Raw genomic sequence first — 72089 nt, 5'->3', positions numbered from 1 at the left:
ATTTAGAGTACCCAATTATTTTTTTTCCAATTAAGGGGCAATTTAGCGTGGCCAATCCACCTACCCGGCACATCTTTGTGTTGTGGGAGTGAGACCCATGCAGACTCGGGGAGAATGTGCAAACTCCACACGGACAGTGACCTGGGTCCGGGATCGAACCTGGGTCCTCAGCGCCGTTGGCAGCAGTGCTAACCACTGCGTCACCGTGCCGCCCTAGTTTAACATTTTTGACCTCTGGGAGCAGGGGTTGCACAGTAACACCAAGTTTCACCACATGACAACATGTGTGTGATATCATTGATAGGCTCCTCACCTGGAAGTCAGCCTGACAGACAGGTTTGCATTCCAGTCAGGCAGGAAGTGCTGGAGAAGAAAGAGGTCACACAAACAACTCCCAAACCAAGCAATCTGATCTTGGGCTGGCAGTGGAAAGTCAAATACTAAGAGAGGGTCTGAGCTCGGTGGAGGTGGGGGGGCGGGGGGGGTGCGGGGTGGAGGTCTGTTAGCGATTGAAGGAAGTCAGGGGGGTGTTCGGGCTCAGGGGCCTGAGAGATCAAAAGTAAAAGGGTGATGTAAAGGCCCTAGGATCAGGGGAGTGGTTGGGAAAAACCAGCAGCCTGGGGGGAGAGGTCGGAGGGAGATTAGGGGGTGGTGCCAAATCACAGGAGATTGGTGGGTTACGTACAATGTACCCAGCGTATATGTGGAAAAGTATTAAGTCCAACAATGCTCACCTTCCTTCAACTGACAACTTCCCCAAGGCTCAGCGAATGTGGCCAGATACAGCTATTCTATCACGGGATGTGGGCGTTGCTGGCAAGGCCCTTAAGCTGAGTGCAGTTAGGAGCTAACCACATTGCTGTGGGTCTGAAGTCACATGTAGGCCAGGCTGGGTAAGTATGGCAGATTCCCTTTGTGAACCAGAAAGGTCTTTACAACAATCAATAGTAGTTGTCAAGGTCACTATTACTGAGACTGACTATATTGCTCAGATTTATTAGTTGAACTTCAAATCCACCAGCTGCCTATGGTGAAATTTGAGCCCATGTGACCAGAGCATTAGGCTGGGCCTCTGTATTACTAGCCCAGTGACAATACCCTACGCCACCATCTCTCCGAATGATTCAAATAGCCTCATTATAACATTTAAATTGCCAACCTGCTTCCTTGGAGGGGTTGGCTGCCTAGCACCAGAAATAATTGGGATGGAGGGAGGTTGGGGTCAGGACTCATTTTCTAATCCTTTAACCCCCCATTCAATCCAAATTTGTTCATTCTGAGTTTAAAATTGCCTCTTCCATTTCTCGCTCTGTACCTAACTTGACTCTTATTTCCTTCACTGTTGATCCTCTCTTTATTTCTCAATCCTTAAATGTTCTTGGCTACAGAGACAGACTGTTGATCCTGTTATTCACAAAGGTCCCGAATGCCCAATTGCCCTTGTCGAACCAGTTATCAGTATTAGAAACTTACAAATCATTTTTGAGTGAAGGGTGAGGGAAAAAATTTAATGAATGGGGTAGGCAACAAGATGCTTCTCTCCAGAAACATCTGGACCATTGACTGAAGCAATGATTTACTAAAAGCAAGGTTTTAAGAGCTGAAATTGTTCCTGCATATATAGTAATAGTAACAATGTTACAAAGAAATTTTGTACACAAGTCATATTTTACAGCAATTAATTGAGTAATTAAGACAACAGAAAGTTATGTCCTGCTGATATCACTATGCTACCGTGGGCAGTACATTAGCATAGTGGTTAGCACAGTTATTTCACAGCTCCAGGGTCCCAGGTTCGATTCCCGGCTTGGGTCACTGTCTGCGCGGAGTCTATATGTTCTCCCCGTGTCTGCGTGGGTTTCCTCCGGGTGCTCCGGTTTGCTCCCACAGTCCAAAGATGTGCAGCTTAGGTGGATTGGCTATGCTAAATTGCCCTTCGTGTCCAAAAAAGGTTAGATGGGGTTACGGGTGTGGGGTGGACGTGTGGGCTTGGGTAGGGTGCTCTTTCCGGGGGCTGGTGCAGACTCGATGGGCCGGGTGGCCTCCTTCTGCACTGTAAATTCTATCTCCCTTGAAAGGAAGCTTGTTTCCCAGTTCAAGATTATTAAGAAATGAATGGTTTGGCTTAGATGCAAAAGAAAGATTTGGGAAGGTTCAAAGGTCAGTAATAATGTTAACGATGTTGCTTTGCTGCACAAATGCATTTTGAAAGATGTCTTGTTGAGACAGTGAAACAAGAATAAGCTTACATCTCTCTGCAAAATGCTACGGCATCATAGCATGCCAAAGAAATACCCTGCAGGTACAGAAATTCTGTCAGCAATTAATGTTTCCATTTTAGAATTATATGAGATGTTTTGAGAAGAATGGCAGGAATTGTGTGAAAATTCTGACATTTTCTTGAGGCTGATTAATAATGAATTAGTCAATGCACGGCAAGTTACCCTTTGTATTATTTACCGCTACTTCTGAATATTTTAAAAGCATTTTATTTCCTGAAAATGCAACTTATAACCTGACTGTAGCAGCAGGCAGAAGGAATAATGTGCAGGATGCAAAGTGTTAAGTGGAGGACTGCTTTTATTCTCAAATACTGTAATTTATCCTACCAATTCCAGAGTTAAACAGTAAAGTGACATTCTGGGGTCAGGAGGGTTAATTATTTGTTTACATTCAGCTGTACTCCCCATTTACTAAATTGTGTGTTTGATGGTCTTTTACTCAGTAGCACCCTGTTATTTTATTCTCCTAATTTTGTTTGGTAGGAGGTTGCAGCACTATTTAAATTGTCAAATATCATAATTTTCTCATTGTCTGATAGCCTTTAATTAGAGGGTACTTCATTTCCTTTAGCGCTACTTCCCTTGTTTACAAACAGCTTACTGTAAGGTTAGAAAGAGAGTCCCATTACTATACAATCTTTACTTGTAAGACCGTTGTAAAATGCACCATTTCTAATGCTATTCAGGAGAAAGGTAGCACTATTGAAAGAAACAAATCTAAGTTTGCCGTTTTAATTAATGCTTCTTTGTTGCATTTCAGGGAATAACATCTATTTAGTTGCTAAGTGGTGAACAACATATCTATGTGCGAAAAACTTCAGTGGAAATACAGTTTTTTTTTAAAAGGACATGCTTCTGATTTATCATTAAATATATAAATTCTGACATAAAATTGATAGATTTTTTTTTAAATGTACATTAGACATCAGCTCACTACTCCAAGAATTAAAACAATTTTAAGATGTTCTGTTTGGAACATCCATGAAAGGATGTTTTCTCCATTAATTCATGACTATGGCTTTCAGTTATTAATTTTCACTGAAAAAAGGCAAAATTGTAAAATGCTACCCCAAAATTATAGGGGAAAGATACTAAAGGCCAATGTGAAATACACAAGCTGGACTTATTCCACCATCATAAACCGGCACTCCTAATGACAATAACAGGCTCTTTTCTATGTTGTAGGCAAGGCTGCAGGTTTTCCCTTTAGAATCACAGAATATCAATACAATTCACAGAACCCTATGCAATAAAAATGGAAGTTAAGTTATTCAGCCACAATAACCAATTTGACCTCCAAATGACCCATTCATAAAGTGGCATTGTCCAAAAGTGCCTGCTTTGAAGCTATATATTGCGACAGGTTTAGTTCATTATGGAAAAAAACAGGCATTTTCACACTTTTCATTAAAAGAGAAGTTTCCCCAAAAAAGGTATTTCAACAACTGAAATTTTATAGAATTTGCACTTTGACTTTCACAAGTGCAGGAAGTGGCGTAAACAAATCTGTGTGAAAATTGCTATGAGGATGCTTCACTAATCAACAAAATAAATAAGGGATACGCTGAAGTCATTCTGCTGCTAATAGAAAATTTGTTAAAATTGCAAGAGGACATTTGTCTGTCTGATTAGCACTGGCTGTAAACTACATTTGTATTCTATTAAAAGTAAATAATTGCCTTATTGTATGTATGCATTGCAAATCCAATTGTTTTATTAAAAGGGAAACCATGGGGTCATTCACTGCATATTAAAACAGATTTGATAATTAAAATTATTGCTTCACAAATGAGATAAGATTTTATGCCATTGAGCTTATTGTTGTTGAAGGCTTGCAATGCATCTAAATGGCTGTTTCAAATTAAAAGTGTCCAGCTCACAATTCCCACTCAGAACCTCTATTTGCCATTTTTATTCCTGAAAGTAGGCAGCAATCAATTATTTCATCAATACATAATTCCATCAATCTGTCAATCTTTTAAACACCCCTGTCAATAAGTCAATCACAATGTGTTGACAAAGTAGAAAAATAAAATTAAATATTTATGGCTTGTTTGAGGTCTGAGGGTTTTTTTTCCAAACCATGCCAACACAATTACAATTTTCTGGAAAGGCTACATTAACAAACAGGTCAATTCAGCAGCTCATACTGCACTTTCTCGAGAATGATCACTAATGGTTGAAGTCATATCGCCCAAAGGACAAAGTAGTAGTGTTAATATGCCGTAAATGTTAATGGAGACTTTAAACAACCATTAAACTCTTAAATTGATCATAAGAAACGCTTTAAATTGTATGAAGTCAATTAATCTTTTCTGGACCTTGAAAGAATACATATAGTGCAAACAGTACAATTCAATGTACTCATAATAGGCTTTTCCCAGTAATTGGACTTTATTCCTCTTGTGTGTATAATCTAATAATAGATCTTAAGTTTGATACATTTATCAGAAATGTAACCATAACTTGAGTAGTGATAAACATCAGACATATACTGATACTTCAATAGAAATATTTTCTTGTGTACAATGTAATCTCTAACCCGTCAGGTAAAAAAAGGGCTTGCATTAATATAGTGCTTTCCATGTCTCAAGGTGCTTTACAATCAATGAAGTAGTTTTGAAGTGCAGCCATGAACCTTTACAGCTGGCATGTTTGGGCCTCGCGCAAATAAAAGAGGGAAAAAATATAAAGCCAGCAATTTACCACAGGCAAATGTGTTGCAGAACAAATAATAATTTGAATTCATATATTGCCTTTATAATGGTCAAGGGACTTCACAAGATGGGGAAGGAAAATGTAAAATGCTGAGGGGTAATTAGCAGACTATTTAGGGGAGATTACCCAAGGCAAGATCGAAGCACTGTAGCACATTGGTTAGCACTGTGGCTTCACAGCGCCAGGGTCCCAGGTTTGATTCCCGGCTTGGGTCACTGTCTGTGCGGAGTCTGCACGTTCTCCCTGTGTCTGCGTGGGTTTTCTCCGGTTGCTCCGGTTTCCTCCCACTACTCCCGAAAGACGTGCTGTTAGGTAATGTGGACATTCCGAATTCTCCCTCTGTGTACCCGAACAGGCGCCGGAATGTGGCGACTAGGGGCTTTTCACAGTAACTTCATTGCAATGTAAGCCTACTTGTGACAATAAAGATTATTATTATTATAAGAAATGGGTTTTGAGAAGACTTTTGAAGGTTGTGTCAAATTAAGCAAGATGGATGTATTTTGGAAGAGAATTCTCAAGTATTGTACCATTCTGGATGGATGCTGTGTCAGTGAAGGTGGGAGAGAATGGTTGGGAAAGGCACAGCAATCCAAACTCCGAAGAGTGGAAGACTCAAATGGGAATGTAAGGATAAAGAAAGTGATGTAAGATATTGTGGAGGAAGAACACAGGAATGTGTAAATGAGGACATGATTTTTAAAGTTCATTCTTTGGAGAATGGGGAGCGAACTAAGGCTGGGAAAGAGAGTGATTATAGATAAGATGGGCTTAATGTGGGATGCAATGCAAATGTCAAAGTTCTGGATGAGTTGGGGGTTTAAGTAGGCTGGAACTCAGAAGACAAATAAGGGAATTGTTGAAGAAATTGAACCTTGAGACAATGATGAGATGAAAGAGAGTTTCAAGTGTGGCTAGTTAGGGATGAAGACAGATAATTGCAGAGCATTTTCCCTTGAATGTGAAAACTACAATCTCCAACTTCCATTGACTCAAATGTTGTTGTCAATAGTGAACAGTGCTAATCATGAAAATGCCTGGTTAAGTCAAGAGTAGCAACAATCTTCTACTCTTCATTGGGCTGTAACCCATCGCAAACCACTATCTTCAGGAAAAGAGGATGAAGAAGAGAAAGTGATTGGGATAGTTGGAGGGGAAATTAGTGTCAAGGGTTCGTGAGATAATGTGAGGTACAGTTCATTTTGATAGTCTTGTTTTCCTCTAGTTTTCCCTCCGCGCTTGAAGACTTTACCGCATTGCTAAATTATTGTTCTGTGGACTCCATGTGTGAGCCCAGACATGAATTATCAGCAAACCTTTTGATTGCAGGTGTCAAGTAGGAGGTGAAACCATCAAAGTCTGTCTATGTCCTAACCTAATGTCCACACCCTTACACTTCCATTACTGAGATCAATTATCATGTCCCACTTGCACCAATTGAACAGTTTAGGCTTATACTCACTGGAGTTTAGAAAAATGAGAGGGGATTTGATTGAGATATATAAAATACAAAGAGGGATTGATAAAGTAAATGTAGACCAAATAGTCCCCCTTGTGGGGCAATCTAGAATAAGAGGTCACAGGTATAGGTTGAGAGGCAGTAGATTTTGAAGTGAAATGAGGAGGAATTACTTCTCGCAGAGGGTGAATCTGTGCAACTCGCTGCCCCAGAGTGCAGTGGAGTCTGAATCATTAAGTGGTTTCAAAGAGGAGATAGATATATTTCTGATTTTTTTAAATGGGTTAAAGGGATATGGGGAACAGGCAGGGAGGTGAATTTGAGACCAGTAAGCAATCAGCCATGCTCCAATTGAATGGCGGAGCCAGCAGGAAGGGCTGAATTACGCACTTCTGCTCCTAATTCCTATGTTCCTATATAAAGGCTGCTTGATATCAGGCCCTTGCACTGGATCTGACACTGTACAGCTGTTCCACATGTCTTTCTATGAATGAACTGACGTGACCTTATAATGCAAGATTAGCTCATTTAAAACTTTTTCTGATGATCCCCGCACAAAGCAGGTGATGAAGTTGGAGCACCGAAGCCAGTGAATGGGTTTCTCATACTGAAATATGATGGGGCTTTTTGTTGTCTTTATTTTTGCAAACCAAAGACTTCTTTCACATTGGGTTATTCAAGGCCAAAAATATTTCAAAAATGGTCCTTTCAGTCAACCGAATTACACCATTCAGCCCCTCAAACCTGCTCCACCATTCACTTCGATCATGGGTGATCGGTACCTTAATTCCATCTATCTGGTTTGTTACACATCCCTCAATACGCTGACCTAACAAAAATAGTAGTCCTGTTATGTGGAGGGTCTCTGAATTGAAGATGTTTAATGAGGCCAGGAACTTTGTATAAAGAACATTGAACACATTAAAGATTATGGTGGATCTCTGATAATGCCTGTGTACAATGAATTCCAACATATCGGGCACCAACCTCCCCAAATTCAAGCCATTATCGAATGCACTACGAAGGTCAGCACATTACTCATTTTGTAATATGTAATAAATACAGAGATCTCTTGGAATGAACCACAGATTCTAAGCTTGCATTAATGATTTTTCAAGTCTTTTGTGAACATTATGTCTGATCAAGGACATGTAGCTGCTGACTGAAAGATTGAAACATTTGAAAATATCCGATATATCCATAAAAGAGCACATGTTTAAAAGCTAACAAATCCACGTGAATGAGTTCAGCACTTTAATCAACGGGTTTAAAGGTGTTTAATGATGCCACCTGAACTCCTCAATTACATTATAGCCCTCTAACTCACTTCCAGGTATCCATTATTCTCTATTTAATTCCTTTGTTGCGAGTTATTACTGTGCCATAAAACTATCAGTCACAATCGTAGTGTGAAGTGGCATTAAACATCATGTACCCTGATCATATATATATATAAGGTACCATCTGTATTCTCTCTGTCCCATTTTACTATTTAGTTTTGTGACTCAAGTCTGACAACTCAAAAGGCGACTGTACAATGTGCATGAATGGTGTGGAAAACCTTCTCTGCAATATTTTGAAAACCATGTTAGAAAAACATGTTGTAGTGGGGGACAAAATGTAAATGATGTTTGACATAATTGCCTTATTGGTGCGCGAATCTTAGTCACTGTGTGTTACATCAGAGGTTGTGGTATATCACAGAGAGTTATAGTGAGAGTTCAGGGGCTGGTTTAGCTCAGTTGACTGGGCAGCTAATTTGTGATGCAGAGGCATGGCTACCAGCACGGGTTCGATTCCTGTACCAGCTGAGGTTATTCATGAAGGTCCTGCCTTCTCAACTTTGCCCCTTGCTTGAGGTGTGGCGATTCCATAAGACCATAAGACATAGGAACGGAAGTAAGGCCATTCGGCCCATCGAGTCCACTCCACCATTCAATCATGGCTGATTTCAAATCCATTTACCCGCTCTCTCTCCATAGCCCTTAATTCCTCGAGAAATCAAGAATTTATCAACTTCTGTCTTAAAGACACTCAACGTCCCGGCCTCCACCGCCCTCTGTGGCAATGAATTCCACAGACCCACCACTCTCTGGCTGAAGAAATTTCTCCTCATCTCTGTTCTAAAGTGACTCCCTTTTATTCTAAGGCTGTGCCCCCGGGTCCTAGTCTCCCCTGTTAATGGAAACAACTTCCCTACATCCACTAAGCCATTCATTATCTTGTAAGTTTCTATTAGATCTCCCCTCAACCTCCTAAACTCCAATGAATATAATCCCAGGATCCTCAGACGTTCATCGTATGTTAGGCCTACCATTCCTGGGATCATCCGTGTGAATCTCCGCTGGACCCGCTCCAGTGCCAGTATGTCCTTCCTGAGGTGTGGGGCCCAAAATTGCTCACAGTATTCTAAATGGGGCCTAACTAATGCTTTATAAAGCTTCAGAAGTACATCCCTGCTTTTATATTCCAAGCCTCTTGAGATGAATGACAACACTGCATTTGCTTTCTTAATTGCGGACTCAACCTGCAAGTTTACCTTTAGAGAATCCTGGACTAGGACTCCCAAGTCCCTTTGCACTTCAGCATTATGAATTTTGTCACCGTTTAGAAAATAGTCCATGCCTCTATTCTTTTTCCAAAGTGCAAGACCTCGCACTTGCCCACGTTGAATTTCATCAGCCATTTCTTGGACCACTCTCCTAAACTGTCTAAATCTTTCTGCAGCCTCCCCACCTCCTCCATACTACCTGCCCCTCCACCTATCTTTGTATCATCGGCAAACTTAGCCAGAATGCCCCCAGTCCTGTCATCTAGATTGTTAATATATAACAACACTGAACCCTGCGGGACACCACTCGTCACCGGTTGCCATTCCGAAAAAAAACCTTTTATCCCAACTCTCTGCCTTCTGCCTGACAACCAATCGTCAATCCATGTTACTACCTTGCCTCAAATACCATGGGCCCTTATTTTACTCAGCAGTCTCCCGTGAGGCACCTTATCAAAGGCCTTTTGGAAGTCAAGATAGATAACATCCATTGGCTCTCCTTGGTCTAACCTATTTGTTATCTCTTCAAAGAACTCTAACAGGTTTGTCAGGCACGACCTCCCCTTACTAAATCCATGCTGACTTGTCCTAATCTGACTCTGCACTTCCAAGAATTTAGAAATCTCATCCTTAACAATGGATTCTAGAATCTTGCCAACAACCGAGGTTGTTGGCCTATAATTTTCCATCTTTTTCCTTGTTCCCTTCTTGAACAGGGGGGTTACAACAGCGATTTTCCAATCCTCTGGGACTTTCCCGGACTCCAGTGACTTTTGAAAGATCATAACTAACGCCTCCACTATTTCTTCAGCTATCTCCTTTAGAACTCTAGGATGTAGTCCATCTCGGCCCGGAGATTTATCAATTTTTAGACCTCTTAGTTTCTCTAGCACTTTCTCCTTTGTGATGGCTACGATATTCAACTCTGCCCCCTGACTCTCCGGAATTGGTGGGATATTACTCATGTCTTCTACTGTGAAGACTGACGCAAAGTACTTATTTCGTTCCTCAGCTATTTCCTTGTCTCCCATCACAAAATTACCAGCGTCATTTTGGAGCGGCCCAATGTCAACTTTTGCCTCCCGTTTGTTTTTAATGTATTTAAAGAAATTTTTACTATCATTCCTAATGTTACTGGCTAGCCTACCTTCATATTTGATCCTCTCTTTCCTTATTTCTCTCTTTGTTATCCTCTGTTTGTTTTTGTAGCCTTCCCAATCTTCTGACTTCCCACTACTCTTTGCCACATTATAGGCTTTCTCTTTTGCTTTGATGCATTCCCTAACTTCCTTTGTCAGCCATGGCTGCCTAATCCCCCCTCTGATAACCTTTCTTTTCTTTGGGATGAACCTCTGCACTGTGTCCTCAATTACTCCCAGAAACTCCTGCCATTGCTGTTCTACTGTCTTTCCCACTAGGCTCTGCTCCCAGTCGATTTTCGTCAGTTCCTCCCTCATGCCCCTGTGGTTACCTTTATTTAACTGTAACACCTTTACATCTGATTCTACCTTCTTTCTTTCAAATTGGAGATTGAATTCTACCATATTATGATCACTGCCTCCTAAGTGCTCCCTTACTTTAAGATCTTTAATCAAGTCTGGCTCATTACATAACACTAAGTCCAGAATGTCCTGTTCCCTCGTGGGCTCCATCACAAGCTGTTCCAAAAAGCTCTCCTGTAAACATTCAATGAATTCCCTTTCCTTGGGTCCACTGGCAGCATTATTTACCCAGTCCACCTGCATATTGAAGTCCCCCATGATCACTGTGACCTTGCCTTTCTGACATGCACTTTCTATTTTGTGGTGCATTTTGTGCCCCCAGTCCTGGCCACTGTTAGGAGGCCTGTACATAACTCCCATTATGGTTTTTTTGCCTTTGTGGTTCCTCAACTCTACCCACACAGACTCCACATCATCTGACCCTATGTAATTTAGTGCTATTGATTTAATTTCATTCCTAATTAACAAGGCAACCCCGCCCCCTCTGCCCACCTCCCTGTCTTTTCGATAGGTTGTGAATCCCTGGATGTTTAAATGCCAGTCCTGAACCCCCTGCAACCATGTCTCTGTGATGCCTACCACATCATACCTGCCAGTCACAATCTGGGCCACAAGCTTATCTACCTTGTTCCGTACACTGCACGCATTTAAATATAGCACCTTTAATTCTCTATTGACCGTCCCTTTTTGTTTTCTTAGTGTGGTGGACCTTGGTTTACTGAGCCTTTCCATACACTGTGTCATATTTTGTGGGATGGGGACTATCGTAACCTCTCCTGAGTTTTGTCTTTTCGTGCTTTTTTGTATTCCTAAGCAGCTACGCTTCCCACTGATTACTTCACCTCTTGGTTCCCTGACTTTCCCTTCCCCCCCAATCTTTAGTTTAAAGTCCTATTGACCACCCTATTTATTCTTTTTGCCAGAACACTGGTCCCAGCTCGGTTCAGGTGGAGACCATCCCAACGGTATAGGTCCCCCCTGTCCCAAAACTGATGCCAGTGTCCCATGAAAAGGAACCCCTCTTTCCCACACCACTCTTTCAGCCACGTGTTAACTTCCCTTATTCTTGCCTCCCTATGCCAATTTGCACGTGGCAGGTTAATTCACCACCAGATTCACAGGTTAATTCACCACCAGTCAATTCTCCCACTCAAAGAGGAAAGCAGCCTATTGTCATCTGGGACTATGGTGATTTTACAAAGTGAGAGTCCAATATCATGGAATGTCATTTGAAGTGCTCAATACAATAGCTGCTTTATCTTTGGCAAGATACCATTTAAAATCAGCAAAGTACAACAATGGAAGACAGTAGATATTAAAAATAATTGACCATACCAAAGGTTTCTGATAGGAAATGATACAGTTCAGTAATACATGTACAATGTTGCAAGTTAAACATAACAAATGCTGTTAGAATGAATGTGAGGATTTCCCAAAAATATCAAGTAATCCTGTAGAAAATTAAAGCAATGTATTTAGAAAACCATAAAAATGCTTAAATTTATATATTCTTTGTGCTGCAGATTATTATACTTGTTTGTTCTACAATCCTGTCTACATAGATCCCAGTATTCTTTCAACTTTTTTATTCTTTACTAACGTTGTCCAGATTTTGAAAGGGATGATTGCATGATCACTATCAGTTCTCTGTTGAAATCTCCTCCTGTCAATTTAATCCAATTCATCATATAGCAATGATGTGTATTCTTGATCCCAAGTACAATCCTTTTTGAGTACTGGACATCATTCGTTATTTGCATAGCTGATTTAAATCCTCACTGCTTCATCTTTGGCCTAGGTAAAAAAAAGTAAAAATTCAATTTTAAATTAGTCGGAACATACTGGCAGAATCTGTATATATAACATAAATCTTATTTATTTTCTGCTGCTTGGACATAAGAACATAAGAACTAGGAGCAGGAGTAGGCCATCTGGCCCCTCGAGCCTGCTCCGTCATTCAATGAGATCATGGCTGATCTTTTGTGGACTCAGCTCCACTTTCCGGCCCGAACATCCTTAATCCTTTTATTCTTCAAAAAACGATATATCTTTATCGTAAAAACATTTAATGAAGGAGCCGCTACTGCTTCACTGGGCAAGGAATTCCATAGATTCACAACCCTTTGGGTGAAGAAGTTCCTCCTAAACTCAGTCCTAAATCTACTTCCCCTTATTTTGAGGCTATGCCCCCTGGTTCTGCTTTCACCCGCCAGTGGAAACAACATGCCCGCATCTATCCTATCTATTCCCTTCATAATTTTATATGTTTCTATAAGATCCCCCCTCATCCTTCTAAATTCCAACGAGTACAGTCCCAGTCTACTCAAACTCTCCTCGTAATCCAACCCCTTCAGCTCTGGGATTAACCTAGTGAATCTCCTCTGCACATCCTCCAGTGCCAGTATGTCCTTTCTCAAGTAAGGAGACCAAAACTGAACACAATACTCCAGGTGTGGCCTCACTAACACCTTAAACAATTGCAGCATAACCTCCCTAGTCTTAAACTCCATCCCTCTAGTAATGAAGGACTAAATTCCATTTGCCTTCTTAATCACCTGTTGCACCTGTAAACCAACGTTTTGCGACTCGTGCACTAGCACACCCAGGTCTCTCTGCACAGCAGCATGTTTTAATATTTTATCATTTACATAATAATCCCTTTTGCTGTTATTCCTACCAAAATGGATAACCTCACATTTGTCAACATTGTATTCCATCTGCCAGACCCTAGCCCATTCACTTAGCCTATCCAAATCCCTCTGCAGACTTCCAGTATCCTCTGCACTTTTTGCTTTACCACTCATCTTAGTGTCGTCTGCAAACTTGGACACATTGGCCTTGGTCCCCAACTCCAAATCATCTATGTAAATTGTGAACAATTGTGGGCCCAACACTGAGGGACACTACTAGCTACTGATTGCCAACCAGAGAAACCCCCATTAATCCCCACTCTTTGCTTTCTATTAATTAACCAATCCTCTATCCATGCTACTACTTTACCCTTAATGCCTTGCATCTTTATCTTATGCAGCAACCTTTTGTGTGGCACCTTGTCAAAGGCTTTCTGGAAATCCAGATATACCACATCCATTGGCTCCCCGTTATCTACCGCATTGGTAATGTCCTCAAAAAGTCCACTAAATTAGTTAGGCGCGACCTGCCCTTTATGAACCCATGCTGCGTCTGCCCAATGGGACAATTTCCATCCAGATGCTTCGCTATTTCTTCCTTGATGACATGCGCAGTTAAAGTTAAGAGAACATGGTTCAAATATCTGTGGTTTGTTGAGCAAACTGTGTTGCTATAACTTATCTTCTCTAACGTATGAGTGCATATGTGATGGGATTTCCCATGGAACAACTGGAAATTCATGACACTCTCAAAGAGTCTGAACCTGTACCTGTTTATAGTACCTTACCCTGTCCTCCGCCTCTCCCACATAAGCAGTTGTCCTCCGCCCAGTAATCAAGCCCACTGCATGAGTCATATTCAACTCCCTTTCACTCATTTCCTGAGTTGAGTGTCATTCCCAAATGCTGTCTTGTGGTAGAGACTCCTGAAATTATATCATGAAAAACTGCCACAGTAAATGAACAAAATGCATGTCTGGGCAAACATTTTTTTTAAAATTTAGAGCACCCAATTTGTTTTTTCCAATGAAGGGGCAATTTAGTGTGGCCAATCCACCTACCCTGCACATCTTTGGGTTGTGGAGATGAGACCCACGCAGACATCGGAGAATATGCAAACTCCACACGGCCAGTGACCCAGGGACAGGATCGAACCTGGGTCCACGGCGCCGTGAGGCAGCAGTGCTAACCACTGCACCACCATGCTGCTCACATGTCTGGGCAAACATGTTTTTATTTGAGTACCCAATTAATTTTTTTCCAACTAAGAACATAAGAACATAAGAATTAGGAACAGGAGTAGGCCATCTGGCCCCTCGAGCCTGCTCCGCCATTTAATGAGATCATGGCTGATCTTTGTGGACTCAGCTCCACTCTCCGGCCCGTACACCATATCCCCGAATCCCTTTATTCTTTAGAAAGGCATCTATCTTTTTCTTTAAAAAGTTTAAAGAAGGAGCCTCAACTGCTTCACTGGGCAAGGAATTCCAGAGATTCACAACCCTTTGGGTGAAGAAGTTCCTCCTACACTCCGTCCTAAATCTACCTCCCCTTATTTTGAGGCTATGCCCCCTAGTTCTGCTTTCCCCGACCAGTGGAAACAACCTGCCCGCATCTATCCTATCTATTCCCTTCATAATTTTATATGTCTCAATAAGATCCTCCCGCATCCTTCTAAACTCCAATGAGTACAGTCCCAATCTACACAACCTCTCGTCATAATCTAATCCCCTCAACTCTGGGATCAACCAAGTAATTTAAAATGGCCAATCCACCTACCCTGCACATTTTGGGGTTGTGGGGGCTAAACCCACGCAAACACAGGGAGAATGTGAAAACTCCATACGGACAGTGACCCAGAGCCGGGATCGAACCTGGGACCTCGGCACCGTGAGGCAGCAGTGCTATCCACTGCACCACCATGCTGCCCTGTCTGGGCAAACATGTTGGAAAACAATTCTCTCCATGCAACACTTAGCTCAATATTTTAATAAGTAAGAAACTAACTACAATAACACCCAGGTACGCATCCTCCCAAAGAATATGTTGGCAGATGGGATGAAGTAGGGAGGAGAATTTCCTTGGAGGACAGGATGATTAATTTTCTGGAGGAGACCAAAATTCTCTTAGTTAGGAAAGGAAAGGTTTCCAAGGAGTATGAGTAGTGCGGATTTCCTGGGGGTCAGGGGTATTTCTTTCAATGTGAGTAGGGAGTTTTTCTTAATAGAGCAGGAAAAAAATCTAAAGATAAGTTGGAAGGCAGCTTTATTAAAGATCGACAGAACAGTATTTTGAATATCACACCTAAGAAGATAGCGTCGGAGCGAGGTGACTCTCTGCGACCTCAGCCCAACAGATCCACTTTTAACTCAACTTATACTCGTTCTAATTTTTAAAATTTAATTCTAAGACTAACATTATTACTAACTTCTCTCTTTTATCTTTTCTTGCAGGCTTGAACATCCTCCGAGGCCCGTGGAGACCTTTTGACCCGACTCGACCTGACCTCCACGACCTGGAAGTGGATCGGGCCCAAATCGGAAGTGAAGCCCCGACCTCGATTTGGAGCCAACACGGACCTCAGAGCTCCCAACCCGGCCTAACAACCGACACCAGTCGCTGGACCGCTCGGCCCAGTCCCGGAGCTCCCAACCCGACCCTCGACGACGTGACCCAGCCCAACTCGACCCAGAGAGACCCGCCCAGCAACCCAACCTGTGAGGCCCGCCCAGCAACCCGACCTACCTGGAGATGGAAGAAAGAAAAATCCACGTGGAGGCCCGACTGGGCCTACTTCAAGACCCGACCCCAGGAGAGGCCAGGGAGGGAACAGACCACGGGACTCAGCCCATCTGCCTCAGGAAGCCCCTGCCTATGAGCCAGGACCTCCGAAATGGTGGAGACCCCGCATGAGGACCCAAATCCTCTGCAAGGTATTCACGTGCCCGCAGAACGCCGGGACCCATCCGGATCGCAAACATGCCCCCCGAGCAACCACTCTACCTCAACCAGCGCCTTGGACCTGCCAGCACCCTGGACCCCACCAGACACAACCACCTAACTTCCACAAGGTCAGACTTCTCCCATCGGATCCCAGGATCATCCAGCTGCAGTCGCCAACTGAGGAAGTAAGGGAAACATGGTGGTCTGCAGGTTAGACTGAAGCAACACGGTTTCAAGACCCCTCTCCCCAGCATACACCTGGCAAATGGCCAAGCGATTGAAAACAAGCTGGAGGAACTTAACGCCAGACTTACCTCTCAGAGGGAAGTAAGAGACTGCTGTGTGCTCTGTTTCACAGAGACATGGCTCACCCCCGCCTCACCGGACTGTGCCATACAACCTGAAGGCTTCTCAGTTCACCGGGCGGACCGCACCGCTTCATCAGGCAAAGCGAAGGGTGGAGGGGTGTGCCTCCTCATCAACTCCTCCTGGTGCTTGGATGTGGCAACCCTGGCGACCTACTGCTCCCCGGACCTGGAATACCTGGCCGTGAAGTGCCGCCCATACTATCTTCCACGTGAGTTCACTTCAGCCATTATCACAGCGGTCTACATCCCACCCCAGGCAGAAGTAAGGAAGGCGCTGGACGAACTGTACACAGTTATAAACAACTACGAAACAGAACACCCGGAGGCCTTGTTCATTGTGGCCGGAGACTTCAACAAGGCCAACCTCAAGAGTGTACTGCCAAAATTCCATCAGCACATCCCCTGTCCCACCAGAGGCGACAACACTCTTGACCAGTGCTACTCAAAAATTTAGGGCGCCTACCGTTCCAACCCCCGACCGCATTTTTGGAAATCAGATCTTAAGACGATGCTCCTTCTCCCGGCATACAAGCAAAAACTCAAGCGGGAGAATCCAGCTAAGAAGGTCATGCAGTGCTGGTCCGAGGAAACAGAAGAGCTCTTACCTGACTGCTTAGAGACAGTGGACTGGTCCATATTTAAGAACTCAGTGATCAACTTAAATGAGTATGGCACCACCGTCACAGACTTCATCAGCAAATGTGTGGACGACTGCGTGCCGAAGAAAGCAGTACATACGTTCCCCAACCGGAAACCATGGCTCAATCGCGAGATTGACTCCCTACTGATGGACAGATCTGTGGCGTTCAAGTCAGACGACCCTGACCTATGCAGGAAATCCAGGTACGACCTCCACAAAGCCATCTGAGATGCCAAGAGAGAATATCGAACCAAGCTAGAGTCACAGACAGACTCTCGGCGGTTCTGGCAAGGACTAAACAACATAATGGGCAACAAAGCGAAGCCGAACAGTATATCCGGCACCTGCGCACCCCTCTCCGATGAACGCAATGCATTCCCTGCTCGGTTCGAGCAGGTAACCAACAATCTGCTGTCGAGTGCCCCAGCAGCCCATAACTCACCCATACCCACCATCACAGCTTCCGAAGGCAGATCGGCCTTCCTGAAAGTGAACCCTCGGAAAGGGACAGGCCCGGACAGGATCCCTGGTCGTGCACTCAGAACCTGCGTGGACCAGCTGGCAGATGTGTTAGCGGACATCTTTAACCCGTCCCTATTCCACTCCAAGATCCCCACCTGCTTCAAGAAGACCACCATCATGCCGGTGTCAAAGAAGAACCAGGCAACGTGCCTCAATGACTACCGTCCGGTGGCCCTGACTTCAGTCGTAATGAAGTGCTTCGAGAGGTTGCTCATGAAGCACATCACCTCCATACTCCCAGAATGCTTTGATCCACTGCAATTCGCATACCGTCGCAACCGGTCCACAGCAGACGCCGGCCTTACACTCATCCCTACAGCATCTCGACAACAAGGACTCTTACATCACACTCCTATTTATTGACCACAGCTCCGCCTTCAACACCATAATCCCAGCCAAGCTCATATCAAAGCTCCAAAACCTAGGACTTGGCTCCCCACTCTGCAACTGGATCCTCGATTTTCTGACCAACAGACCACAATCAGTAAGAATGAACAACAACACCTCCTCCACAATAGTCCTCAATACCGGGGCCCCGCAGGCTGCGTACTTAGCCCCCTACTCTACTCCCTGGACACACACGACTGCGTGGCAAAATTTGGTTCCAACTCCATCTACAAGTTTGCTGACGATACGACCATAGTGGGCTGGATCTCGAATAATGACGAGTCAGAATACAGGAGGGAGATTGAGAACCTAGTGGAGTGGTGCAGCGGCAACAATCTCTCCCTCAACGGCAGCAAAACTAAAGAGCTTGTCATTGACTTCAGGAAGCAAAGTACTGTACACACCCCTGTCAGCATCAACGGGGCCGAGGTGGAGACGGTTAGCAGTTTCAAATTCCTAGGGGTGCACATCTCCAAAAATCTGTCCTGGTCCACCCACGTCGACGCTACCACCAAGAAAGCACAACAGCACCTATACTTCCTCAGGAAACTAAAGAAATTTGGCATGTCCACAGTAACCCTTACCAACTTTTACAGATGCACCATAGAAAGCATCCTATCTGGCTGCATTACAACCTGGTATGGCAACTGCTCGGCCCAGGACCGCAAGAAGCTTCAGAGAGTCGTGAACACCGCCCAGTCCATCACACGAACCTGCCTCCCATCCATTGACTCCATCTACACCTCCCGCTGCCTGGGGAAAGTGGGCAGCATGATCAAAGATCCCTCCCACCCGGCTTACTCACTCTTCCAACTTCTTCCATCGGGCAGGAGATACAGAAGTCTGAGAACACGCACGAACAGACTCAAAAACAGCTTCTTCCGCACTGTTACCAGACTCCCAAATGACCCTCTTATGGACTGACCTCATTAACACTATACCCTGTCTGCTTCATCCGATGCAGGTGCTTATGTATTACATTGTGTACCTTGTGTTGCCCTATTATGTATTTTCTTTTATTCCCTTTTCTTCCCATGTACTTAATGATCTGTTGAGCCGCTCGCAGAAAAATACCTTTCACTGTACCTCGGTACACGTGACAATAAACAAATCCAATCCAATCCAGAGGAAAAGACCTCCAAACAGACAACTTATTCAGAGTTTCATAGGCATAAACAGAATGCGTAAAATGGAGCTCTAAAGAATTGGGAGATAAGAGTATTGGCAGATATATGGAGCTACAGGATAGTAGTGAGTTGGATCGCAAAGTTGGAAGAGATCAAAAGGTTCTGCGCATTGTATCCAGGTCAATTTCAAATATCTGTAAAACTATTTTGGAGTACTTGCTAATTCTTCTCACCTCTATGAAGGAAAATACTACCAATTTTGACACAAAAGATCAATTTTTTTATAGTCTACCATTTTTTTCCATGTTTGATAGAGGTGGATAACAGATAACAGTCAAATTCTCTTTTGAATGATTCAGTTGAACCTGCCTGCACCACTCTCTCGTGCTGTGCGTTCCAAACCCTAACCACTTGCTGTGTAAAAGGTTTCCCTTCCTGGGCCCTCTTTTTCTCAAGTGAGAACAGTTTCTCCTTAGACACTCTGTCCAAACTCCTCATGATTTTTAACACCTCTATCAAGTCGCCTCTCAATATTCGTATCTCGAAGGAAAATAGTGATGTACCGTCAATTACCACGAGATGAGAATGGTGAAACAATCGAGGCTTTATTGCACAAGGTGCTGTGCTTCTTGCAGCTGGAACCCGAATTGGAGCAGTGCAGGAGAGCATACACTTTTATACGTCGCCTGCTGGGAGGAGCCAGCAGGCTGGGATTTACTGTGGTGCCTGTAATACAGTGGCAGTACCATAATACATGCAATGTGTTACCAGTGGTGTTTACTACATTCACCCCCTGTTTAAAAAAAGTCCAGCGGGGGTGAAGAAAACATTACAGATTGAGTCTGTCGGGGGCTTTGACCCTCCGCTGCGATCGTCTCAGTCCTGGTGGTGGTGGGGGCGCCGACGTGGCCACCTGCGACTCCGGGAGCATGTTGTCCTCTCCTTCGTCACCCCTTAGTGGTTCCAGTGGGGGGACGGATCCTGCTGGGGTGGGGGCTGCGGTGAGGTTCCCTGGTGGGATGGTGGGTGGCACAGGGGTGAATGAGGCAACCTGGGAGGAAGAGCGGTATCAGGTTGGGGGTTTTGGGTGGGGACCCAGCGGGTGCCAGGTCCCGGAAGGAGACTGTGTCCTGTCGCCTGTCAGGGTGTGCCACGGAGGCGTACTGTGGGTTCGCATGGAGGAGGTGGACTTTCTCAACCAAGGGATCCGATTTATGGCTCTGCACATGCTTCCAGAGGAGGATGGGTCCAGGAATTGTCAGCCATGTTGGGAGCGAGACCCCGGAGGTGGGCTTCCTAGGGAAGGCAAACACGCGTTCGTGAGGGGTCTCGTTACTAGCGGTGCACAGGAGCAACCGGATGGAGTGGAGCGCGTCGGAAAGGACCTCCTGCCAGCAGGAGACCGGGAGATTTTTAGACCTTCCAGACCGTCCCATTCTCCCTCTCCACCTGCCCGTTTCCCCGGGGGTTGTAGCTGGTCATCCTGCTCGAGGCGATGCCCTTGCTGAGCAGGAACTGACGCAGCTCATCACTCATGAAGGAGGTTCCCCGATCGCTGTGGATGTATGTGGGGAAAACCGAACAGAGTGAAGATGTTGTGCAGGGCTTTGATTACTGTGGCAGAAGTCATGTTGGGGCATGGGGTGGCGAAAGGGAACCAGGTGTACTCATCAATTACGTTGAGGAAGTACACGTTGTGGCGGTGGAGGGGAGGTGCCCTTTGAAGTCCATGCTGAGGCGCTCAAAGGAGCAGGAGGCCTTCACCAGGTGCGCTCTATCTGGCCGGTAGAAGTGCGGCTTGCACTCTGGGCAGACTTCGCAGTCTCTGGTTACGGTCCTGACCGCCTCGCTGGAGTAGGGCAGGTTGCGTGCCTTGACAAAATGAAAGAACCGGGTGACCCCCGGGTAGCAGAGGTCATTGTGGAGAGCCCGGAGTCGGTCCACTTGTGCGCTGACACATGTACCGCGGGAGAGGGCATCAGGGGGCTCATTGAGCTTCCCCGGGCTCAATAGTTGTAGGTGGAGAGCTCGATCCTCCACCTCAAGATCTTGTCGTTTTTGATCTTGCCCCGCTGCGTATTGTTAAACATGAAGGCAATGGACCATTGGTCAGTGAGGAGAGTGAATCTTCTGCCGGCCAGGTAATGCCGGCAATGTCGCACAGTTTCCACAACGGCTTGGGCCTCCTTTTCAACAGAGGAGTGCTGAATTTCGGAGGCATGGAGGGTGCGGGAAAAGAAAGCCACGGGTCTGCCCGCCTGGTTGAGGGTGGCGGCCAGAGCTACGTCTGATGCATCGCTCTCCACCTGAAAGGGGAGGGACTCGTCGACTGCGTGCATCGTGGCCTTGGCGATGTCCGCCTTGATGTGGCTGAAGGCCCGGCGGGCCTCAGCCGTCAGGGGAAAAACTGTGGACTTGAGTGGGCGGGGCTTGTCCACATAATTAGGGACCCACTGGGTGCAATATGAGAAAAACCCCAGGCATCGTTTCAGCGCCTGGGGGCAGTGGGGGAGAGGGAGTTCCAGGAGGGGACGCATGCAGTTGGGGTCAGGCCCTATGACTCCATTTTCCACTATACAGCCAAGGATGGCTAAACGGTTGGTGCGGAACACGCATTTCTCCTTATTGTAGTTGAGGTTAAGGAGTTTGGCGGTCTGGAGGAATTTTTGGAGGTTTGCGTCGTGGTCCAGCTGGTTGTGGCCGCAGATGGTGACATTATCTAGGTACGGGGAGGTAGCCCGCAGCCCGTACTGGTCAACCATTCGGTCCATCTCTCGCTCGAAGACCGAGACCCCATTGGTGACGCCGAAGGGAACTCTAAGGAAATGATAGAGGTGGCGGTCCTCCGGGCGGATGGGGAGCTGGTGTTAGGCGGACTCCAAGTCCACTGTGGAGAAGACTCGATACTGCGCAATCTGATTAACCATGTCAGATATGCGTGGGAGGGGGTACGCATCGAACTGCGTGTACCGGTTGATGGTCTGACTGTAGTCAATGACCATCCTGTGCTTCTCCCCAGTCTTCACTACCACTGCTTGAGCTCTCCAGGGGCTGTTGCTGGCCTCAGTGATCCCCTCCCGCAGAAGCCGTTGGACCTCCGACCTGATGAAGGCCCTGTCCTGGGCACTGTACCTTCTGCTCCTAGTGACAATGGGCTTACAGTCCGGGGTGAGGTTTGCAAAAAGTGAAGGTGGATCGACCTTAAGGGTCGTGAGGCCACAGACGGTGAGGGGGGCTGGAGTCCGCTGAATTTCAAAGTAACGCTTTGGAGGTGGCATTGAAACTCAAGCCCTAGTAACAGGGCAGCGCAGGGGTGGGGGAGGATGTAGAGCTTGAAGTTGCTGTACTCTGTGCCCTGAACGGTGAGGGTCGCGACACAGTACTCCCGGATTTGCACGGAATGGGATACGGAGGCCAGGGAGATTTTCTGGGTGACGGGGAATACTGGAAGGGAGCAGCGCCTTACCGTAGCAGGGTGGATGAAACTCACTGTGATCCCGGAGTCAAAGAGGCAGGTCGTCTCGTGCCCGTTGATCTTTACCGTCGTCGTATCGGTCGCGAGGTTGCGGGGCCGAGACTGATCAAGGGTGATGGAGGCGAGCTGCGGAAGATGTTGGGAGGTCCCGGGCTGATCAGTGGCGGCGGCGGTATCAGCAGGCAGCGAACGGCCAGACGGGCAGGGGTCCTGAGGCGCGGTCCAAAATGGCCCCGGAGATGACGGCGCCCACGGGGCGCACATGATGGGCAGCATCAAAGATGGCAGCGACCACGGGCCGCACGTGGCCTGTGGTGGAGAAGATGGCGGTGCCCCTGGATCGCATGTGGGGGGTGTAGCAATGCTGGGCCTGGAAACAGTGGCGACCGACCGGGCCTAGCAAACAGAAACGAAGTGGCCCTTCTTCCCGCACCCGTTGCAGATCGCGCTCCGCGCTGGGCAGCACTGCCTGGGATGTTTGCTCTGGCCACAAAAATAACATTTGGACCCTCCGGAGTTGGCTGGCTGCCGCGCAGCGCAGGCTTGCGGTGAGCTGGAATCGGCAGCTGCTGGGGCACACAATGCCCATGAGGGTGCCGCATGGTCGGAGGTGGAGGCCTCCAGATTATGGGAGGCCACTTCTAGGGAAATAGCAAGCTGCACAGTCCCTGCAAGATCGAGTGTACCTCCTTCCAATACTCACTGGCGAGCGTACATAGACATAATGCTTGTGACATAAGCGTCTCTGATTAGTAGTTCAGTGTGTCGGACTGCCGAAACTGCCTGTCAATCACAGTTCCTACCGAGAATCTGTAGAGCCCGCAAGAAATCATCCAGAGTCTTCCCCGGGAGTTGCCGTCTCGTGGACAGGAGGTGGCTGGCGTACACCTGATTCACCGACTTAATGTAGTGTCCCTTTAGTAGCGTCCTCGCTTCTGTGTCGGTGGGCGCATCCCGGATGAGGGGAAAACCTTGAGGGCTCACCCGTGAGAAGAGGACTTGGAGCTTCTGTGGGTCCGAGAGTTCTTCAGTGGCTGCTCTGAAGTAGCCTTCAAAGCAGGCTAGCCAGTGCTCGAAGGTGGATGTGGCGTTGGCTGTGCGAGGGCTCAGCTCCAGGCGATGAGGCTTGATTAAGATGGTCATCTTTTAAAATCTTGTGCAATAAATTGATGTACCGTCAGTTACCACGAGACGAGAATGATGAAACAATCGAGGCTTTATTGCACAAGATGTTGTGCCTCCTGCAGCTGGAACCAGAATGGGAGCAGCGCAGGAGAGCATACACTTTTATACGTTGCCTGCTGGGAGGAGCCAGCAGGCTGGGATTTACTGTGGTACCTGTAATACAGTGGCAGTACCGTAATACATGCAATGTGTTACCAGTGGTGTTTACCACAAATAGTCCTAACTTCTCCAATCTTGAGCCGTAGTTGAAGTTCCTCATTCCTGGAATCATTCTCATGTTCAGTAATCAGAAGACTGATGGAATGAATAATTGGAACAAAATGGTAAATTATCTCTCTGAAAAATATCTAATAATTGACAGGCTACACAATATTAGGGAAAGCAAATCTTGCTTTCCCGATAGCAAAGACTTTTGAAGAAATTAGGTTGCTAATTGACAGGAAAAAGCCATATTCTTAGTGTGCCTTGACCTCCAGAAACACTGCACAGGAAATTTTGCTGCAATAAAGGTCAGCTGGTAATAAAAGCAAACTAGGTATGGAAGAGCAAATGGCTAAATGGAGGGACACACTTGAGATTGACATTGGATGATAGTTGGTTTAACACATGGTTTAACATGTTCAAATAGCGTGACTTAGCAGAATGCTGGGTTATATTGTGAAATCAGGGAGACAAGGTCTGTGTCATTTCCATTGCCATGGAGATGTGGTTTGAGACAGGAAGAGCCTAAGATATTCCTGAAAACGTATGGGCAAAGTTAGTCTGCCACGACCTGGGAAATGGAGAGCAGTTATAGGCAGCAGGATGCTGTGGTTCACTGGGCAGAATCGTGGGAGGGAGCTCATTTTCAGATTGAAAAATCAAATTCATGAGGAGTTAAAATGAGGCTGGAAGATTTGCCTAGCTTTCACTAGAGGAGGGGCGGGATTCTCCCCTACCCAGCAGGGCGGGTGGGTCTCGGCGGAACGGAGTGGCGTGAACCACTCCGGCGTCGGGCCACCCCAAAGGTGCGGAATCCTCCGCACCTTCAGGGGCTAGGCCCGCCCCGGAGTGGTTGGGCCCCTCAGGCCAGTGGGAAAGGGGCTTGGCGCCACGCCAGCCGGGGCCGAAGGGACTCCGCCGGCCGGCGCGGGTCCGCTCTTGTGCGGGAGCGTCAGCGTCTGCTGACGTCATCCCCGCGCATGCGCACATGGAGTCACTTCCGCACCGGGAATGGTGGATGACCACGGCCTCCGGTGCGGAAGGAATAGAGTGCTCCCACGGCACAGGCTCGCCCGTGGATCGGTGGGCCCCGACCATGGGCCAGGCCACCGTGGGGGCACATCCCAACGCCAGATCCCCCCCCCCCGACCCTCCAATAATCCCGGAGGCTACCCACGCCGCCAGGTCCCGCCGGTAAGGGACCAACTCCAATTTACGCCGATGGGACTGGCTACAGGTGGGCGGGACTTCGGCCCATCGCGGCCCACAGAATTTGGGCGGCCCCGGGGCCCATTGAGTCGCGCCGGACCCCGCCATTCTCCGAGGCAGGCGACGCGACTCACGCCACGCCGGTTTTTGGGGGGTGGGAGAATTCGGAGGCCTGCGGGGGCAGGATTCATGCCGACCCCCGGCGATTCTCCGACCCGGCGGGGGGGGTCGGAGAATCCCAAGTAAACCCTTGGGAGGTAAGAATCACCTGGGACTGATTACAAGGAGAATTCAATGTCTAATTAAGGGACAGTGTAGTGTATATCTATGTAGTGTGTTTTCAGTGTACTAAAAGAAAAAGGATTTTTTGGGGGGGTTTAATGTAAAAGTTGCTAAAAACAGCTGTGTTTAGTTATGGTGCTTTTCATCATTTTTTATAATAAAAGTCTTAAACCGTGAAATCCTGTATGCTCCGTTCAACTATTAACTGGAGTTTCGAACTTGCGTTTTTAAAGTTATCAGTCTCCACAGAGGTTGTAGCAGATTTAATTTATGATTTAGTGGTTTTTCCTCTTTGGATTTGAAAATGAATGTTTTTGGCACTGTTGCCTCATTGGTAGATTAGTTATAAATCAGAATACCAAGATCAGATAGTATCATGATCTATATTAATGAGAACAAGGATTTAAATGTTACAGGCTTAATTTTCACCAAAAAGACAATAAAGAAGGTTCTGATTTTGTTTTCAGCTCAGAAACATGCTTCCAATGGGAAACTAATTAATGTTCAGATTTTTACATGGGTGAGCACTTAACTGAGGATCTATGGAGACTGATTCCTGACTAATGAATGGTATTGGGCAGTTTCTGAAAGCTGGATGGCCAATCAGATTCAGAAACACACTTTGCTACGGCACAAGGTAAGTAAGTTGGAAGTTGTTTCAACAGGAAGGTTTCAGAAATGTTTTTTAAATTTTCAAAGAAAAAGGCATGAGCTTCCACGCACATTCCTATGAGGGAATCCTTCTACAGGATGGTCTTTGGCTTTCCCCCCAGTCATGCAGGCAGGGAGGGCCCGTAGGCCTGCCTGGAGTGCTGGCAACTTGATCTGCCACTGGGTGGTCACTGTAAGGCAATTGAGCTGCTCCTCTTCACATCGGAAAACTGGACTGGGAGATCGAATCTCCTAAAGGTACCTTTAACAGGCGCTTAATGAGGTTAGATACCTACCTGCCTTATGGGGGCTAGCTTCAAACACACCTCCCTCAAAATAACCAACACCAGGAACAACATCCGACAACTGACAAGGCAGCCAGCATCGGTATTTTCGGGAGCCCCCTGCCTCTGTTCCTCCCTTCAAGGCCCCGAAAGTTCAGCCCTATATGTTTCCTCAAGGTTCAATGGAACGTATTTACATAGTCAATGAAGATAACAGGCTTGAACACCTTTGTAGTAGAGCTGTTGACCAAGCTCAGAACAATCATTACTCTTGGGGAGGACTCTGGTGTAAATAAACATAAATGGGAGGGGGAGTTTAATTTCCTCTGGTTAATACATTCATGTAAAATTTCTTTACACTAAGGCAACACAGTCTGTCTGTTACAAGGCTTATTTATGTGAATACATCCTCCTCCTTCAGGTACCATACCTCCAACGATGTTGGCGACCATGAACTTCCTTTGATTGGTCTATGATTATGCTTGGCAAAGTAGAGCAGTGGTTGTGAATGCATCAACCAATCCAAAACAAGAAAAAATAAAATTCCCGCAAGGTAAGAAGAGTTCCTAATAATGTGTTGTGCACTGACATTACATTGGAGGTAATTTTAATTGGCCTGGTTTAAAAATACATTTACTTACTTTATACGAGACTATAATTCAGTTAGAGTAAGAAGTCTTACAACACCAGGTTGAAGTCCAACAGGTTTGTTTTGAATTCACCTGAATTCATCCGAAAGCTAGTGAAAAAAAAAAATGAAAATCGCTTATTGTCACAAGTAGGCTTCAAATGAAGTTACTGTGAACAGCCCCTAGTCGCCACATTCCGGCACCTGTTCGGAGAGGCTGTTACGGGAATTGAACCGTGCTGCTGGCCTGCCTTGGTCTGCTTTCAAAGCCAGCGATTTAGCCCTGTGCTAAACAGCCCCTAGTGATACAAAACAAACCTGTTGGACTTTAACCTGGTGTTGTAAGACTTCTTACTGTGCTCACCCCAGTCCAACGCCAGCATCTCCACATCATAATTCAGTTAGGCTGCAGTAGGACCATGTCAATGGTTAAGTGTCTATCCTTCTCTGTTGTCATGTCTAATATAGCATCCGTTTCAAATCTACTGAGTAAGAATAAATTGAGATGCATATTCACAAATATGAGGAGCTGGTTTAGCTCAGTGGGCTAAACAGTTGGTGTGTGATGCAGAACAAGGCCAGCAGTGCGGATTCAATTCCCGTACCAGCTGAGAATTCAGAATTCTCCCTCTGTGTACCCGAACAGGCGTTGGGATGTGGCGACTAGGGGCTTTTTACAGTAACTTCATTGCAGTGTTAATGTAAGCCTACTTGTGACAATAAAGATTATTATTAATTGTAATACTATTTGCAGTGATGTTACTGGTCTTCGGTCTGGCATAGATAGTAGTGCCTTGATAACAATGGGCAATGACATCCTATTCTGTTTGTACCATTGCTTGGTCACAGCAATGTTACCTCGAGACTAATGTTTATCAACTGGAGCTGACCTCTGAGTCAGATGGTAAATTAATTTAAAATGCCCAGCTGAATCCTATAACATACATAGGGCCCAGTTACCATATTTGGGCTAAACTGTATGAACTGGCTGCCTGGCTTTAAGTAATGTTCTTCTTTAATTTTGTTTGAGTGAGGAGAAGCAGGCATTCTCTCCGAGATTCCACAACACCTGCCTCAGCTATTATCTCTCCCCATCCCCAAGATATGAAAGCCTTCCCCACAGGCCCACCTTCTTTTGGTCCACATGCCAATATTGCAATAGCCCAGAACAGGCCAGTCACACAAAGTCTGCACAGGGGGCTATCTATTCCAAAATGTTTTGGAAAACAAATGCCATATGAATGAGCTGTTTTACTTTGTGCATTCCATTAACTAACAATGAGAACAAAAGTCAACTTAAAACAAAAGGTCCTCCTGGTCCCAACCAGTTTACTTCACAACTTCAATCATGCTCTTCTTACTTTCAATAATAAGTTAAAAGCAGCCATATGAACAAGATGTTGTTATTCTAGCAGCTTTGTACTCATTTTCTTATAAATCTGATAGCAAATCGGTCCTTTAAAAACAGGGTGCACCTCTTCTTTGAAAAATAACACCCTCCGTAAATGTTTTCTTACTGCCTTCATTTGAAAGCAGTTTGTACAATGTGGATGGAGTCTAATTAACCTTATTACCTCCAATACAAAAACCAGCAGACTAGTGCATTATTGAGATTGAGTTGTGTGCACCTGGGAAAATGAACAACAGGCAAACAGACACATTAAGAGAAACTTGAGGCGCAGACAAGTCAGTACTGTTTAAATGCTATTTCATTCACTTGGCATCCACGTTGTTAAATTATTCTTGGGGCATTGGATTAATCACCTCGAAAGTTGCAGTTAGCATTTCCTCTTTAATCTACAAATGAAAAATTCACAGATCATGACAGCCAACAAGAGGTGTTATGAAAGCATGAATGACCAAAACGTAGTTGTAGTAACTTGATGTGATGATGGATGGACATAAATGCACTTGGATGTTTGCAATCCTCCCTCACTCCCAACATGACATCTCAGTCGATAATCTGTTATTCTAAATTGTTGAAGTGATAATATTAAAACTGATTACTGTATGCTAACTGATCTGTTAGCTTTGCTGGTGAAAGCAGAGATTAATAAAAAGACCATTAATACTTAATAAGAGATTAATGTTGAATATTTTATAGGCCTTTATTATATCCACTTATAAATGGTATATTTTTTCCAAATAACTGCTCTGATCTAAGCAGATTGCAAAAATTACAGAAAAGTATATTTTGTAATACCATAGAGGAAAAATGATTGCCTATATTTTATTTTATTCTCAGTTATACAAAGCTATCAACCATACCAAGTCTCCAAGGTACCTAATTTCAGGGTTTATGAAGTAAACCCATTAGATTCTGCCATTAGCTCCACCTGTACTAAATTCAATGCTTCACCATAGCAAAGTTCATAATAGCACAACTGAAATATAGCAATTTAATAATATGATCAAACCAAACATTGGTAGGTTTACACACTTGCATTGATTTAAGTATTATATTGGTTCACTGACTAACATCCACTAACTTCAGTTTGAATTTTTAAAGATTCATGATACAAATTACGCATGTGTGACTGCTTTTGTGCAAATTTATGTGCACTTATCTTTGCCTCATTAAAATTTGGTTTTGTTTGAAAAGAGCGTGTGCCCAAATTAAAAAGAAAACCAGGAAGTATGCTGTTCAGAACAGGCATTATACATCAATTGATGGCACACAATGCTTGTATTCGCAGGGAATAATCATAAAAAATGAGCCTTGGATGTATTGGTTCTCAAACTATTGCCAAAACAACAGAGTACTCACTGAACAGTAGAAGACAGACCTGGGTGTAAGTAATTACCCTGTCAATTGAATGTGCTTCTAGATTCATTGTACTCCTATTCTGTGTAAATTTTGTGGATCCATTATGCCGACTGTCATTTTATGCCTCTGTCACCCTATTTCTGTAATTTATTTTGCACATGGGTAAATGTTTTAATATGTTGCTGTCCACAGAGATTCATGAAATTTACCAATTCTAGCTTCATTTCAACATATAGCACCATAGCAACATTTTCAGATTAACATAAAAATGTGAGACAGTTGGAATTTATTTGAGTTGCAGAGATAGCAAATTGTCATTTGAAAACATGTGAAGTATACTCTGGCGGTCTTCATCAATGCATGCTGATAATTTAGATATGATTATTCTGCATTGCATACTCATACTACATATATCTCAAAAGAATGGTGTGGTAATGTAGTTTATAGTTGAATAGAAGAATCTATTTATTTTAAAAATGAAAGCACAAGGTGGACTTACATTTTCAATTATTGCACAGCTTTAGTTGCCGTGTTTTGCCCAGGCCTATAAAGAGCTATATTTACCAATTAAAACATGGTTTCATAAAGTCATTCAGTAGAAGACACATCGGCAATTCCTACCAACTGTGGCGTGAAACTGAGGAAAGCATAAAAGCTGAAACATAAGAAACACGATTAAAGTAAAATATATTGGACTAGATCCATTTAGAATTCTTAGCACACCAACTTCAGTTTGAATTTTTAAAGAATAATTCTTCCTCAGGGAAAGTATTTCAGCACTTGATGTTTTCCCAAATAAGTTGGAGATATCTGTACATCTTGGCTACATGCTTTGGAAAAAAGAAGGATGGATTTAAAATTAATCTTTTACACCCTTTTCAGTTAAAGTCTGACTAGTTTTCTAAACTACTTGAGTTTGTCAGTTTAATTAATCAAAAATGAGGGTGGCACATGGCACAGTGGTTAGCACTGCTACCTATGGTGCTGAGGGCCGGGGTTCAACTCCAGGCCCTGGGTCACTGTCCATGTGAAGTTTGTACATTCTCCCCAAGTCTGCATGGGTTTCACCCCACAACCCAAAGATGTGCAGGTTAGGTGGATTGGCCATGTTAAATTGCCCCTTAATTGGAAAATAAGAATTGGGCACTCTAAATTTATTTTTTAAAAATAACTGTCCTTTGATCTCTGTTGCTTAAACAGTGGAAACAGTCAGCAGGTCTGGCAGTATCTGTGGAGAGCAAAACAGAGTTAACATTTCAGGCCGATTACCTTTTCTAATGAGACTTCAAGCTGAAATGCTTCTCTCTCCTCAGATGCTGTCAGAATTGCTGAGTATTTCCAGAATTTTCTGTATTTTGTTTTATTTTTGATATCCAGCATTTTGCAATATTTTGCTTCTTGCAGACAATACAAAGAACTGTCTTAATCTTAATCACTGACAGTCCCCACTTGTAATTCAAATAATTTTACCGACTCACAGTCACAATTTGTTTAGTTTATTTATTTTATAAAGAGTCCATTGACTTTTAACTTTAGCACATATTTCTTGAATATTTCCATTTCCTGTGTTGGAAATATAGGCAAAGCTTTTTAACCAAGATCAATAATATGATCCAAGTGCCTTAGTACTCAAGTCTACTTCTACTCACAGCACCAGGAGCATAATTTTGATTTGACACCTTGATAACTGTATCAGTGCTTGGACACTGATTGAATTAAAAATCCAACCAAATGTGAGCATTGTTTTTACATAAAAACTTAGAATGTAATATAATCATGGTATGCCTAAGGACGGTATATGTCAAACACTAATTTGGAAAACTTGTCCAAATACAGGTGTACCAAAGCAAAAATGAAGACTCAATCAGCAGCTGAGTAAATCCCATCTAGCCAGATGAAGATCACATTGAACTAGAGATATAAAGAAGAGTTTCAGCTGGAAAGAGAGATATTGAAACGTTATTCTGTAACCACATATTAAGAATAGCACTTTCAGAATGGCATGAAAATACTCTGGAAGATCACACTATTGAGAAAGTACACCCACCACACATAAAGACAAGCAGGCATATTTAAAAGGGAGGCATTAAACAGTGAACTTTGTCAGTTCTACGACAGCTATCACATGCATTCCAAACTTTATCCTACTCTTTTCACTGCCGTTCCATTACAGATCATGGGTAACTCAAGTACTGGGGCAGATTTGAACTTGCCAATTGCGCATGAAATTGGCAATGCAGTTGGTCCAGCAACTACACAGACTGGTTGATCTATATTTCCATTCCTAATGTCATTTTTATGCCCAAATGATAAATTGAAAAATGATTCAAACATTATACAACTTACATTACCAACAACATAGATTCAGAAGCGAAGAAGAAGCATTACCAAAAACAAAATGCACCATTTTAACATTGATGCAGTGGAGTTTGAGATCCCTTTACCTATAAAATTGGCACTATAACTTGGCAGTTAGTTCCTGATCAGAATCAAATGTGTGCTAATGTCAAATGATGGTGAGTCCTTGCCAAGCGGCCATTTCACATTAATCTGAGTTTACATGTGATGCAGTATAACTCCAGCCAACACAAAGCTGCAATCTTTTAAAATATCCAGGTGATCCTATTTGCATTTTGATGCTCTTAAAGAGAGGAGAAGTGAATTTGGCCACCTGTGTTCATCTAACATTAAAATTAACTGCGCAGTGACCACTGCAGCATGCATATCAAAATATCTTTTGTCTCGGATCTCAGTGCAACCTGCTGTCAGTGGTATAACGCTGCTTTGTAAACTCTGCTTCACATTCTACGGATTAGATGGCTCGTTCAAGTATAAATACCTTGTTACAACATAGCTTGATCTCAGTGTGACTGTATGTGAGGCAGAACCTTGATAATAATCTATTCATGCCCTCATATGTCCATTGCAATCTGTTTGAGTTACCAGCAGCTAGTTATAAAATGTGCGCATGGGAGCATCTGTTCTTCTCTAACATTAAAAATGGTTCTGTATTAAGTTTTGAAAGTTCCTAAGTAGCCTTTTGGACCATGTAGGCATATTTAAAATGAAGCTTCACACTGGATTTGAGTTTTCCTGCAGATGGTGCAAGTTTGACATGGCTTCCTGGAGAAGATTTGACGTCACCTCAGTGCAGCTATGCAGAATTTTACAACAAAGTTATTCTTCTTTGTGTACCTGAAACTACAAAAAGAGATTATATAACTGTACCCCAAAGAGGGCCAAACATAAAGAATCAATGGAGATCTTGTTTATCATAGAATCATAGAATTTACAGTGCAGAAGGAGGCCATTTGGCCCATTGAGTCTGCACCGGCCCTTGGAAAGAGCACCCTACTTAAGACTACACCTCCACCCTATCTAGGTAACCCAGCTCACTACCTAATCTTTTGGATACTAAGGGGAAATTTACTATGGTCAATCCACCTAACCTGCACATCTTTAGACAGTGGGAGGAAACCGGAACACCCGGAGGAACCCCACGCAGACACAGGGAGACAGTGCAAACTCCACACAGACAGTCACCCAAGGCTGGAATTGAACCTGGGACCCTGGAGCTGTGAGGCAGCAGTGCTAACCACTGCGCCACCGTGCCACCCATATATGGATCCACCTTTTTCAGGACTAAACAAAAGAAAATGCTAATTCGAAACAGTCTCAATTAATACAGGGGACAGTAGCATCGTTGGTATTGAAACTATTAAAAGTTTATGTACATGGGATGTAGAAGAGGAAACCCTTGAATTATTAAAATGTGTAATATTGATCAATTTTCTTGTGAAAGTTTAAACTACTTTCCCATAGTTACACTATTTAGTTTTATTTCACAATCACAACCTTTGTAAGAACAGGACTGCATGAACAAACACAAACAACTCATCATATATAACTATTTGCACATTATCTAAATTTTGTTGCATTTGAAAGCATTGTTAGATGAATAATGACACGTTACTGGAATTTATACCAAAAAAAAGCCGTTCAGAAAGGCTGTTCAATCAAACTCCTGATTATAGTGTCATCTCTGTCATTGTTTGAAAACAACAGAGATGCAGTTTAAGCCATCATAACAACTTGACACACTGAATGTGTGGCCCAAAGTGATTTTCCTCTTTGCTTCTGCCCTGGTGGTGTCAATAGAGAATTATATTAACAAAAGTAGTTTACGATACATGTTTGATTTAGTATCTTCCATGATCTTTTACAGAACCACGCAATACATTTTGTCAATGAAGTCAGATGAATGAGATACGTATAATTATTCCCAGCAATCTGTGCATCTTCAGATTTGGCCCATATTGCATTCCATCAGTATAGTATTTAGTGAACTGTTAACAGTACTATTTAGTGAACTGTTAACAGTACAGGTGCGTATATAGGCGCAATTAAGTGCCCGTTCTACCGTGCATTTTAAATAATAGTTTTTTTTTCCATAATAAAACTAATTCATCACATCCAGAAATAAATCACCAGAACAAAAAACTTCGATATACACGTATTCATTTTTTTAAAAACCTGGAGGCATTCTTTGACAATCGAACTAAATATGTTATTAATGAAAGCCGATTTCAGGTAAAATCCGCACAAGGTCAAAAATCGGCTGTTTAATAATTTGTGCTGTTGATGATAGCGTTGCTGGCTGTTGAGATTCCGTGGTTAAACAAGATCGACTCCTTTGGTATTCACTCTGTTATGGGTCAGTGCTTCAGTCAAAAAATGCAGCACTAGTCATAAGTGGAATTTGCATAGGTGAAAGCAAAGTGCTGATGCAAGCCAGGGCAGTCAAGTATTGTTAATGACAAACACAGTACATGAGCAGAATGCATATTTAATTTACAAAATGTGGAAATGGGGACAAAATTGTGGCTATGCATCAGCAGCGATTTTTTTTTAAATGTAAACCTCACAGAAAGGAAGGTACAGTACTTGCACATAAGTACCATACAATAATTTTAATCCCAAGCAATTGTAAAGCTAATTGGCGGCAATGTGTTAGAATTCCAGCCACACTGAATACTTCACAAATGTTGCCTTACAATTGCATGGTTCTGCTTAATTGTGTGCGCGTGTGGTTGGTCATCCAGTTCTTCCTATTTTATATCTCTTGTTAAAGAATAATTTGATCAAATTGCGAATGATGTTACTTTAATGTGACTTAGTCTCGAAATGTGCAATTATGCTTAAAGTGAACTTGATTTCAGTGGGATGTGCGAGAGTGAGAGATTGCAAGTATTCTGCGCCTGCCTTTATGTTTGTGATCTATGTGATAACCTGTATTGTGTGGGAGAATGTATATATGTGTGTAATATATTTTTCAGCTATGGTGGGGGGGGGGGGGGGTCATACGCGCACGCGCTATTGGGCAAGATTCATGTCTGACTAAGGTGTCTCTGAGTTTGAAAGAAACCTCTGCTTTTGTGCACCATCTCATTAGCGGTCAGCCCGTATCCCCACTCTCTGGACGTGTTCTGAAGGACAACTCCTGGAAACCTATTGATGTTTCTGGTGCACATATATAGGCACTTCGTGTGACTCGGTAGACAAGAGTCTTCTTCTCTTCAGGGCTGACTTCCTTACAATTAGATTGTTATCTTTCACTCCTAAGGCAATACCAAATGGTATTCAAATGAAGGTCGTAAATGCATGTCGAAGTGCAACTTTAGATGGCATGCAACTAGAGAGAAAGTGTGTTAATCTGCATTGCACATCACTGCCTCCTTTTGACTTTCTGTGTTGAAATGTGGGCCAATGATTTGAGGTGGTTAAAGGAGTGGTTGAGAATTTTCAGGGGGAATGCATTATAAATAGAATGCTAATTGGGGTGCTGTTAAGCAATACGGGAGGCTCATTGTTGCTGAATTATGCACAGACGATTAGTTTTTGCATTACATGATGGAGAAACTAGTCCTCAATAATATAGTCATTTTCTTTTTAGATATATGAAAAGAACAAGAACGGGGGGTGAAATCGTCACTTCATTTGCGTTCGCACATATTCACGGTGATTAGTACATCTTTATCTTTACAGTGCATTCTGTGGCATTATTCCAACCACCGATCCCAATGTTGGCTCATTAGACACAGGAGAGAGAGAAAAAAAACATAAGTATGCAGGCAATTTAATAATGTAGGATAGCTTCAACACAAAAAAAATGAATGATGAATATAGAGAAGTTGGTACATTAACGGAATTGGTGGGGTTGGCAACTGATTGGTATTGGAAACAAACAAAAAAATACATTCCAGTGAGGCACTGGTTCACACAAGACTGGAATACAGTACAACACCATCAGCAATAGTCTCCCATTAAAATAGTGAACCCAGCATATGTTATATTTAGTTTTACAAGGTGATACTTGTTAAAATTATAATTGTATGTTTAATTCCATTTTGCTAAAGGGCACTGGGTAAAGCTTTTCTATTTCATATTTAAAATGTAAATTTTTTAACACGTACGCGTGTACTGAAAACCGGTCATACATTTTCACATCATGTGCTATATTGTACAAAATATGATAGCAAGACGCGGGCGGGGGAAGGGGGAGATTAATTGAGGCATCTTTTACTAGTTCAACGCTGAGATTTTTCACCGTTTTAAGCTGCATTTACGACGAAAACGTTCTATTCGCTGTTGCTGTCTGATTACCAGTAATCCCAGAAGCTATTTGCATAAATATATGGTGTAAATATTTGGGGTTGTTTGTGTTTTGATGCGCCGTTGAACAGTTCACAGTGCTGAAACGCACAGGCTTGGAAATGCTCCTGGAGGTCACTTGGCAGGATGGACACTTGAGGCCTTAATCTTTGTCACCAACTCTCATTGTAAATTCCAAATAAATCACGATCACACCTATTGGTGCCAATTAACACATTTTATATTAATTCGCCGAGCCTGGCGTGTGTGTGTGGTTGGGGGGCGGGGGGGGGGGGGGGTAGGGGGGGAGAGAACTAACATCTTAATGTCTAATTAGCATAGGAAGTGTGCACCAAATTACAGCGACTCTGCCGTGGTCCAAAATACAGAAGAAATACCGCCACACTCAATCTGTGATCTCTGGTTTCCCCGTAAATTGCGGCTTTCGTGAGCTCCAACGGTTCACTTCGGTTGCTCGGATCGAAGTTTTTCAAGGGAAATTTGACTGGAAATTTGGAACAGCCCAAAAGTTCTACAAATAACCTGGTAACTACTTACGAGCTTATTTGTAACAGTGATATTGTGGTTGTGCAGGAAATTACACCAGTTGTGTAATAGTGTGTGCCAATGTGACGACTTTTTTTTTCGTTGCTCGCGAAACAATACAGCGCAGTAAATGCAATAAACTGAGGATTTGAACTGAACTGGTGTTCAGGCCTAGATTCCTGCCCCGCACTCTGTAATGACAGATGGCTGCTTCATGGGCTGGGGTGACTTCTTCAATGGGCTGATTCTTTACCAGCGCACTAACAGGATTAACAAATAACACCATGTTAACCAAAACCCGTGGTCACTTTAATTTCCGCGTGCTTGACATTTATTAGGTTATTTTCTTCCTGACAAATTCTCATTCCGTGCCCTGGCAGTACTGATTTGGAGGCAAAACTCCTAATGTCGTCAACGCCCAAGGCACTCGCGGTGTGATGGTTCTAATCTCCCTGTCGTTAGACAATAGTTAACGACCTTGCCTCTTGGCTATTGATTGCGTGTTCTATCGCTGGAGAAGATCACTTTTGGCGGGTTTTTTTTTTTGGGGGGGGGGGGAGTGGAATTTGGATAAATGAAACGCAGATCATGCGTGCTGGGAAATTTCTCAAACTTATTTTGAAGACAACTTATTGCATTTTAAAAGCTGGTTTGGTAGCTGTGCTCCAGAGAGTTCCCAACGCGTTTTTTTGGGATATTAATTAATTATGTATGCTGCGTACAAATGCGTCTCGGATTTTAAAACAAATAGTGTTCGCATCAGTTCAGTGAGCTTCAGAAGGAAATTTAAAGATTCGGGAAAGGATTTAAGGATATAAATTGGTCGGTTAATCTGAAAGGAAAGTGCTGGGGGCGGTGTGAACGTACTGGTGATAACAGACAACCCCCCACCCCTCCCATCATCTCCTTGCCGTTTTCCCCTCAAAAGGCCAGTGCTCAGGGTTTCTGCCGGTCTGGTGCCAGCTTTCTGTTCAGACACATGACTCTTCTAATTTTCCTTGCGTGGCTGCTTCACTTTCAGGGGCAATCCTGATTCCGCGTCATTTTCGTGTGTACACTCCCTGTTCTAGGGGGGCGAACAACGTGTGATGGCCAATGAAGCTTTCAAATTATCATTGGCAAACACAATAGGGTTGTGCCGCGTTGTTCTTAGGCAACATTAGGCTGACGGGTCTCTGTAATGTGACTCAATAATTATTGCTCATTCCCTTCTTTTGTTTAGTTACATGTTTATTTTCAATTACATTTAGATTAAATTTCTAGCAGTAGTGCAGAGTACTGTATCTGCAACCAATTACTCTACTCGGCACTTTTATTTTGACAGAAACAATTGTTACAGGATTAGACCCATTTAACAAAAACGTCTATTTATTGTTTACTTTCAAATATATAGTGTATACAATTCGAAATAAGGGGCGTTTCGTATTTAACAAAAGCATTGTTCGTTTGTTTTATTTAGCTTTCAAATTGTGCCTCTGTTTCATAAGCATTCCCCATTAACAGAAATCATGCAAAATTAATAAAGGCTTACATTTGCCTTTATGTTTCCGATGTCAACTGGGTGCTGTGATGTATTAAAATACATGACCTAAAAGGCAGTTTTCAAAAGCCTAATCAGACACATCAGGTTCAGATGATGTTTGTCATCGCCGAAGGTTTCCCTCCAAAGCTGTGTCTTTTACTAACTGTGGGAAAAATACATGTTTACACGAGGAAGCTTTACTATTGGGTATTTGTTACTTCTTAATGCATTGCCGCCTGGTATTCTAGCCATTTACTGACTCTGACAATGCTATAAATGTTTGTAATATTGCAAAAGCGAAACCTATTTCACTAATTCATGTAAACTTCGAAAACGTACGTGCTACATTGTTACCTTCGAGGGTGGTGGGGCCTTTGTGTTATCTGTTCAGTTCGTCTTTGATTTGACAGGCTTCTGTGCTGTGAAATTAAAACGTGTGTGTTTGCCTTTGTTTTGTTCAATGTTCTGTGACAAAATGCTCCTCTGCCAAACTCCTTCACACATTACAAGCCTTTGGGGATATCAAGGGCAGCTATAGAAGGGCTACCTGGAGAAAGGTTGCTAAGGCAACCCTTTTAGCCCACAACTAGATTAGCATATTCATGAGGCTGTAATTTAAACCAGAATTGTCCACACTTGCATAGTGGCCAGGATTTACTATGCAAATAGACTGGTTTTACAGGCTGCTGCTTAATTAACTCGTCAAGGCCATCTTCTCACTAAAAGGCAATCTAACTACAGATTAATCTGCCTTTGTTTGCTGCCGTTCCTTCCTTTTGTGGTAAACATCAGGATTTGTAAGGAGAAGCAAGAGTCATTGCTATACAGTTATTCACAGTTATTTTCAGCTAAGCCTTTCCTTAAAACTAGTTACATGACCTTAATTGTTTTTTTTCCTTAACGCAACATTATCATCCGGCCATGAACTTCTAGTGTAACTACATTTCCTTTTTCGCTGCTTAATTTTCAGCATAATTGATAAATCAGTTATCACCGTGCTTCTTATAACCCAACAGCGATATTTTTGCCTTCCATTGCAGATTGTTGTAGCCTTTGTTTCCATGTGAGGTCGGCTTCATGGATTCAAAATACATTTGTTTTCTCTTGCGTCTGTTTTATCTTTTATACGACCAAAGTATTGTGTCTATTGCCTCTCAATATTAAGTAAATAGCATATTTTGTGTTGTTGCTTGCATAACCTGTTCTTGCATTAAAAGGGTATCGTGCCTTTAGACAAAGCTTTTTAAAAAGGGAACAGGCAAAAAGTGTGATAAAGTAAAATAAATTACAGAAATGTTCGTCCTTTGTCCAGGTCAAATTATCTGTACAATGATGATCTTTCGAGTAACCTTGTTGTCAAAGCGTTTGAAGATTTCTTATGTTCGGAAGTCGTATGTCCCAACCATCATTCCGTTTCTGTTCCAGAAAGACTCCATGTCAAAGCTGAGTCATCTGGCGATGTGGCATGGGATTCCCTCCCTGATGTAAGTCAGTCGAGGATTTGGCTTTGTAAAGATATTATTGAGCGAGATTGGAATAATTCAAAGTTTTTGTTTTGCATTTTGGTCTCTTAATGTTCGATTTTTAAAAATGCATTTTAATGTAACAAGTGATACATGCGCCTCGAAGTCTCCTCTCCAACCCCCACCGCCGCCATGGGATGAAAAGGAATTAAGTAGTGGGCAATAATGTATCGAATTCGTTAATGTGCTGGAAGTAATTGCTTGATTCTGCACTTGTCAAAATATGGGCTTGCTGTGGAATTTATGCCGAAACGTTTAAGCCTCATTAACGGGTATGATCCAATACATATTCCGATGCAGGGCAGCGCAAACTGTGAGGAAGGAGAGGCAATGACGGTCAGTGCCCCTTTGGCAGATGGGGGAGAGAAAGAGAGGGAGCGCGCGGTGGAGAGAGTCCCCTCTCTTGTTCCCTCCTCGGCGTCCTGCCCGGGGAGTGCCGCCCTGCCGCCCAGCAAAGCAGAGCCGAGCTGGCGGGAAGCTAATGAGCCGCGCGCCTTTGCAGCCCGCAAGCCAGCCAATCAGGTGGTGCCCTCGGCTGGCGCCAGCTCCTCTCACCTGCCTGCCCTCTCCCGCGAGCGTCTCCCGAGCCTGGGCTTCCAGCTGGCCGCGAGGCTCGAGGCGCGAGGCTCTCCCCCGCGTGCCGCTCCCTCCTTCCCACCTGGTGAACAGTTACCCCCAACCAGCAGCTGCTCGCCGCCCCTGCAAAAAGCCGTGCAACAATTGCCCATTGATCAGCTATTGACTCGAGCCCAGGTTCTAGGGAAACGTGTTTTATGCTTCACACATAATAGCATCGAGCCGAACATCCAGACAGTGAACTTATTGCATTGGTCACTTACAACAAAGGGAAAGTCCTGTCGTGCAATTTGCTGTTGAAAGCTATAGCTTCATGTACGCACTAAAAATATCGTTTTACTTACAGTTTCTAAATGTAATCAAGAAAAGTGTTATCCCCAGTGTTCTTTCTGTTCATTTTGCACTCCTTATTAAATAGTTAACGCATCTGGCTATAATCCCTGTAACCCACTTGATGTCATCAGATCAGGAATTACAGGAAAATTAACTTTTCATTTGGGAGCTCCGAGTCTTTATTCGGGGAATTATGCAATCAATAATGTAATGCTATAATGTCATATATGGTTTCGGTATGCATTGAAACATTATGGGTTCCTTTGCATAATAAAGCAATGAGCAAAACCTAAAATGGATTTTAATATTGCATTATAAATAAATCAAACGCAGGTGTACGAAATCTGCCCCTGTTTGGATCAGAATTTCTGTAATTACTTTATCCACCCAGAGTAATTAGCAGAGTTACTATTATGGAAATTAAACATTATTGGGGAAAGAGGCTCCTCGGATTGTATAATTAATACATTCCGGTAATAATCCAATATGACTAAATATCAAACTTGAGAAATGTAACTTACGGCATGTTGCATTTGCCTAGTTATTACAATTTTTTTGGTTTGTTTAATATGATTTTTGAAGTTTAAATAAAAATGATCAGAAGACAGGAACTGTGACATTCCGCCTCATGATTCCTGAAATAAGAAATTTTGGGGATAATATTTTAATAATTGCAAATAATAAACGCTCAGCATTATACTGCGTCAGAATATGTTTGGAATTGATTAAACCCCTGATGCTTGCAGTTCCCGAAGTTTGTTATTGCTATTAAACCTCAGGACTTCTTCAAAATCAAGCTTTTTCCTTTTTGGGTAGATAAAACCGAACTGATTTTAAACGAAAATTGACAAATGAGCCCAGAGATCAACAATATTCGGAATGTGTAAACATGTGAATACTTTAGGTACCACCAGACATGTCATATTTCTTATCATATGATCAGTTTGGTGTAAAAATTAAAAATATTAAAAGTCTAAACCACGTTAATCAGTATTAGTCTGGCACTGATCTAATGATGTTTCTGATATCAGATAATGACTGGCTAAAATGTGCGGAATCCTGCCAGGTAGTCCGGTTGCAATATAATGATGATCCCGGGTCCAGTGGTCGGATTTGATTCTCTGATAATACAACACGCAATAAGTGTTCATACTTTGCTTTGAGCAAAGACTGCAAATAAGGCGCAAGGGCTAACTCTCGAAGGTTTAATTTAAGGTTCCACATATTATTTCCTTCACTGCAACAGTTCAAAAAAGTACTGGTTATGCGTTAGAGCACTTTAGGAACCATATATGAATGCAAGACAACAACAAAAATGCAAAAAACACTCACCATGTCAGGCAGCACCTGTGGAGACACATCAGGTCCTATTCAACTCGTGTTTCTCTCTTCACCGACGCTACCAGACCTGCTGAGTGTTTCCAGCATTTTCTAATTTTGTTTCAGGTTATCAGCATCCGCGGTATTTTGCTATTCTCCAACTACATAAAGGCAAGTCTTTCTTTGTATCTGTATCTGCAAGCTTAATGAATCCCTAAATCCTGGTTCAGCCCCAGAAATACTGTTTCTGTTGTGCTTTTAATTATACCATGCACTGTGGCATACATTATGATGCCAGGTTTAGCTCACTGTTCGTCCTGCTTTGTTTTAATCATTGAAAAATATAATTGGAAACAAGATCCCAAGTTAATGAACGCTTCAGGTTCTCCAATGCACATGTTGGAGTGTCTCGGGGAGAAACTGAGCAATTAAAATCAAGAATCTTAGATCCACTCTCCCACAGTGTTGGTGCGGGTATCATATATTAAAGCCATACAGATACATAGATTTCCAAAGGAGCAGATTAACCAGAAACATAATTGTTTTGGAAACCATATCGGTGAATGTGTTTGGAACATTTTGCAAGTTACCTCTACTCCATTCACTTGTCTTTCTCCCTTCCTTTCCTCACTCACTCCTTTCCTGAATCATAATGTGAGGAGACATCTTCCCCCCAGGGCTGTGCCAATGTTACCATTGGCCAAAGTATTAAAAGGGCAGGGGAATTGCCTAGGTTTGCTGACCCTCCAGTGATGCACCTTAAATGAAGCTGTGTGAGTCCCACACAGAGATAAACAGCTCACGATATGGATGCTTGGTGATCAAATAAATACTGCACAGAGCAGTCTGGCCACTGCACCAATTCACAACATTAAAATTAGAATTAAAGGAAATGTCTGGGTGTTTTTGAAGTTGTTAACTTAGCAACATGGCGTCTCCTTGACTTTGCTTTTATTAATTGATTTTGTTTTTAATTCTTGTGGTTGTCGCATAGTTAACGTGGTAATTGTGAATTTCATTGAGCCAACTGGGCGTTGTAACCTGTTTCTGGAGCCAGAGGGTTCTTTATGAAATGGAACCGACAAAACTGGACCATATTTAAACTTAACTCCAGGCGGTGGATATTGGGCCATGTGATTACGAAGAGAAACGTTTGTGTTTGCATTCGTTCGAGTCTTTTGGTGAAACAATTCATAGTCGAATATAGAAAAACAAAATACTACAGTGTAGATGCTAGAATTTGATATATACGGAAGAAAATGCAGAAATCCCAGGCGGACCAGGCAGCATCTGGGCTAGGAGGAAGGTGGGGTTAACTCAAGGTCACGTCCTGGCAACGATAACCTCGCCATCCTTCCTTCATAGACGCTGTGGACCAACTGAGTGTTTCCAGCAATTTCTGTTTTCCTTTAGTAAACAAATTATGTTACTGTGTAAGGTTCTGAACAAAAAAAACTGTTTCAATTCACATTTAAGCTCACAGTTGAGGCCGAAAATGTGAAAGGCCTTAAAGACATGTATTTGTCAAAACGTACTGAAAATTGAATTTTTATCAATTATAAGAACATTCCAATACTTTACACAATCAAATACGGTCAAATATGACATGAAATACTCAATATGTACAAAAACGGATGGGGGAATTATAGTTAGAAACAGTACCCCTATATAATTCCAATTTAGAGGAGTAGTAGCTCTACTAATATCAATTTACATGCTACAGTATCATCACGAGTTCCGAATCTCACCGTAAGCTATCACAACTGTTCGACTTATTTTAGAACTTTTACGGATCTTAATAAATTGAATATAGTAAATGTCTGCGCAATTTTCCCATAGCAGTGTTGTTGGAAGGACTGTTCAATCCAAAGTTTTATCATTGATAGCTAAACGCAAACTTTACAACTCACTTTGTCACTCTTGAGTTATAAGATCTTCATTCAAGAAATGTACTCAACATTCAACTGTTACCCGTCCCGATGCCTTAATACACCACTTCCTGCTTATAAGGACCCAATGCCATTTCCTGTAGCCTTTATGGTGTCTGGAATGAAGCAATTGACAAGTAATTATTGATCAGACAATAATGTACTTGTTCTCTGAACGATTTGCGAAATAGACCCTTTTTCTGATAGGTTACTTTATACACTTCAATGATTTCTACCTTAAGACTTAAATCATTACTATAAACCCTACCATAATAAATAGTTACAACTAACCAACCATATATTGATACCGACTAACTAAACATATGGCCTGATACAGTTTGGAATACTCTCACTGCAGTCTATAAATTGACGTGTTTTTTAAAATAAAAAATGATACTATTACGGAGATTACATTGTAAATCCCCTGCTGGGGGTTCCCAGTGACACCATGTAGCTGCAACTATTATCTACATCTTTCACAAAGTTCCAGTTCCTCTACAAATGAGATGACAGAGAGATCTGAAGACCATGAAATATGGTCTACAACTTTCACTGGGACATGCCTATTTACTGAGAGGCAATGTTACATATTGTCTTGAATCACAATTCTGTGCTAAATAAAAGTCAGTCGGTTCACTGTTGCAGTAATAACAATTCACCTCATGTAGACCCCCAAGGAACAGCATCTCTACTTTTGGCTCCTATAAGTGCATTTACATAACAAGTGACTTATTAAATCTTCATAAACATTCCCACGGGAGTTCCTTCCATATTCGATAGTCAGCGGTTACTGTCCCTGAAAATAAAGAAGCTATTTTAAATGATAGTGTTGTGTCAAGCTTAATAAATAATCTTCATATACCAGTTTAGGATGATGTGACCTCAAGGTCCTTTTATTTGAACGATTGATATAGGTTTACAAGGAAGCGCTCTCTCTTTAAGAATTCAATCTCCATATATTTTAGATGCAAGCATATAGATTTTTCTATATGAATAATTATGCATAAAGAAATCCGAGTACCGCTGCAGTATTCAAATCTCCATCGCGTGTCCTTTGTTCCTGCATAATAAGTTAAAAGAAATGTTCCATGCATGTTAAAGCAGATGGCATTTATATATCTCATCCATTTTCAACGGAAGATAATGACCTTTTCTTCTTTGAGAAACATTTGAAAGCTATAGTTCAGTTGGCTGACAAGAAAACGGAGGATCTCCTCTCCCAAGGATCTGGTGCCTGGCACTGGGCTGACCTATAATCTCGGAGAACTTTGCCTCTACCCTCCTGTTTGCCTGTTTCTACATTTCATAACACTTTTACCTGAATTCGAGTGAAAGGGAGCATGAACAAGGATCAGGAAACATGAATCAGCATACAGGATAAAGAGGCATCTTCAAGCATTCACGTGTTCCTTTTCTAAAAGAAAGAGTTTTCAAAGAAAAACTGATTCCCAGCTCTATTTAAGATTCATCTAACTAACCCCCCACCCCAGAAAAAAATATATAGCGCAATCATTAATTTCGCGTAAATGTGATAGGAAAGATTTAAATGAAATCTGAACATATTTAGGTCCCGAACACATAATCCTAATTTCCAAATAGTTTTATTTGTCATACGAGGCAGTTTCTTAGTTTAAATATTTAGCATTCGCCCCAACTCGAGACATTATGATAGCCCATTGTCTCCTAGGGTGTAGGGTTAACCACCACTGTGCTTTCTCAATGTACCATGGTTAGTCAGTATTTTCTTTGACTTGTCTATTAAATAACTATGACCAAGAAACTAAGGTGATTGTAAAACGCGGCGAGGGCTGGTGTTGACGAGGCAACGAAAGGTCGTCCGGATCAAAACGCAAAGTCATTTGGGTTTAGGTGACTGGGTTAAAATGAGCAGGTATTTGCATTTCCTGACAGACGGCAGGATCTCCTGACATCCATTCCAAACTCCTTGTAAACTTTAGGATGAAGGTAGTCTATGAAAGAAAATCAATAATCACAGCATATTTGCAGATAAGGTAAGTGCATCGGTTCTTTAGAGGCGGGAACCTCATTTTTTTAAAGAATTGTGCTTTTTAAAATATAGTTCCAGACTCTCTGTAGCTGTAAATCACGGGGGGGGGGGGGGCTGCTTTTGAGGTGTCGAAAAACTTCTAATAAAACACTGAGCATGAATCAAGTGCGCAGCATCCATCGCTGAATTTATACGACAATTACTCTCGCTAATTGTTGCTTATCGGCTTTCCACACAACATTGTTTGGAAATACTGGGTTGCAAAGAAAACTAAAATGGTGGTGGGGGGGGGGGGTGCATTGCTGTTAAGAAGCAACTGGAGGAGGGGGCGAACGTTCAAAATGGCATCTGAATTGATACAAAATAAAGATCTTTCTCTTGTAATCCCTGGAAGCAAATTCTTCTGATACCATCTGAGTGTGCGCTGCTTGCCCGAGGCGAGCAGCTCCTGCACTTGACTTCGATCGCTCTAAGCTCCGAGCGGGTGCCAACCAGTTTAATGGTGCGCTTCAGCGTCTCCCAACACCTCCCAAACAATAGCAAATGGGGCAGTAACGCTGTATCACCTTCATTAACAGCAAATTCCAAAATAGCAGGTAAACACAAATTGATCAGTCTCTATCACCACTGAAAGCACGTCTGAAATGCGTAACTATTTGAAGCTTTGTTTGACTGCATGCATATTTACTCTGCATATTCCTCATAAATCAAGCGAAAGTAAATAAAGTGTAGTAAATACTTGATCTGGTTAGGATCGTATTGTAATTTCAAGCAATTGCCCCAACCCCCTCGCCCGCCCCCAGCAATGTTACTTAATATCTGCGGATATTACCTTACGTTGTTTTCCAGTTACATCATTAGGGAATACTGGAAAAATCCTATTCACTTCTGCTCTGCAATATGACTGCACACACTCACAGTGCCTCTGTTTGTCTTTCTCATGCTTTCATAATGAGACAAGTAATTGATTGATTTTAATATACATGACTGATTGTTTCTCCCCTTGTTTTTCTGTGAGTGAAAAGATTTCTGGGTAAACTGACGTTCCTACCGCAAAGTGGGACGAGCTAATTATATCTGACCACATAAAAATAAATGTTATATGTTTTAAAGGAGTCGGCGCTCTCCCAGCAGAGCTGGTCTGTTTATTATAACATTACTTAAGGGAATTGCATTTTTTTTGAAGGGATGCTGGCAGGGCGGGCAACAAACGCATTGCACTTGGATATCCAGAAACATCATTGTTAATGGATACATTCTCAAACGGTGCAATTTACGATTAACGCAGAGGCAGTAGTTTGTCTCCCCTCGGCGAGGGATTCAGATTTCGATTGTCCTCAGCTCTCGGTTGAAGCAGGAGTGCTATATGCAATTTCTCACGCTTCGCTGATATCAAAGCGGCGATAATGAATGCTGAGAACTATTTAAATTTATCATTTGAAAAGCAGTCACTTATAAAAGCCTAGACGATTTACAAGGGCCATGCTGGGTTTGTTTAACTTTAAAATCGCACCACACAGAGCAAAATACCCTCCCCTAATCGCGTTGCAGGCGAGGTTTTTTCTTAATTTAAAAAAAAGATTCTTTAAGAATAAGAATTACGTTCTAACTCTTGTAATAAAATCAATCCGCCAAGGTTTTAGAATACACCCCATCCCCAAATATTTGTCTGTAGATTTGTGCCTGCTATTGGGAGACCATTCTCTGGTGTGTGTTGGGAAGTATTAATAAGCATTTTCCGACTCCATTGTCCTGAATGTTACTCGATAAAGCTGCTTTCGAAAATAGGGCTGACTGACACTTTCTTTCCATTACAAATCTTTTTTTCGGTCTGGTTATCAAAACCTTTAGGAGATATCGCGTTGTGCCGGTATTGTTGAAAGGCGTGCAGCGGTAACCGCAATGGGCACGGGGCATAACGGTTTAACTAAACATATATTAAATTGATCCATTTGGATGGGGAACGAAAGGCATCACAATGTATTAAAGTGTTCTTGGAGATACGGTTCTGGCCTTGACTTGCTAGCCAAGGAGCTTGTCTGTTATTAATAGGGCAAGGGAAACGGCGGCTTTATTTTAATAATGTACACCTTTATGTCTGAACTTAGTTTGCTTAGTTACAATGCGGGGGACATTGAGTGTACTCTATACATTTGCTGCACAATCTGGATGGCGTTTCCCCGGCGATGTTCTTTTATGGCCGAGATGGTGAGCTAGATTATTCCTCAAATGTATAAATAGTTGGTACCGGAATTTGTTACACGGCATCTTTACTCTTTTATGCCAACGAAATGTAAGTTTTGTCTTTCACAAATAGTATTGCCCGGGTCAGGGTGGGGGGGGGTGGGGGGGGGGGGGGGGTGGAGGTGGGAGTTGGAAGCGAGTTCAAAAAATAACTTGACAATGGTTTCACCGCCCAAAGGCTCAAAGAGATCTGAGTCTCTGCCTCTCACAAAATGCACATACATATATGTCGCGCTCTGATCTTGCAGCTAAACTAACCCCTTTCAGACTTTTGTTCTTCTCTGAAACGTCACAGAAACGTGACCTCGGGTTCATTACACTGCAGATTTGAAGCGACTCGGGGTTCCATGTCAAAATAATTACTACCCACTACACATGAATTAACACGAATGGAAACGGAACAGTTTGCTGGGAACACCAGCATCAAAGTGCCTTGAGTTGTGTTATGTAGATGAGGTGCGATTCCAATGCCTGGTTGTTTTAATCGCCCCTGTTAAATAAATACTCCTACCAATTTCGGAAGGGTGGGGGGGGGGGGGTGGAAAACGAAGCATCAATTCATCTCTTCAATCTGTATCGGCAACTAGAAGGAACAGCATATTGTGAAACAATTGCGACGCCTTGTGCTTTGAAAATAACAATTCGAAGATTATCTATCCGGTTGGTACTGCCCTCCAAACGAAACACGAAAATTAGAAGAAAACATATCCTTATTTGCGAGCATAACACTTCTAGAAAAGTCTCAAAAATGGACTTCAAAGTTTATTTTAATTTTAAAATATCTGGTACGGTGTTTGACTTGCCCAGGATGGGTTAATGTTTCCACTCAGCGTTGCCAGGCCTACATACAATTGCCTAATCCACGATAAATCGATGAATTGTACTCCATAACATATGCATAATGAGAACAACTCGTGCTGTTTTGTACCCTGGCGTGAATATTTTGTTTTGAATCGTGATTAAAGAGCTTGATCCATGCTTATTTGAACACGCACAGAGGCGGTTATGGCGTCGAGAAATGGCATCTGCGTATTACGCCTAGTAAATGTAAATTGCATGTATTTATCGGTAATCAGGTGTAACGTGCTGTTACCAAGAGCAAGTCAGCCAAGGTCTGGTGAGCAGGCCGAATATCTGCACGCATTAAATACAATGGAGAAAACTGCTGTGACTATCATATAACACGGGAGCTAATATTATAGATCCTGCGTATTACTGGCCTAATGAAACATGTATATGCGCCAGTTCTATATTCCATGCCTCGTAGTGCCAGAGCTAACAACATGTACAAACCCGATGTATTGTATTCTAATCAAAAGTTGCAGTGCTGGATGGTACTTTATATTTAGTCATTTCAAAAGTTCCCATCGTTGTCCAAGAGTCGTCCAAGAGTTGGTTCACTTCCAGTTACCTAAATTCCACTCAGGAAAGTGCAACAGTTCAAGTTTCAGATGTTATATCAACACCCTAAATGCAAAGCTGTTAATTACTTAATAACCCCACAGCGTCAATTTATACGTTGCCTCGGATTTCTGATTTAAAACCTAAGTTATTACAGCACGGGCTGTAAGGAACTATGGAAGCATAGGTAAAGTTAGCAACTGTGAGTAAATACACCATGTTTAGTTTGTTACCCTGTAAAGGTGATAAAGCCAAGCTAGTAAATGAAATGACTAATTAAACAGCTTCATTCTGTTCCCATTAGCAGTTGCTTTGTCAGGCACTTGTCAGCCCACCCTTTTAACTGTGAACTTAAGTCTACAAAGTTAATCCACCCTGTATATCTTTCTAATTACCCTACAAGAGGATATGTATGGCATTCGCTGCTCCCTCCAAAAATGAACCACATATTTTAGTTGGTCACCACATCCAAAAAGCGAAGGTGCAATTTAATGAGGCAATGATGTGCGATTTCCAGAAACCATTTCAATCTACGCGAAAAAAAAGATTCTATGATTTCGGATGTTTCTGATTTTATTTAACATGTAATAAAACTAACACAATATACTAGAAAGGAAACACGGAATGCGCCTCTCAAATGTGCGTGTTGGAAAATCATGCTGTCGAACGCAAACAAAAACAATTCACTTTCCAGGAAACTTTTAAGAGGTCCTTACATGCGGATTATTCTTTTCTCCAAATACATATTTAAATCTGTAGTCTACGACAAACCACATTCCACTTCATCGATCACATCGCAATTTATAATCATTGGCAACAATCAGATTAAAAGTTGCCTTTACAGAGAAAGCGACATTCGGAGCCGTCCCCAAGCTAGCAGCTAGACTTAACGTTGACTGTACTTCGCGTCTAAATTCTGTATCTCACTTGACAAAGAGCGCGGATTCCGATCTTTATACTTATGCAGAGAGACCTTTACCTCTTAGTTGGCTTTTTTATTTGGGCGCCTAGTTTCTGATTCTGTTTCTGGCGAGGCTTAAAACGCGTGTTCACAAAGGTGACCCGACCTAGAAGATGTTAACTTACCAAAAACCACGTCCTTTAGTTGGACAAAAGAAACATCTTCATATCAGAAAGAGGGAGGGGGGAGGGGGGGAGGAGTGGGGGGGGGGGGTCAGGAGGAAATTCTTACTTTAGATATTAGGCACCGAATGAATCTCGCACCCACAATGGTAATGGGCTGTTTTCCTCTGTGCGGACAGAATGTTGCATTCAATTTAGATATGCTATAAATTAAGCGTTTCTATGGTAGCGTGTCTCTGATTGGGCGGCACATGCCGTACGTGGCGGCAAACGTCACCAAATCTGAATAAGGATGCGCGAATTACAGCCCCGTACACAAAGATGATGGAGACAGCACGAGCGCCGAAAAAAGTGCCAAGCAGCCCAGATAGGAGGATTTTGAGTTGATTGCTGGATGTGTGAGGATAGCTTCAAGAAGCAGGATGAGCTGCTAGCAGGCGCTTTTGAGAGTAAAAGAGGATTATTTTGCTTTCTCCAGCTCCTTCAAACTTCAGGGAGAGAGAAAGGGAGAGAAAAGAAACCGGACCCAGAGTGGCAGCTTCGGCACCAAATGGTAAAGTAGCGAATCTGACAAACAGGAACTTGGACGGAGCACTGGATTTCGGAAGTACAGTCTGCAGTCACTTGAAGTTACGGTCGGTCCCCACGCCCCCCCCCCCCCCCCCCCCCAAAAAAAAAAGGAAAAGACAAGATTGTGTGCCTGAAGCAGACCACGATGGTACACTGTGCTGGTTGTGAGAGACCTATTTTAGATAGATTCCTCCTCAACGTGCTGGACAGAGCCTGGCACATCAAGTGCGTCCAATGTTGTGAATGCAAGTGCAACTTGACTGAAAAATGCTTTTCGAGAGAAGGGAAGCTTTACTGTAAAAACGATTTCTTCAGGTGAGTTCGACGTAGTTCCGTGCTCATTTTAAAGCGGCTTTAAACAAACCCTCGGCACACACAATTGTGTTTCTGTTTTAGCACACCTGGCAAGATGAAACGCACCCGGCCGGTGACACTGTCGCCTGTACGAGTTTGGTCCAATTTGCACACATTAGACCTATTATCGAGCTGGCTTTGAGTAACTCTTAAAAGATCCTTTAAAGCTCACAACTATATAATTGCAACAGCAACAACACCCAAGAAACACATTTCGCTTTTGATCCAGGTACAAAGGGCCTACAAAGGGCTAATCCGGGGCTGTCGAACTTTAATGCTGTTTTTGGATGTTCCACGCAACAGTCCAAATTGTTTTTTTTTTTTGCCCTGGATTGCAATGCCGCAATTTGCGATATAGATCCATTTAGCTAAACATCCGTGACTACCCTTCCCTGCCAGCCTGATGATAACGCTCAGTGGATGTAATTGTTTCCGGGTTTACTCAACCTTCCGTCCACCTTCCAAACACACGCAGCCAGCACGGAGGGGACTCCAGGTACATGCCAAGCTACAGTGTGACCCGTTCGCAGTCGCAATGGGAACATGTCGAAAGTTTGGGAACTTTTAAAAGGTTTTAGGGAGTTCCAGTCAATAGGAAGTTCCAGTCCAAGTTTAACTGAAATATAAAGATGCATTTTATGTTTTTTTTTAAATTCCCCGCCCTCTGCGCCCTCCCCCCTCCCCCCCCCCCCCCCCCCCGTCTCAATAAATGGTGGACTTGTTATTTAAAAAATGAACATTCACTGAAGGTGTCTGCAAACAATACTTTGGTGACTGGGCCTAATCGACCTGCGCTTCCATGGGCAGGATAGGACTGTTGTTCCCTAGCTGACTCGTGCCAAGTGTAAACAGCGCTTTCTCTAAGGTGCCTAATGCAGCAACACGTTAAACGTATCAAATGATTCTGTAAGCTGCAGATGAACCAATTATACCTGGCGGATAAGACAAAGATGACTTATGATCTCTAATCATTTTACTAAATCAACGTCATTGTCATAAAATTGGTCTGTGCGGCAGCTGTGCTTTTGGGGATGCGGGCAGGACAACCAGGGGCAGAGTGCCGGGCCAGTGCCCGACATTTGGTCTTCTAGCTTCAGGGATACACAGGTTGGAGGCTGTTGGCCTCTCTCATCTCCTCTCCCGGACTCCCCTGCATTTTGTTCTGACCCCGAAGCGGTCATCTTAAAATGGCAATAATTGGAAAACAAACTTTGGCCCAAGTTAAACATCAGAGGATTATATTCACGTGTATCTTCTAATCTCTTAATTTTCCCAGTCAGTATATACGTGGTGCATGATGCAGCCCTATCGTGCAACCTATTGCGCCCATCTCTAAGGGCAATGTCACTTTGATATTCTAACTAAATATTGCAATATTGTGATTTTGAACTATTTCGTAATCCATTCTCACTTATGGCTCGCTATCGCGGATTCCATTCTCTATTAATTCTAATCCGTATTAAAATCTATTCATAATCCAAAAGGAGCTTTTTTTTGTTCTTCAAATAAGGACAGGGGGATACATTCACAACAAGCATTAAACAGTGAGGTGCAAGTGAAGACAATTTAAATGCAAATGAGAGCCCTCTTCAAGTCTTCTTGAAACCTATTTTATTCATCACAGAAGGAATAAACTGGCCCGTTGCTGAAGACACTTTGTTCGCTCTCCACAAGCGAAGCGGCTCTGTCAGTTTCCAAGAACTGTTTAGAACTATTAAGTCCTCGTGACTGTCCTAATTACACAATTTTCTCAATGAGATGGTAAAGGCTTATTTAATTATGGAGGTGATATATATTTACGTGGCGCCCATTTGTGTTTACAGGCGGTTCGGTACGAAATGTGCGGGATGTTGTCAAGGTATCTCTCCCAGTGACCTCGTAAGAAAAGCAAGAAATAAAGTCTTTCACCTCAATTGCTTTACTTGTATGGTTTGCAATAAGCAACTGTCGACTGGAGAGGAACTGTATATTATCGACGAAAACAAATTTGTGTGCAAAGAAGACTATTTGAACACCAACAGTTTAAAAGATACCAACTTAAATTCAGGTAAGGCCCGGACTTGTATCAACACCTTATTGTTAAGTTAGTGACACGAGGTGTCACTAATTTAGAACGCCTCAATACATTTCCCCACTTGGTCTCTCTCTTCCCTGGTCTGTGTAAACGGGGAACTTGATGCAACCTTCCAGGCCTCTTTCGGGGGTAATGCAACAAATCCTATACGCTTTGACCACATGCCGCGGGTTCGATGTCGACACTTCTATTTGCAAGAAGATTTTGAGATCATTTATTACATTGGGCATCCTGCACCGGAAGCATCTCTCAGGGTTTCCCATTTGTACTCGGGGTGGTAGAAAAGTCACAAATCCAGGACCACTATATTGTACACAGTATCTTTTCCTGGGCGTTCCAAATCCGCGTGGGATTGCAACTGCGTGGTACGAAATTACAGCAGTAGAATATTTCGTTAAAAACGAAAGTAACCTCTCAAAGCTTTTCAAATGAGAAACTAAAGACAAAATGAAAACATTAAACACGTGTTTCGGGGAAGCGCATCCGCTCGTATCCAATTGGAGATATGTTCAAATTGTAGCTAATGACTTGGATTATTACGCTGTGCTTGTTGGAAAGTCGTCTCCCTCCTCGGGTAGCACTGGCCGAGTTTGCCCAGTTGGACTTTTTTCCCCTGCTGGTGGGCATGTCAAGAGCAGCTTTCACGGAAGCTTGCTTCTGACGGGTTAATATATATATATATATTTTTTTAAAGCCATTTATGTCTTTCAGTATCTTCGTGTACAGATCGGAGTTTATCGCCCGATATCCAAGATCAGAATCTGGATGACACAAAGGAAACGGACAATTCCACCTCGTCAGACAAAGAGACGCAGAATAACGAGAACGAGGAGCAGAGTATGGGTACCAAGCGGAGAGGACCCCGAACCACCATCAAAGCAAAGCAGTTAGAAACATTAAAAGCCGCTTTCGCCGCCACGCCGAAGCCTACCCGGCACATAAGGGAGCAACTTGCTCAGGAAACAGGCCTCAACATGCGGGTTATCCAGGTACCACAACACCGTTCCTTTATCCACCCTGACCATTGTATCTGAACAATGGGTATTATTTATGGGGGAGGCTTTAGATATTTAAGCAGAGCAAATATTTTGGATCATATATACTTTGTTGAAAATGTTTGGTTTAGAGGAAGAACATTTAGACCCACGAAGTATTTGCGTTAAATTTTGTCCCAGGATATCTTTCAAGAAATCACAGGAAACTTTAAATGTCTAGTTGAGTGATGCCCGTGCACCACTGAGAGAGTGCGGGCACTAGATGAACACAAGGCCACTGTGTCCAATGCCCGGACAATTCTCAGCGCACTCAGAATCAATCTGATGCTTTTTGTGTTTATTCAGAGCGTTTACACTTAAAAGTTTTTTTTAAAAAAAGATCCTCCTTGACGCCATCGATTTCCTCCAGAATTGTTGGAAAATTTCTGTCATCTAACCTCTAAACAAAATTGAACTTTAAAAAAAAAGGATTTGGGCTATAATCCCAGTTAAATGTGACACGACTGCGTTCATTTTCTGCACACAATGGGAAGGTATTGGTTTAATCCAAGAGAGACAGGAAGACAGTGGTTTGCGTGAGCTGGGCTCCATCATTGTTGACATGGGTAGGTGGTTATTAAACGGCATTTGCTGTGTTGCCATTGAAGAAGGGGCCATTGTTTTTGGCAGGTCTGGTTTCAGAACCGAAGATCTAAGGAGAGGCGGATGAAACAGTTGAGTGCTCTGGGTGCAAGGCGACACGCTTTCTTCCGAAGTCCCAGGCGCATGCGTCCTTTGGGAGGGCGCCTGGACGAATCGGAAATGATGGGCTCTGCTCCCTACAATTACTACGGAGGTACTTTCACAACATTCAACTTCCAAATAAATAAAAGAGTTTGTCTACTGTTAACACAGGCAGCGCCCGGACGGGGCGCTTTATTTTGCCAGTGATATAATCTAGTGTTTTTTTGAATATGTGCCCCCCCCCCCCTCCCCCTACTCCCTCACTCCCCACCACAATCTACTCCGACCATCTTTCCAAATCGGAAGGTTAGGCAAGAAACTGCTTGGACAGGGCCCTTTTGTCCTGGAGAGGGAAGCTCCTGCGTTTCCACAGAATCCCATCCACTGCTTTATCGGGTGATTCACATTTGCTGAGCACAGGGTATCCTCTCTCGGGATCTTATCCCGTGTCCAACCGCAAGGCTAACAGAGTCTGAGCCCCCATTTGTTAGAAAATACCATCGTTTATTTTTTCAGCTTTAAAATTAAAGCCAGATACAAGATTTCGGGAAGTGAGAGTTCGGATATGCGTTTGTCACTATCATTTGTTTGTGCCCCCATTCCCCGCAGACACATTTTCTTTGCACCCCTCGCTATTATGGAGATGTTTCACTCGAATCTTGAAGCAGAAGCGAACATTGTTTATTTATTCGCGAACCGTCCAGATTGAGGCCGCGAATCCATTTGCTAAACCGCCCAGTTTTATGTTTCGTTACGTTCGTACGATGCGAGTGGTGTAAGGTGCTCGGTTGCTATGACTTTCTCACTCGTTTTGTGGCATCTGCACGGGTATTATTGAGTGAATGATCGCAGCCTGTTGAGCTCTTTAATCCCCCCCTGTAAGAGATTCCGCTCCGGCGCTGGCCAAGTTGCGCCCGATAAAGCAATGCATTGTGATGAAGCTGTCTTTTTGAAGAGAAGTCTAGCCCATTCAGCGGGCACTTTCTCTTGTGTTTCGGCGAACAAAGCTACAGCTGCAGTCTTTTGTCGGATATTCACCCAGGATTTGTTCCAATTACCTCGAACTCTTGGAGCATATGGAGGGTCACTCGCAGAACGCCACGACTCTGCGTTTTACCGTTTGCTGCAACCTTCTGCTTCTCCATTTAAAACGGTACCTTCACAAAATTAACATATCTCACCCCGAGCGAATAAAATATAATATCCTAAATTTATACCCTGCGCCCCCACTAGAAGAGATTCCCAAATGCACCCATCCCTGTAAAGTACAGTAGGAATTTGAGACACATTTTGACTGTAGTCGCGGTATTAGTTTCCAGTGCTTTATGGTTTAACATATAAATCCTAATGTGATACCGGTATACTGAATCATACATTATAATTCACCACCCCTTGCTGAATTGAATCAGTGTTAAGAATCCCTTAGATAAAAAGGTGTCACGTATTGCCTATTGCCACCCAAAATAGCCAACACCCGATAGAACTCACAGATAAGGAATGGCTTTTAATCACATTTAAACATCAAGAAAATTATTGACACTCTTACAAAATAAAATTTACCAGAAGTAGGCACTATTTATCTATTAAATTGGGATTGTAAATTGGCTGTCACTTAATCTCAAAAATTGCGGCTGGAAGATCAACGAAGGTTTAGTGTCAACAGGTTTCAAAAATCAATTCTGCAGGTTGCGTTTATTGTACATTTATATACATTTGGAATCTATGGTGTCATACTTTACACTTCATACACAAAGATTAGATTGTGTAGGTATATAGATAGTAACATCAGATTTCACTCAAACCAATATTTCGCTTAACCAATGTAGCTTTTGTTGCCAGGTTGATGTAGTCAGTCACAGGACCAGGAAGTAGTCAATGGGCTGCTGGATTTCGAGTTCCCGCCATTTGACGTTTACCACTCAGAATAATAGATCCTTCTAAAACTATGCATCCAGATACAGCTAGCGTTATGCACTTCAGTGATTTTATTAACCAGCCGTCCGAACATTGAAACAAAAACTTTAGTTTGTAACCGAGAAGTGAATGGATTCATGTTACCGATTCGGTCACTCATATTCATTATCAAACGATAGTAAATTACAAATCGTATTTGCTCTGTGCGATAATCGGGCCTGGAGAGGGAGGGAGGAGTGACATTCTAATCATGTCCACATCTGATTCTAAAATCCCCAAGGTAGAAATCTTGCCTTTTAACAATGGATGCGAAAGCATGTCGTGTACGAATTGGTTGTACACCTTGGGAGTTCACGCGGTTGGTCCTGCATTTTATACGTAGGCCAAAAAAGGAGAAATTAAAGTCTGGAGCAAAGTTCCCAAACTTGTCAGCGTCATACTTCTGAGTTGCGTTTTGCAATAGCTCTCCCCTCCTCCCGGAGTGTGCCGCTGATGACAGTTACTTGTGATTCTGGTGGATGGGAAGCAACAAGTCTTCACTGGAGACCAGATTCAGGCAATTTTAATATCACTTCTGGCAATGTTTTAAATTAAATGTATTTTTTCAACACATGTTTTGAGCTAAATGGTAACGAATGGGTGGTGGCGGTGGGGGGGGGGGGGGGGGAGTGGAGTTGGGAAGATGTTTTCCTGGAATGCAAGATGAAATGGTGCCTTTCTTTGAAGTACCCACAAAAACGATTACTGTGACTGAATTAAACTGGAATCTAACTGCAAAGGTGAACGCGTTTCTCTTTTTAATCCCATGCAGATTATCAGGGAGACTATTACGGGCCGGCTGCAAATTATGACTTTTTCCCGCACGGCCCGCCGTCCTCGCAAGCACATTCGCCGGCGGATTCCGGCTACATGCAGTCCTCAGGACCTGGGGTAACCTCACTCGGAGTACTTGAACCTCCCTTACCCGGTCACCACCCTCCCACTATCGGTGGCAGCGAAAACCAAAGGTATACGGACATGATTTCCCACCCTGACACCCCGAGCCCTGAACCAGGTATGACCGGCCCGCTGCACCCGATCCCGGGCGAAGTGTTCAGCGGAGGACCCAGTCCGCCCTTCTCCATGTCCAGCAACAGCGGCTACAGCGGGCCGCTCTCGCATCCGAGCCAGGAGCTGAATGAGACTGCGGTCTGGTGAGGAGGGGAGGGGGTGGGAGGTTTGCGGGGGACTCCACTCGGCTCAGGCAACAGGGAATGATCACAGCGGCTCTGGCATTAAAGTTACTGGACTTTCACCTCGCTCCACTTTGTCACAGCCCCCACACCCCAGGAGGAGCAGTAAAGCAAGGGGTGGGGTGGGGGGGACATATCCCTTCGCTCCCCCACCCAACCTCCCACTCAACCCTCCTCCTCCTCCCTCCTTCCCCCCACCCCCACCCAAGTGACCTCATTAGCAGGGAAGGGAGGAGGAAGCCGGCACTGCGCATGCGCCACCGGTGCAGCCAAAGATGGCGACACATCCGGCAGGCGCAGGGGACTCTGGGAGAGGCGCTGTCTGCTGGGAAACCAGGAGCTGCCACTTTTTTTTTGCACCGCCCCGCAGTGAGAGTGGGCAGGAAGGCACTGGATATTAATAGAGTTACTGGTTCTGTTGTTAATGTGAATAAAGATCGTTTTAGTTCCCACTCACCCTCATCTGACAATCCATGTTTCCATCAGTCATAGAAAATCTGGCATCGATGCTGACAATCACTTTTAGTGCTTTGGATAGTTAGTTCCCATCCCACGATCTTGGAGTTCAACACGAAACACCTTTTTAAATTTCTTTAATTAACTGTAAAATTGTCACCATTGATGTTTAAAAAAAAGTAAACACTTGAATAAATATCCTTTTTTTTACAAACAGCGATTAGAAAGCTTTATTTCGGGAATTCTCTATTATAAGTGTGTGCTCAACCACCAAGGGGGAAAACTCAGAATACCTCACACTAACTTTGGTTCATTGTTGCACTGCCAGAATTAATACTGGATTGAAAGATTGTGACTCCCCCTGTCGCAATGTGTCATCCATTAAGCTAGAATTTAAAGACAAATAGATTTGAAGAATGATGCAGTAACTATCCCGCCTCACTCAGGCACTCTACGTTGACCGTGTACACATAATGCTGGATACCTCAGTGGACATTAATCATAAAATTACAGTTCGACCCTTAGCGGTATATTTACGCAAGATCTTATTCCGTAATCCATTACAATATTTCCATGGCGGCCCCTTTGGCCGTCCCCTACCAAATTCGTTGTGTACGTTATTGGATGTGGACGAATATATCGCTTTCGGCCATTAAATGTGAATGATTGTCGTTTTGTCCCTGTAAGCCTAAATATATACATGGTTTGAAAGGTGTTACAGGCACCATTTATAAAATGGACATGGCCTCAGTTTCCGAGGCGTTTTGCTAAATTGAAGACCAGCATAAGGTATAGTTGACTGAAACGAGTGGTTAAAATCTCCAATATATTTTTTCCTAACCAAGCACTGTGATTCCAGCAGCTTCTAAGGACGCATCTTGCATTTATTGTATCAATGAAATTATTAGATTGTGTTAAATGTTAGATTGTTCTTCTGGACTGAACGCAATTAAAAACAAATCTCCTGTGTTTTGCAGCACTTCTGAAGCACATTTTTGATACACCTAGTACAAAAGAATAGGTGAATAAGGGCATAATTAACGGTTAATATTAGCACGGATCGTCAGTAAGGGTCGCAAATAGCACAGGGAACGAAGGCAAGTCCAGACTGATGATTATTGGGGTACGATGAGCGACATGCTGTACAACCCCTTCTCGATGTTATTTTTTTGTTACAGATACATTACCAAAATTGAGCTGTGATATTGAATCTATTAGTAATTTCTTCGATAACAACAACGCGAATGCACCACATGCATCCATTCCTTTTAGTCAAGTGCAGCCCAAGACCATGTTTAAAGATGCAGTTCAGGGGCCAACTGCCAACATCAGTTTGTTGTTAGTATTGCCTTAAACGTTTTCACCGATACTTCTTCACAGGAAGTATATTAAATATTGTACTGTAATTTACTTCGGCATCTTTGCAACCCACATTCCAGTTGGGCAAATTCATTGTGAGAGTGTTTAAGCTGTGTTGGGTTTATCATCAACGAGCCATCAATCAAATGAACCCCAATGGTGTGCACGGAAAGGGAATAGGCGAGAAGCTTTATGAAGACTAATGACTTAAATGTACATCATCCAAGTGTCGCGTGCAGGATTTAACCCCAAGTTTACATTGAGACACCCCAGCCTTGTAATGGCATTCCCCTGACTACACGGTGATTTCTGTTAGCTTCTTGGGTATTTCCGTAAATCATCTGTTCACCAAGGCTTGAATCAGTAGATTTATGCAAATCTGTTTTCCACAAGCCAAACCGGATTCCATTTGAGAATGTCCCTAAAACAATGAAAATGGTATGACCATGTTTTGGTCTCAGGGGGAGCGTTGTGGCTAACTCTGTGCTTCAAATTCTTAAAGTTGAAATATAACAGTCCAATTTAAAATCAGTTATGTTATCACTCGCATGCTCAGATTCTGGTGTGTGAAAGTACAGTATAGAACACTTTACGTCCGTTGCATGACAAATCTAACACAGATGTTGACACGAATGTTATTGTGTCCCAACTTTGTTCTCCGAAATGGTGCCCCATTGAAGACATGGGTTCCGTTTTCAGGAACACCCGTTTGTGCAGGTCTTCTGCTGTCGATTTGAAGTTCGTTTGCCAGTATCTCGCCTGGATTTAGACTGAAAACTTGTCTTTCGACTGTGGCCAACGCGGTTAGGTAGATGGTGCCAATGAAACCATCTTGTGTTTGGTTCGGCCTTGATTGCTTTCCTTGTTCGCAAACTATACAAAGGTTGGATTATATACGTCTCATATGTGTCTGCGGGGTGGCGTGGGGGTGCATGTGAGTGAGCAAATCTGTGAACGAGATAGAGCGTGTGTATGAAATGGGTACTATGTGTGTGTGTACTCCGGGTGTGTTCTTTGTGAGTGCTTTCATTTATGTCAGATGCGATATGTCTTTGAAAAAGAGTCTGCGTGTAAATTGCATGTACTGGTACACATGTATGTCTGTGTGCTATGAATGGGCGGACTGGCATGTATGTTCGTGTGTGTGTGCCTGCGATCTGTGCCCTCGTGTGCGTTTTTCTTTGAAGAGGTTACCGTACACATTTTTCAAGCTTTCGGTGAAAAATAGCAAGATTCAGTTTTGTCGACTTTCTATAATTAATGACCTCAGTTGTAATAGGATTTTGCAGCCTTTGGCACTGACTGGAAACACCTTTTTGCATAAGATGTAGCCTACAATAGGGAGCTGCCTCTTGATTTATGGGTTCCTACTCAGGAATGAATCTCCCGGGTAGCTGGCCAGCAAAATTCATCAGAAGAGACACAGCCGGCTTTTGTGTGGATGTGTGTTTTTCTCTCTCTCTCGCTCCCTAGCAGTACCTGAAAATTGATACCTACTTGAAGTAGAAACGTAAATTGAGAAAGTGATTTAAAAAAACAAAAGCATTTGCCGCTGTTAATGGCAATGTAGTTTTATTGTACCAGGTATTGCAAGCTACTGTCTTAAAACAGGAGACGGTAATCACCTGAACCTGTCCTGTCAAGCAGTCGCTACTGGGTTTTTTTTGTTCCAGCTATTACACCACAAAGCATTAATCAAATGCAAATCCAAAACAGGTCATTTGTAAAGCCTAAGGGCTGGTTTAAATTCCCCAATATCCCTACTTCTGGGTTTGAGATAGAACTGTATGGAAATTTGCAGCAAATAAAACGATCTTCTCACCTACCTGGAATTCTGTAATTATTGTTCTGACGTTTCTTTTCCAAAGTTTATGCTGTTTGATTACACATCGGGAAAAGAAATGACAGCTTTGCCTGCTTGTTAGAATTTGAATGTATGCAGCGGACCTGAATTAACTGGCGTTTTTCGAGGGGGAAATTGAAGCTACACCACTGAGGGAAGCGTTTGTCGAGTGTCAGCGCTTCAGCCGTTTAACATAAGGAGCTTGCTGCATATTTGGGGAGATGGACAACCTGAAGTTGCTGTAGACAAGACCCACCTGATCCTTCTAAACAATTTGGTTTGTGTCATTTTCCAAATCGATCTGTACAGCAACGAAAGTCTACCAATATATAGTTCTTGTCCATAACAGACAACCTTGTATTTGCAGGCAACACCATTGTAATTATGCCGTTGTAATTTTGCACATATTTGTGTTTTCAAGTACTGTAAACAAGATGACTTGTTGTCTTGCGCGTTCTGCATTTAAACAACTGGTGGAACTGGTCCCACACTTACTGTATGCGGTTATTTATAACATGCTTATTCAATGTTCACACATTGGTGTTAGCCACACTTCAACCAACGGGAGACTTTCTCCTGACATTCACCCGGGCCATGGAGACCACGCCTGAGCTTGTGTGTGATGCTTCAGACAGCTCATGGGTTGGCCGTGCTGAGTATTCATGGTATTTTGGGATGTAGGAAGCATCACTGTTTCTGGAGTGGTGCCTTGTGGCCCCCCACATTTGACGTGATTAGAGGTTTTGATTTGATAGAGTTAGGTCTCGTTATTCAATCGTGCTGCAGCAAAGAGTCTTTTGTGCGCCTATGGTGCAGGGGCCGACCTCGCAATCGTCAAAAGTGGGCCAGTGAAAAAGTTGCAGTTTGGAAATGAAGCTTCGGCCCAACCCCGGTCAATAAAGGTATAAATATGTGAAATTCCAACCCACTGGGGGGGGGGGGGGGGGGGGTCATTTCATGTTTGTTTGGGGTGTTTGCGATATGTTCATTGATTTGATTCCTGCAGGTCAGCACAAAGCACTGTAGATAATAAATCATGTAATTATGACGGGCTTCATGGTGAAGCATGTACCAGGAACCTCCATTAATCACTAGTAATTGTTAACTCAGAAAGTTAATGCTTGGATAACCGGGCAGTCGGGGTACTTCAGTTAGAATTATTCCCTCATCTTCACAGTATTTAGTCCATACCGTGGAGTTTCATTTCGTCAAATAACCATCCTGTCATCGTTTTTTTGGGGGGTAAAGTTCAACTATAGAAAATTATAACCCAGAAATGAGAACAAGGTTCTAATTTTGTAATAAATTAAAATGCACAAGGGGTTGGGAAAACGTGTTCCTCTAGATGCGAGCCTTTCCAATTGCTTCTTTTGATAGAAGACTTTGAGGGAAGCGCGCCTTTAAACAACCTTTGTGTGATATGTGAACGTGTAAATGAAACGAAGCGCTGGGAAGTGCAGAGAAACCCAATTTATTATGTGTTTCTTAATAAAAACGTATGATGGGGATAGATTAAACCGCGCATTATTTATGACACACGAGATGGTCCTCCACTGTTTTATTAGGCAATGTATAATGTCATAAACAGTACATCATTGGTCTGAACAGTAAGTGGCTGCTTTGAAAAAATATCGGAGTTATTTTCCCTTTTGACAATCAACTCAAAAGATTAACCGGGAAAATCTATAGAGGTAGACCAGAAGGCGAATCAAGATACAGCTGGAAGCTCTAACGAATAAGCATATGATAGAATAAGTGGAAATAAATTGTGGTTGTTTATGTTTTACAGGACGTACAGGATCACGTCAGGATTTTTTATTGGTCTGACTTTCAACAAATACTATGTACCACAGTCCCCAGCAGCGTCCGTGGTTTTGGTTCCTTTACAAAGCGCGCACTTTGCTTAGTCCAGATGTAGAGGTGGACTGTAAATTGTGCTGGTTGGTCAACCGGCCAGCAAAGGTATGCTTGTCGTACCCTAGCATCATCGCCATCTCAGAGATTGCGAGTGTGTCTGTCTCCTGAGGATGTGCGCTGCAGGACCATAGACAGCTCCCGCAGAGGACCATGTGGGCTAATCACATCCAGCAGCCTCCGGGTGTGAAATGGAAGTCGCTATAGTCCCAGAGGACCATAAGCTGCTCTCCCCTTTTGAGAGAGAGAGAGAGTGAGAGAGAGTTGATTGGTGGCGATTTAACCTTGAGGGTCACCACACCTCAGACGAGGGGCAAGGTTGAGAAGTCGGGGCCTTCCTGGACAACCACAACTGGTACAGGGATTGACCCCGGATCACGCACCAGCCGTCTAGTCAGCTGAGCTAACCCGGTCATGGCGCTCTCCATTCAATTCAAGTATGATTCTCTTTCAAAGTACAAATTTTAACCAGTCTCCTTCGTCGGAATTCGGTTGTGGCTGAATTTGGCGAAATCTCTCGCACTTTTTCTTGTGCTTACATTTTAGAAGAATATTTACAATATTTCCAGATAAAGGTCGCAATTAGTAATGGACTTCTAGAGGATAGCTGACAATCTGAGTGCCAGAAAGTACAGCTTATGACCCCCCCCACCCCCACCCAATATTTTGACTCGATGGTCGATCAGTATAAATTACAGGGAATATTGCAAAGGCTCCGCAGCATATTACTGCTGTCGATATTTGGGCGAACTAATACGGTAAATGCTGAATCTTGAGGTTTCTTGTAACACATCTGCCTTTCGATTCACAGCTGCTCCCTGACCCAGGGATTGGTGAAGGCGGGGAAATGGAGTGGAGACACAGGTCAGCCTTGAGCGAATAGAATAGCACCACAGGTTCGAGGGGCTGAAGTGACTCCTCTTGTTCATGTCTTCCTCTGCAAACTACTGCAAGAAATCGAGTTATGCAGGTCTCAGTCCGAAATTACGGTGCAGGGATGGATTGAGATTTAATGATCAAAAACAATGAGCAGTTTCCCCAGGAACCTGGACCATCCTGTTCTATGTGGCCGTGTTCTGCGCATTCATTTCACCATTTAACAGTGACAAAATCAACAGACAGTAGCAGGGTTGTGACGTTCTCTCCGCTCCTGCAGGTTTATTTTCTCTGTTAGGGTATAAGCTCCTCCTAAAGTATAACTTCAATCTTGCCAATGGCAGACTCTCGCTGTCCCAAGCTTCACTGGGGATTAAGGAGCATTCAGCTGGGAGAAGCCTGATCCAGGTGTCAGTTCACAGTTGTATCTACTTTTCCAGCAAGCCCAAATAAATCACTTCACAGGGCCTTGGAGAGGAAGCACGCGGTGTCTTCAAGCCCTCCGAGACCGGTGGGCACCGCGGGGGAGTTGGGGTGCATCATCACCCCCGCAATAATATCTGAACTTTGATTAGTTAGTTCCTTTGACGTTTTGTTTTAATTATAGTGCCCCAAGGGCCGACTTTTATTTGTTCATTTTACTGATCACTTGTTCTGCTCAAAATAGCATACCCTCAAAGTTAGTGAAGCCTTTATAAAGGAACGGAGGGAAGAAAGCGAGCCTTTTAAGGTGTTGAAGTGTTTAAGCAATGACATTTGCTGTGTCGAGTTAAAACACTCCACAAATCAAATCTTATGACATCTTCAAATAACTGCTGAAAATCACTGGCTAAACTGAAGTTAATGGGCAAACTGACCCTGGTTTCAGACATCTATTAGATTTGTGGAACTGAAAATGTTGCACAACATTATTACCCTGTATGCCGTTGCCTTATTGTATAAGCGGTGCGTTAAATCACACGCAATTCCTCAGCCGGTTGCCAGAAGTTTCACAAAATGCTGATTATAAATTAAATTGATATCACTCAAAGAGAGTGCAGATCGGAGATTGGACAATTGCATTAGATGTAAGCACACCTGGGTGGTCTTTAAAATACGATCAATAGAGAAATGTCGATCATTTATCACTATCCATTGAGATTTTATTTCTTCGAGGTTTGGTGATGTGAAATAAACAATACAGGTCCTAAAAACGGGATTCTGTGGGGCTCATCTTTACAGATGCAAACCTGGCGCCGAACGGGTCAAAGCACCATGTGGCCGAGGCCAGCAAATCCGACAAACCACGATAAACAATCCAGACCCCACGCAGCAAGGGCTAAACCATGTTCGTTATAACATTTAAATAAGAGTCCTCTACTTAGTGTTGGAGCCCATGTTGTGAAATTGGTTTGTCCCAATTCCTGAATCGCCATGTGATAAGCTCGCTCAGCAAATCATGGCCCCCCTTCATGGCAAGAACAAGATGTCCCTGCCCCCAGCAGCGTTCTCGTTGGTTTGTCCTTTTAGGGGGCTGAGCAACACCAGGTATTTTATTTCGTTTTATTTGGGGCATTAGAACTGATTTATAACTTCTACCCACAACATTGTTTCTGGTGCTGAGCTCCTATCGTCTGTCTTCAAATTAGCTTTATTCCAGGCAGGGCAGCTTTGGCAAGTCTGCCTCTTGGATTGGAGGCTGGGAAAGCAAAGAAAGACTTGCATTTATGCAGCACCTTTCACAACTTCAGGCGGTGCCAACGTACATGCAGTCAATGAGGTACTTTTGTGTAATCATTGTTGTAATGGGGGAAATATGGCAGCAGATTTGTGCACAATTAATTCTCGCAAACTGTAGTATGATAATAGCCAGGCAATCTTTTTATGCAGTTAGTTGGGGAATAAATGTTGGTCAAATCATGGGAATAAAGTACCTACTCTTCTTTGAACAGTGCTTTGGGATCTTTTATATCTACTTTAAAGAACAGACATAGCCTTGGTTTAATATCTAATCCAAAATATGGATGAGATCTGACGATGCAGCACTCCCTCAGCACTGTATTGGAGTGTCAGTGTGTATTTTTGTACTCACTACTCTGGAGTGGGACTTGAACCCACAACTTTTTGACTCAGAGTGTTACCAACTGAGCAATGTCTAACACTTGGGATAATAATGATGACAATTGGGAGGATGCGGGCAGGGACTGGCTGTGCATCGAAGGAAACAGATGAGGACAGAAGCAGCTGGGAAAAGATGAAGAAGGAGGACACTGCGCAGGAAGCCCTGCCCACAGCAGATCCTTTGTGATCACCTATCAAAGCTCAACTCCTTAGAGGAGCAACGCCTTTGCTTCACCGATGAGGTAAACTATATCACCTACCGCAGCTACAACTGGAGGCTCAAACCTGAATATGACAGTATCACCTCTGGCTGTTGCAATCACCCTGGACCTTGACTTTGGTGCAACAGAGTTCCTTCAGGCTGAAACAGCTCAAATCAGTGCTATCTCCTAACTTACTGCAAGTGGGCAATCACCCAGGCTTTCTGTGTCAGGAGGGACACACGACATTTTCACAATGGATAGAATTAAAACAGGAGGAGAAAGCACAAGGTTTCATTAGGCTTCCCCAGACTCAAGGTGTAAAGGACTGCACCCATATATCCTTGCCTGCTTCTCATCACCACCTGGCAGCTTTCAGGGGAAAAAAAGAATCCAACAGAAAAGAAGGCAACAGGAAATGCACCATGAAGATTTGTCCCTAGTTTTCTGGCAGCTGTTATGATTCATTAATTCTTTACCAGTCCTCTGTGCCACCGTAATTCCAGCAAGACCATTAGGTCACACGCTGGCTATTGGGTGATTAGAGATAGCCCCTTCACTTTTGGTTCAGGTCTCCCATACTTAGTCACAGTTGCTGAGGTTGTTTACAACAGGACCTATACTGCTACAAGAAATATCCTCACGCAGACCATCTGCAAGCTCAAGCAATGCTTCCATTTCCTGAACCATTTGGGAGGAGATTTGTAGAACAGCTATGGCCATATATCCAGGTGTGTGGTCAACTGCTGCATAATATTGGCATAATTAGACACTGGCCTGGGCAGCAAAACGTGCAGGAAGAGGAGCAGGAATAGCAACATTAGCCACCAGTTCCCCAGGTGCCAGTACTCTTTGAGAGCACCTCCTCCAAATATCCTTCAAGTGGACTCTCCCTCCCATCCCCACTGCATCAACAGTCCAGCAATCTTTCTAACCACTGTCCTTACAACCACTATTCAATTGACTTCCATCACTCCCTCTCTATGGGTCTTACCCTTTTCTTATTCCAAATATCAACACCAATACCAAATCCAGAAAAAACTCCAACAACTCAATTCTATCAGTGTATGTTATTTAACATGTTTAAATAAGAACCAACCTTGTGAAACTCTTCAGTGTCTATTCTATGTGCACTTTTATGGTACTCCTACACAATCTTTCCCTTGTGACAACATCTTGGAAGGTTGACAGCTTGTTGAGTTTTGATTGAGGACACTTCAGATGGCTGTGGTAGGTAACTTCAAGCAGTTTTGATCATCAAGGGTCTGGCTGCCTGCAGAATCTTGGCATGGTACAGGCCAATATGGTACACCTTGCTGTATGTCTACACTCTTAAGCTACACTCTCATATCTGCAAGATAATAGTTACTGAGCTGCTGCTTGCTTGGGTGAGATTGAGGGACAAGATATCTTCAGGAATACTGGCCACCTCTTCCTGGAATATTGAACATTTCTTCACCTGATACTAAACAGAGGAACAAGGGCTATTATTTTTAACAGTGAAGGGTGAGCAGAGAGATATGTATAGCTGGTCAAAGCATTTGCAGTTTCTCAAGAAGATTGTGCATAATGTCAAAAAAATAAGAAAGGAAGAAAAAGAGGATAAGGTGAGAAATAATAATCTGCAATTCCTCCTCCAGCATCACCTTGTGCCACACCGTGGCCCTCTCACCTGCTCATGACGGTCAACACATCTTTTTTCAGAGGGTGAAACTGCCTCTTCTGATGGTTTCCATCCCTTCCTCGCGATGTGTGAAACCTTGTAGAAAAGAAAGTACTTTAGTGAAAGCCTAGAGGTGTTTTCAGAATGTACCTGCCAAGGGCAAAGAATTTAAATGCAGTGGAAATTGTCAGATGTGGAGAAGTGTGGATTGAAGAATTGCTGAGAAGGTGTGGTTCAGAGTTTAAGAGTAGGAGGACAAAGAGGTGGAATAGAGTGATGTTCTCAATGATACAACAGAGGAATGTCACCCAAAATTAAGGTTAAGATTTTAATTTGCTCAATTTATTTTATTTTTACTTAAAAAAAAATGGAACCCAAGTAAATGTTTGAACAATACTCCTATCACAAAATATGATCACCTAAATACGAGTAAAACTCTACGATTCCATGCCATAAGTAAATGAAAATCGCTTATTATCACAAGTAGGCTTCAAATGAAGTTACTGTGAAAAGCCCTTAGTCGCCACATTCCGGCGCCTGTTCAGGGAGGCTGGTACGGGAATTGAATCATGCTGCTGGCCTGCCTTGGTCTGCTTTAAAAGTGTCTCCCTTTTCTAATATTCATGCACCTATAACATATATTTCCTATCTCACAGTAGCTTTAAGGACAACATGGTTTGAATGCGTGGTAAACAAAAGTGTATTTTCCTTGAGTGTTATTCTGAACGATTGTTAAAGAAAAGTTATTTGTTGGATGTTTGCTATCTCTGAGTTGCCTTTTGGGTGTCAATCAAATTTATCCAAATATATCCAATAGCTACCAACTAAAATCTGTGTGACATCTCTCGTTTGCTGCATTCCATTGTTATGCTACCCCCTTACAAAGAGGAAGAAAATCTGTGCCATAATTAAAATAGAGGGTCATTATCAAATAATTTGCCTTTTTTCATGAAAGATGGACAGAAACATGCATGGGTAAATCATATAATAAAAACTGAATTTACATTTATTCTGTTACCATAATCCAATGATTTTAAATAGTCAGAATCACAAATACCAGTTGAAAACTCCACAAACCCATGTAATAAAAGTAGAATTTAATGTATTGAATCACTGTGAACTCGTACCCTTGGGCTTCATCAGTGCTTTTCAAAAAGAATCCTGAACATTTATTTAATTTTTAGGCATTATTGTTTAGTGAATGTTAAATCAGGGTGGAGGATTGGTTTGGAGAAGTCACTGCATTTGCCAACATTAAATTCACACCCATGCAAATATAATCACGTATTCATTGAGTTATATGACACCATTAACTTTCAAATCATCATTCTTGTGTATAAATCCTTCCCTGGCCTCACCTCTCCCTATCTTGGTAACCTCCTCCAGCCCCACATTCCTTGAGATCTTAGAATCATGGAATCATAGAAGTTACAGTGCAGGGGGAGGCCATTCAGCCCATCAAGTCTGCATCATCCCTTGGAAAGAGCACCCTACCCAAGCCCACACCGCTATCCTATTCCCGTAACCCAGTAACCCCACCCCACCCTTTTGGACACTAAGGACAATTTAGCATCACCAATCTACCTGACCTGCACATCTTTGGACTGTAGGAGGACACCGGAGCAACCGGAGGAAACCCATGCAGACACGGGGAGAACGTGCAGACTCTGCACACTCAGTGACCCAACCCGGGAATTGAACCTGGGGCCCTGGAGCTGTGAAAAAGCTGTGCTAACCACTGTGCTACCGTGCTGCCCTCTGACCTGTCGAGCAACCTGATTTTTAATTGTTATGCCATTTTTTCAGTGCCTCCAGCTGCCTAGGCCCTAAGCTCTGAAATTCCCTTCCCGAGCCTTTCACCTCTCTAGCACTGACTTCTCCTTTAAGGTGCTTATTTAAATCTACCTCTTTGGCCAAATTATTAGCTACCAGTCTTTCCTACATGCCTCAGTGTCATATTTTGTTCAGGAATGCTCCTGTGAAACACCGTGAACCATTTTATAATGTTGTATGCACTATATAAATTACTGTTGCTTTGATTGTTGTTCTGTTCAATAACTTTTAAACAAGATTTTTGCAGATTAAATGAAACCATTGAACAAAGCAAAGTGAAGGAGGAAATGGAGTTTAGGGTTCATTGTGTTACTTGTGGAAAATTCTTAGAGAGTCACCCTGATGGCTCAGTGGGTAAATGAACTGTGTGCTATGGTGTTGATTTGATGTTGTATTAACTGCACGATATGAGGTTTAACTTTGCTGGCTGTGTGCTATAATAAGCAAGACAGCACTATCTCCAGTACTGAAACCTATCTGATGAGCTGGAGTTTGCTTGCACTATTGGTTATATAACCACTACTGCCCAAGAGAGAGACCAGCAACTGGAGATGCATGGCTTCTTCATCCTTGATCGTTGAAAGCAACTGAAAGGTGACCTTATGGAGACATAAAAAAAAGATAGATCTGGGATATGACTTCAAACTAAACTATGACAAGGGCACATAGGTTCAAACCAGTAAATGACAAAATTATAATTTTTCTCAAGTTGATCTTCACAGAAAGGTTGATCAAAACACAAAATAAACTTGCAGAATAGAACAGTGGAAACACCAGCCCTTGTTCAATTTATTTAACAAACATTTGCGTATTATGACACGAAAGTCTGAACGATCATTCAGCATGGATGAACTAAAATAGGCTTCCTCGTCAGTGGGCACTGTACTATTTTATGATCTTGTGATTTTGATAGCCAATGGTGTGCTGGGTAGCTCATGACCCTTGCACAGGTACAGGCCCAATGATATGTCGCTCTCGTACCTGGCAAATGCAAACCTTCCCGAGGCAATGGTTGAGGGTAGTGGGTTGGCAGGGGG

The 72089-nt window shown here is 43.1% G+C and overlaps 1 protein-coding gene and 1 long non-coding RNA gene across 5 annotated transcripts; one reads left to right on the top strand and one right to left on the bottom strand.

Annotated features, from left to right (window-relative positions):
• Window positions 1-11737: 11737 nt before the first annotated feature.
• On the bottom strand, window positions 11738-51106 carry LOC140408766 (uncharacterized). 2 transcript variants are annotated; one of them, XR_011940195.1, is made up of 3 exons: window positions 51056-51106; window positions 13931-14068; window positions 11738-12306 (listed from the first exon to the last, which is right to left on the bottom strand). It is a non-coding gene; the product is annotated as an uncharacterized lncRNA (long non-coding RNA). The 2 variants fall into 2 exon arrangements; XR_011940196.1 differs by lacking the exon at window positions 51056-51106 and adding an exon at window positions 47051-47284.
• On the top strand, window positions 46079-59478 carry lhx5 (LIM homeobox 5). Of its 3 annotated transcripts, none has more exons than XM_072496414.1 (5): window positions 46079-46222; window positions 53694-53917; window positions 54656-54933; window positions 55609-55774; window positions 58388-59478. In XM_072496414.1, exons 1-5 carry the CDS (start codon window positions 46170-46172, stop codon window positions 58771-58773), a joined length of 1107 nt encoding a protein of 368 aa, XP_072352515.1. In that variant the 5' UTR covers window positions 46079-46169; the 3' UTR covers window positions 58774-59478. The 3 variants fall into 3 exon arrangements, with proteins under 3 accessions (XP_072352515.1, XP_072352506.1, XP_072352497.1); XM_072496405.1 differs by lacking the exon at window positions 46079-46222 and adding an exon at window positions 51243-51831 and having other exon boundaries at window positions 54671-54933; XM_072496396.1 differs by lacking the exon at window positions 46079-46222 and adding an exon at window positions 51245-51831.
• Window positions 59479-72089: the final 12611 nt, after the last annotated feature.

Source organism: Scyliorhinus torazame, chromosome 1, assembly GCF_047496885.1.
Source record: "Scyliorhinus torazame isolate Kashiwa2021f chromosome 1, sScyTor2.1, whole genome shotgun sequence".
Classification (NCBI taxonomy): Eukaryota; Metazoa; Chordata; class Chondrichthyes; order Carcharhiniformes; family Scyliorhinidae; genus Scyliorhinus; species Scyliorhinus torazame.
Note: the sequence above shows the minus strand (reverse complement) of the source record. Positions and strands in the feature narration are given on the sequence as shown.

Coding starts and splice junctions, on each gene's coding strand:
- lhx5 (XM_072496396.1), top strand. CDS start 51,662: ATGGTACACTGTGCTGGTTGTGAGAGACCTATTTTAGATAGATTCCTC. Junction 51,832..53,693: donor TGTAAAAACGATTTCTTCAG/GTGAGTTCGACG, acceptor TTGTGTTTACAG/GCGGTTCGGTACGAAATGTG. Junction 54,934..55,608: donor TCAACATGCGGGTTATCCAG/GTACCACAACAC, acceptor TGTTTTTGGCAG/GTCTGGTTTCAGAACCGAAG.